The sequence below is a fragment of the Nuphar pumila genome, chromosome 3 (genome assembly GCF_984573655.1).
Source record: "Nuphar pumila chromosome 3, dmNupPumi1.hap1.1, whole genome shotgun sequence".
Classification (NCBI taxonomy): Eukaryota; Viridiplantae; Streptophyta; class Magnoliopsida; order Nymphaeales; family Nymphaeaceae; genus Nuphar; species Nuphar pumila.
In genome coordinates this window covers 11978603-12050691 of record NC_143251.1, presented here as the reverse complement: position 1 = coordinate 12050691, position 72089 = coordinate 11978603, and the positions used below count along the sequence as shown (strand labels likewise).

Sequence of the window (72089 nt, the reverse complement as noted above, 5' to 3'; positions counted from 1 at the left end):
GAGCATGCCGGTCCACCTCCTATCAATGATTTCCGATATTTTCTGGCCTAACATAACTAAATGTTATGTTAGCTTCGGCCACACAAATCTCGGATGCGTTCCTTAGGATTGGTTTGGCCATTGCCTCAAAATCAAAGTCTCCCATGGCGGTCGGTTACTGAGCATCAGTGAGACTAACAAGCTCCCTACACTCCATCCATCCATCACCCATCCCCCCTACTCGTGTGTGTGGGGCCCGCATGCTGGCCTCATCTGCTTTTCTCTCAAAAGCTGAACTCATCCACTCCACTGATGAAAAAAACATGCGCAATGCTGCCCCATGTTCACATAGACACAGCCAAAAACTAAGAAGCAAATCTAGTGGGGGCAGGGCGTCAAATCTCCTTTCCCTCGCTGTACTTAAAGGAACAGACCATGCACAAGACCATGAAATTCAATGTCTTTTGTGTTGCCCTCCTCTAACAGTCAATCTATACAAAATGAGTGGCACACGGTGACCGGTGCTACTATTTCTTTCCTGCAGCAACATAAAAAAATAATTAGCAACGTTATCAGTGAGAACCTGCACTACGCCTGTCCTACCTCCATCACAAAAGAAGACAATCATCTGCGCCAGTCAGAAGAATTGAATTGCATCCTTCACTTCTAATGTAGCATCTACCGCCTTCACAAACATCGTACCTCGAGGACAAGTAACCCAAAAAATGAATGAAGTCAAAAACTTTTGTTTGTCCATCTATCACAAATGATTGTGCACCCCGTGTCCTTCTTCTTAAGTGAGGTTTCTGATAGTTGAACCTTATCGGGGTCTTCTTTTTCCTCTACTCTAATGGTAGTGCTCAAACTATGAGGGGCCTTTGAAGCCCGCACCCAAAAACTGCTACAGCATAAACATGGGCTGGTAGTATGAATTGTTCCGAACTGCATAAAAACTTATATCTTCATATAATATAGGAAGAACCTCCCAATAGCTCTCCTAGCCGCTTAGAGAAAACACTGTGGGAAGTCTGCTTTGCTGCTCTTCAAGTTAGAGAAGGATCTTAGACCATCCGATGACCGGCTTCGCGAGACCATTTCGGTCCACACTGGAGAACTCGTCTCTCGGGTTATGGTTGGCCTTCCCTGATCGGGGTGTGCTAACCTGCTACGAAGTGGGGATGGGTTGAGGGTGGCTCCTTAATGCGCTTGTCCTCCTCCTTATTGATACTATTTTCAAATAGAGGAGTATGATTAGTATTGGGGAGGGTGCGACTGGCTGGCAGAGGAATGGGTGGTTAAGTCTTCGTACCTTAGGATTCTCCGGAAAAAAAGGCGTTGGACTATGGGACTCCATGGGAAGTCCTTCTCTGGCTTCCTATCGTACGAGTTCCATTTGCTCAATATGAACTTTCTTCGAAGATACGGCGTTCTATTTCAGTGTGACGATCGGTTGCGCCGCGGCCCCTTTGGCTCTGGGTGAGCTAGGGGATACTGGTCAAAAACACTTCCTTTATGCTTGATCTTCTTTTCTTTGGGAGGATAGTAGACGCACTGTCCTTTGGCTATAAAAAGAAGGCAACCTTATTTTGACTTGTGTACTATAAAGTACTCTTTCTCCTTCCCGTCCCGCAAGGGAGCCGTGAAATCTTATCTCTTTCCCACTTTGTTCTTTTTTTATGTTTTTTTTCTTGTGTGTGTGTGCGCCTACTACTATTAAGGTGGTGGTGGTGGTCTATGCGTCTATAGGAAAAAGTATTGTTGTACTGATTGATTGACGCCTGTCTGTTCTCTCAGCTAAGCTTGAAGGCAAGGGTATAGATCGGCTAGGCCAGAGAGACAGGCCGGTTCTCGTCACTCACATGATAGCGAAGCGCCACTTCCTAAATCAAGTCATTGAAGGCTCGAAGGATCTTAAAAGCAGAAAGTCTTTCCGGAAACGGAGAAATTCTGCTTTTAAGAAAGCATTACCATTCTGAAAGGCAAAGTGTTTTGACGCGGCAAGCATATCAAGCAAGCAAGCAAGCATCAAGCTCAAGCGCTCAAGCTCGTCAAGCGAGGAGTCAATGAGGAGCATATCTCTAGATCTTGATCTAAGGGAAAGCAGCCAGTTGGTTCGGGCTGTTAGTCAAGTCAGGTCCTACCCGGCAAGCCATCCAAGCGAGTTGGTCTGACGTCTGTGATGAAAAAAAAGGCCAGTAGCGCGGGACCTACTAGGTGGGCCCGCCGATTATTGATATGCTGACTTGACCAACTACTAAACTCTACGAGAAAGTCAGATAAAGATCTATCCGATCAGCCATTGCTCCCGAACTGCGGCACAACCAATAAGCCTTAACTGATGGCTAGGCTAAAGCTCTATATACGATCGAGCTCTAGATGAATAGTTATCGGGTCATTCGTGTGTTGCAAGCCGATCGGCACAACCAAGATCTCTGTTTCTCGTCAAGCACGAGAGGTGGTATCTCGAACTTTCCTGCATGAGCTAATCTGTCTGCTCTAGTTCAGTAAGGAGGGAGGTTTCTCGAATCTCGTCAAGCTAGAGAGTTTCTCGTCCCGCAAAGCCCGTTGGATTGGATAGTCTCATTGGTCTGTTGGGTCGGAAGGTCTAACGCAAACGTCTAGCGAATGTCAAGCGAAGGTCTAGCGAACAAGCAAGGAAGGAGCAAGGTAAGACCCAATAGAGCGAAGGGTTCTTTTTTTCATCTATCTCTTTTCCCTGGCTCTTAGGCCTTTGACGGCTAGGCAACAAGTCCAGTCTGTCTTTCTTGTAGCTCGTGCTTGTGCCTCGACGTCTGCCTTCCTGGGGCTCTCGCTCCTGCAATCAATATCTCTTTCCGTTCGGTCTGTTCTTTCTCTCCGACGGTCAGCAAGAGTTTTTTAGTCTGTACCTTTCTCTTAGGTCTAGGGGGCGGCGACGCCTTTAGGCTCCTTATCCCGTACTTAGCCGTTGACTATCCGGGGCTTTCCATCTACCTTTCTTCATTGCAGGAGTTTGTTTTAAAATAGCTCTTTCTCTCCGTAGGTTCAGGAGCAGGTTAAGTTCCGAAAGCAGAAGAAGTAGCAAGAAGGCAAGAGTAGACAACAGTATCCGCTTCTGCTCCCGCTCCGGAAATCTAGGTTCCCGCGTTCAGGCAACAGGAAACAAAAGCAAGACAGAGGAAGAAGATAGAGCGCCGGTACAGGGGTCGTAGTCAGGCTAGAGAAGACAGAAGGCAAGAAGGCGAAAGAAGAAGCAAGAGTATAAGGCAGGACAGGGGAACCTTTGATTGGGAACCTTCTTTTCCTGCTTGCCGGGTGGAAAGGATAGCGAGACTCGGTTCGGATCGGGTGCAATTGCTCCTTCCCCAGTGTTGTCATGGGCCCTTGTGTCCGATTGGTAACCAGAAACGACGAAGAAGCCATTTCTTTCTCGTTTTTCCGTCCGTCTTTTGTTTGGGTGCCTTGAAATGAGGATTCCCTTCCGCATCGATGGAACCATCGATCCCGAGTGCCTGAAACGTTCCACCCCGAGTTACGGCTTTTTCATGTGTAGGCAGGAGAGCAATCAAAAAGTCATTTGCCTATCTATTCTAACGAACGAAGGTGGATTATAGAACACTCTACGCTCGCAGTAGGAAAGAGTGGTCTAGTCCGTTCTGTACATTCACCTACTTCTAAATCGAATTGGTGTAAATTGTTATTCATCAGGACAGGCGACATGGGGCTTCCTTGCGGAAAACCAATGTGTGTCTTATGGAGCCTTTTTTTCAATAAATTCCGACTAAGCAACGTGGGAAAAAGTCCCTCATAGGAGATTCTGTAAAAGCAACTGACGCGTCGGGACTCCCTCATCAACCTTCCCCCTATGTTACTTGTGCGAAGAAAGATGGAGTCCCGCGCCCTTTCTTGAACCCGTGAGAGACCATTTCCCATTTCATGAAAGATTTGTTGTCTTTTTTTCCCGACGAACTAATCTGTGTCTTCCATGGTGGAAACGTGGATTGGGCCGACCTGTTAGGCGACGTGATCCTTGCTGTCAGGCTTCGCCCACATTCCTCCCTCGCCCTTTAAAAGCTTCTAGCCGGATAGAGGCCTTTCTTAGGCATATGGGCAATACGCCGGCATAGGCCAGGCCGGCTTTGCCGGATTGAACGAATGCGACCGAAAAAACACGGTCCTACCGTGAAGCGAAGACCGAAACAGAAGATATGTACCTGGGCAGTGGTGCTCTGAGGGAAGAGGAGCTGGAGAAGACTTCCGAAGCAGGTGGACTCCCTTGATAAGATGATTCAATTTCGAGGAAAGGTAGGAAGGTCTCGCGAAGGTAGGAAGGTCTCGAGAAAGGAGAAATAAAAATCCTTGAAGGCGAAGAAAGAGCCAAGGCTCTTGAAGACTACACCAAAAAGCATGAAGAATGAGAGATGAGAAATTTTAAAATCCTCTCATGGATTTTCTCATCCGTAGAAACAAGAATTAACGTCAATATTATCAAGTTTAAGAAGGCTTCTCAAGCGTGGGAGTACCTTGAGAAGATATACACCTCTAGGAACTTGTCTCATAAATATTACCTCCAAAAGAGAGCTCTAACTGTTCGTCAAGGAGAGATGACTATAAGGGAGTATTTTGACGAACTCTCTTCTATTTGGGATGAGCTTGCTATGTTCGAACCCAAGTGGAGTGGAGAAGCCATAGAGCTTCGTTATAAACAATTGGAAGAAGATACATTTTTTAATTTTTTGAATGGGCTTAGGCCTGAATTCGAACAAATTCGATCTTTTCTTTTATCCGCCTTCACTTCCCCCTCTCTTGAAGATGTAATTACTAAACTAAGTGGGGAAGAGACTCGTATGGGTATAAGCAAGAACAACCCAAGTGTTCTAGCGACACCTTCCTATAATGAAGAAAATGAAGGAGTTATTGTCGTCTCAAGACCGGGGAGCAACTTAAGGACCTACAAGCCTCCTCACTTCAAGAATCAAAACTCAAGTGGTCAAGGAGGGAAGAAGGATTATAGCAAGCTTTTATGTCATTTTTGTAAGGAACCGGGGCATATCAAGCCTATTTGCCCAAAGTGGAAAAAGTTACTTGCCATGGCTACTACATCCCAACCTCAAAAGGAAGAGTGCTCGTCATCTTCAAATGAAGCTCTTTCATTGCAACAAATCGTGGATGCACTTCAACCTCTTTTAAAGGGGGCTATTTCCGAAGCCGCCATGTCAACCTCTTCTCCTCCCGGTAAGACCTCTTGGCTTTTAGATTCGGGTGTTTCTTTTCACATGACTCCAAGTTTTAGTTCTTTTTCCGAATACTAAAAAAATCCCTTTCCATCTTTTGTTTCAACTGCGGATGGAACATCTCTTGAAGTAAAAGGAATAGGAAATTTTGAAAAACAAGGGTTCTTTATTCCAAAAATTAGATTTATACCCAAATTAAACTTAAATTTGCTTTCTATTTCTCAACTCTCAGATCATGGGTGTGATATAAAGTTCTCATCTAACAAATGTTGGATACAGGATCACCGGTCCGGGAGATTGATTGGGGAAGGCTCTAGGAAGGACGATCTATACTATGTTGATTCCCTTCAAATTTCAAAGAACTCATTTTGTAATGTTTTCCAACAAAAGGATATTAATGTGTGGCACAAGAGACTTGGACATCCAAATATTGCAAAAATTTCTCATTTACCTTTTGTTAAAAGTCTATGTAAAAGTGATTTAACTTGTAATGACTGTATTCTTGGGAAAATGAAAAAATTGCCTTTTTGTGAAAGATCTATGTTTACAACAAGACCTTTTGAAATTATCCATTCGGATGTATGGGGACCGGCACCCGTCCTATCAAAAAGAGGCTTTGCATATTATGTCATTTTTGTTGACGACTACACGAGATATTGTTGGATTTATTTTCTTAAACACAAATATGAAGTTTTCTCAATTTTTAAAACCTATCATATGATGATTAAAAATCAATTTAATGAGAATCTAAAAATTTTTAGAACTGACTCTGGTGGAGAATACCTTTCAAGTGAATTAAAAAATTATCTTGAAAGTCATTGTATTTTTCACCAAAGATCTTGTCCCAAAACCCCTCAACAAAATGGATTAGCCGAAAGGAAGCATAGACATATAATAGAGACAACTCGAACATTACCTGTTTCTCAAAACATCCCAAAAGGTTTTTGGGCTGAAGCGGCTTTAGCATCTGTCTATCTGATAAATCGGCTACCTTCTAAAAACTTGAACAATATCTCGCCTTTTGAAAAATTGTATACCAAAGAACCCGACTATAGTCGGTTGAGAATTTTTGGTTGCAAATGTTTCGTTCTTACTGACAAGAATGACAAGCTTTCGCCAAAAGCCATTGCCTGTGCTTTTCTTGGATATTCTGAAACCCAAAAAGGGTTTCATTGTTATGATATTGAGAATGACAAACTATATGTTTCCAGAAATGTGAGTTTTCTGAAAAATGTTAATGGTTTTGAAAGGAGTGAACCCTTTGAAGAAAACATGGATTACTCCTTTTTATTTGAAATGTTAGCACATGATGATGATGATGATAGTGATGATAGTGATGATGATTTCATTCATAATGACGTCAATGATAAAGAAGATGGGTCTTCCCATCCACCTATCTCCCAACATAGAAGTGAAGGAGCATTGAGAGATCCTGTAACATATACCCATAGAGATAAAAACAGTTTTAGGAGTGCAATTGAAAAATTCAGTGAACCTAGTGGGTCCAATTCAACAAATGATGAAAGCCTACAAAGAACTGAGAGAAGTAGAAAGATGCCTTCTAGGTTTATTTCATATGATTAGTTTACTCCTAAACATAGAGCCTGCCCTAGTGCCATTCATTCCTATATAGAACCCAAAAACTTCGAAGAAGCCAAAAAGAATGATAAATGGCTGAAAGCAATGGAATGTGAGCTTTCAGCTCTCAACAGGGCAAAGGCTTGGGAGTTCCAAGATCTTCCTAAGGGTAAGAAAGCAATAGGGTGTAGATGGGTATTTAAGGTAAAAACTAAGAGCGATGGATCTCTTGAGAGATATAAGACTCGATTAGTTGCAAAGGGATATAGTCAAGAATACGAGATTGACTATGAAGAAACTTTTGTCCCTGTGGCCCGAATGGTCATTGTCCGATGTCTCATTATCGTTGCATCAATCAACAAATGAAACATCTATCAAATGGATGTTAAAAATGCCTTCTTAAATGGTGATATGAATGAAGAGGTATATATGGATGCTCCACCAGGAATGAAGACTCCCAAAGAGAAAGAGCTTCATCTTCGAAAAGCACTTTATGGTTTAAAACAAGCCCCTAAGGCTTGGTATGATAGATTTAACTCCGTAATGTTAGAAAATGGTTTTTCTTCCTGTTTCACTGACACTGCCTTATTTGTTAGAAAAAACAATGCAGGGATTGTCATTCTACTCTTATATGTGGATGATATGCTTATAATCGGAAGTGATTCTAAAGAGGTTAAAAACATAAAATCAATTTTGAAGGATAGGTTTGAAATGTCTGATTTGGGATTTCTAACTTATTTTTTGGGTATTGAAGTAGCTTACTCTCATAGAGGGTAATTTTTATCTCAAACTAAGCTTGCCTCTGAGATTATTGATCGGTCAGGTATTACAGATGATAAGGTTTGTGAAACTCCTGCTATAGTAGGAGCCAAAATGAAGATTGATGATGGTATTTCTCTCTCTGATCCCCCCTACAGACAACTTGTGGGATCTTTGATGTATGTGAGTATTACTAGACCAGATATCTCTCATGCAGTTCATACTGCAAGTCAGTTCCAACATGCACCAACATCAGTTCACATGAGTGCCATCTTGCGGATTGTGAGATACATAAAAGGCACACTAAACAAGGGAGTATTCTTATCCTCTTCTTCTGAATTAAAATTAATTGCTTATACTGGCTCTGACTGGGGAGGTGACCCAAATAACCGTCACTCCACCACTGGTTTTTGTGTGTTTTTAGGAGACTCGTTGATTTCATGGAGATGTAAGAAGCAACAAAAAGTGTCTCTATCCTCAACAGAAGTTGAATATCGTGTCATGACGACTACTACCATGGAAATTGTATGGATTCATCAGATATTAGAAGACATGGGGATCTCAATAGAAGGGCCCACCAAGCTATGCTGTGATAACAAGAGTGCAATATACATTGCCAAAAATCATACTTTTCATGAGCGGACTAAACACATTGAGATGGACTGTCATTATGTTCGGGAAGCGTATCTGAAAGGAGTTATAGATCTTCCATATGTAACTTCAGAATATCAGTTGGCAGATTTCTTCACCAAAGCTTTGTGTGCTCCGCGGTTCAATTTCCTCCTTGACAAACTTTCGGTCATCTTGCCCTATGTTTGAGGGGGGGTGTTAAATTGTAATTTATAAGACAATGTATTATATATATATATTTTATATATATAAAAGAAGATACATATACATATATATATTTCATATATGTATATGCATTCATCTATTTGTATATATAAAATATATATTTCTTTATTGTATTGGCTGTAGGGGTATTTTAGTCATTTCTATATTTTACGCATATTCATGTTTTTGAATATGATTGTAATTCCTCCTTTTTATTTTTTTATTTTTTTATTTTTGTAATTTTTTTCATTTCTTATTTTTTTTATATAATGTTTTTGTACACAGTGAGTGGTTGACTGTGTACAGTGTACAACAGTCAGCCATTGACTGTGTACACAGTTTTAAAAATATAGACGTTGGGCTGATTCCCAACGTCTCTAATAAGAGTTGTTGGGAATAGCCCAACGTCTGTTAAGTTTGCTTATAAATAAGGGCTATGTGAACCCATTGTATGTATGTATTAGAGTAAGGAGTTGTCTCCTTAAGCTTATAAACACTGTGCATTTATTGCACTTTCTTTGGTGTAAAACTTATAAACACTGTGCATTTATTGCACTTTTTTTTGTGGTGTAAAACTTATAAACACTGTGCATTTATTTTGTGTATTGAGTATTTGAAGTATCAAGTTATTTGAAAACTTGATTGTTTGCAAAGATTCTTCACAGCATCTAGGTAATTTATTTTGTCTATTTCAATTTTAATTTTATATTGTTATTTAGTGATGATGTTTTATATAATTGTATTTGGTATTGTTTTATTGATTTCTCATTTTCTTGTTTTTTTTAAACATATGGTGGGTTAGGTTTGGAAGTAATGTTCTAAATTTGAGAGCTTTTGTCATTCACATTCTTAGCCAAACATGTAGTGCAAGTGGATGCGAGAAAAACTGGAGTGTCTTTTAGCAAATCCATACAAAAAGAAGAAATAGATTGAAACACAAAAGGCTCAATGACCATGTCTATGTTCAGTACAACTTACAACTGAGGCAAAGGTATATAAAATTTATGTCATTTTCACGTGTTTAATTTTAATTTTTTCATATCATATTTTTAGGCAAATCGAAAAATTATCATCAAGAATGCACAAAGAGCAATTTGGTATCATCAGTTTGGAACATTTTGATGAATTAGATGCATGGATTGAAGAAAAAGCAAGAACTCTTTTAAATAAAGAAGACATTCAATGGATCAATATAGAAGGAGCACAGGAGGTAGATGATGAAGACCCCACGTATCTTGGAGACGACATAGATGTCAAAGGAGAAGAAGAAGAATATAATGATGAAGAAGAAGGTGATTATGATTATTAAGGTTTTATATAATATGTTTTTAAAAAACTTGATTATTTAACACTTAATTGTTCATAAACCTGGTTATTTTGTTTTTGTTTATGTAATATGAGTCTTGTGGCATGTTCTTAATTGCAAGACATTTAATATTTTGCATTGTTTTTGTGAGATATATATGCAATATTATCTATGATTCTATATTAGTTGATGTTTGATGATGTCTTATGCATCTCGTAGAGACATAAATGCTTCATATGTAATTTTATGGTTGTATTTTGTGCAAGTCATCATTTTTTCATGTGATATGATTTTTTAAAATTTTTTGCTATTTTTCTGATTTTTTTTTATTTTTTTGGGATTTTTTGAAATTTTTATAATATATGAAAGAAATATATGAAAGAAATATCACATGAAAAATTGATCAAAATGTCCCAAAATAAACATTCTCAACCTGATTACATGCTTCTCATGCAAAATCAATTCAAAGGGCTCTATATTGGAAATAGTACTAATCAAAAGGGAGCCAAGTGTTGTCAGTCCTTGATCCCACTTCAGCACTTTGCCTTGGCATAAAATTTCATGAATCCATGCAATCATGCCTATCATGTCAATATCATGATAAATGCAAGGCGTTCTGAGAAAAAATCACATCTCATACATCCAATGGATTGGAGCTAAATAAAAAATGCAAAAAGACCTAAGTTCAACCCAAACCCAAACCCAAACTCGAATCAGAGAGGATGTTAGTTGGTCGGATGTGTGTTAACCTTGACCAGGCCCAAAGGTAGCATGTAGACAGCCCAACTCATGGCAGGATTAACAAGAGTTTTTCAAGCATGCAAAAAAGGAAAAACAATGTGATTGCCTGATAGTGGAGATTTTGTTCATGACAAAGTGATTACAGATTCCAAAAGCTGCATTTGTATGTACCCACTAAAGTATCTCAATATGCTTAGTCATCTCATGAAAAGGACCAATGACTGAAATGCAAGTTATACACTTACTCTCACAGAACAACTGATCATTTCGAAGTTAAAGCACCCACATACTCAAGAAGTCGAGGAAACCAAATAAATGTTCGGTAGTCAGAAGGGCCATGGATCTATACTTAGTGGAAGAACGAGAAACTCGAAGGTGCTTCTTGCAGTGTGATGATGATATAAAAAAGTCACCACGAAAACAGAAATAAGTAATGGATTTTACCAAGACATTATAACTCCAATGCATTTTCTAATAAGCAGACAGCTCAAGAGATAAGGAGCAAAAAAATATTAAGTCCCATTCAAGTAACATAACAAAGATCACCAACAATCCCAAGTAATCTATGGTAGGTTCTCTCCAAAACCAACTAACAATATGAACACCACATACAATAGTAATCATAAGGCACATGAGAGTACTGATAAGCTATTTACAAGTAGTATGATGTGAGAAGGGTATAGCATTGAAAACATGCATCTTCATGTTCATTTGATAAGGAGACTGCCTTATTGTTAAAATTTGAGAATTACAACAAGATCAAAAAAGACTTCACAGAAGGCCAAAATATCAAACAAATACACTAAGAATTAAATGAAAAGAGATGGAAAAAATACCTCCACTTCGATTCTTTCGGCGAGGGACGTCAAGATCGCCTTCTTCGTCCAAGGCAATCGATCGGCAAGAATTTCCCACAAAATATCCTGCTTCAAACAGATGAGACAAAAATAAAACACTTGGGACGAAGAATTCACGACATATCATCAAACAAGATCGCAAAAGAAGCAAAATCACACGAGGAAAGAAAAAGAAAATCGATAAACCGATCTAGTCGAAGATTTCTGTCACTAAATCCCGCTATCTTATGATCGATTCTCAAAGGGACAAAGAGGAACGAGAAATTAGGGTTTTCGCCGCACCTCGGGAATCGGGAGGGGGGGAGTAGAGCGTGAAGCGAGAGACGTAAGGAGCGGAGCGGCCAGGAGGGCAGCCTAAGTGGACCTCGCTCATGACCTCATCTCCGGGATCCTTGCCGGAAATCGCGCGGCCGCCAGACTCGTCCTCATCCATCGAACGACGGCCGGAGATTTTTCGGCGGGAAAGAACGCTTTCCGTTCAACCTCCTCCCGCGATGCTAGAAGAGCGATTGCAAACGGGTCGAATATGGGTCGGGTCAACCTTAACTCGTTTTTAGATCCGGATTTTGAAATATGGTTCGGATCTGGGCGCGTTCGGTTCGGATCTCATGGTATAGTTTTGGATCTGTTAATTATATGTGACTTCTAGAACTGGATCCACTAGAAACGTGTGAATCTGTTGACTTTTCAAGTGAGAAAAACAATAAGGGTCACGTTAGACCCAATTCCGACCTCGACTCCACCACATATTTGTCGACCCAAATCTGGGCACAACCAACCACATTTACTCTGAATCCAACAACAATATCGGTTCAATCAAACAAATGATTGGGTTGGAGCTCCATCCTGCTTGCATCTATAAGAGCATAATAAAATGCCACACGGCAGGCTCATTAAGTGACGTGGTTCTCGATTATAACTAGGGGTGTCAACGGATCAGGTTTGGTTTGGACTCAGGTGAAACCAGACTTGGACTCAATTTTTGTGTATGATATCGGGTCTGGACTCAGGTTTAATCAGGTCCACTATAAGAAAAAACATACCTCGACCCCAATAAAAACTACATGAACCAGACCCGGACAAACCACATTTTTTATAAATTTTATATTAAAAAATTGTGAGTCTTAATCGAAACTCGGGTAGGGTCCGGGTCTGGTATAAAATTTTATAAACTATACCCGGGTTCATGTATTAATCAGATCTTTGGGTCTGGACTTGAGTTCGCTTATTTATCACCATACCTGGACCCTATAGTGTTTGGTTCGGGTTGGGTCTAGATATACACGACCCCTTGACACCTCTAATTATAACCCTTGTGCAAGCCGAAGCCTGCCAAGTCCCTGGAGGCAAGGGGTAAGCACATAGAGTTTTATGCTGCCAAGAGAGTCAGTGTGGTTAGGTCTCGCATGTAAATAAAAAAAAAATTATTTTGTAGCTCTGAATATAAGTGATTTTCTTTTAAAAATAGCTGAATTGTAAAGCGATTCTGAAAAAGATTTGTTTTTTAAAATATACCATAAACCAGAAAGCCATGACTAGGGCTTGTGTCACATGGACACACCAATTTGGCGGTATGTGCCTGGTAACATGGGTGAACTCACCGACACGGACATCGACACTTATGGTATATTAATATTTTAAATAATATTTTATGACATTTTAATTTTATTTTAAAAGGTTTTCTCTCTCTTTAAAAGATTTTGGAGAGAGAGGTTTCTTTGCATTATATACTATGCATCCATAAGAGTCCTTAGAAGACAAATTTTATCTTGAGAGCATGCATTATTGTTTAGGACTCCGTGAGGATTTCTTAAAGCTCTAAATATTGTTGGAGATGGGCTTTACCAAGATATTGTAATCGGATTCAGATGTCCACTAATCCGGATGTCTATGAGATTCATTTGTAAAAAAACAAAACCATATCCATATCCTGTCATATTTGGATATGGTTTCAGCTTACCGAGTCTGACTAAACAAAGTTGGATTCAGTCCCATATTAGATAAAACCCATTCCATTGACATCCCTAATTGCATCTACGTAACCTTTTTATGACAATATATGTACTTAATTATGCATTAATTAGATCTAGATCTTTATCAAAATCTGATTTTTGAGATTGGAAAGATTCATAGAAACATTGCTATTGATCATTGTTTTTCAGAAGGTGCTTAATGAATCCTAGCAAAAGAGCTTGATTTTTTATTGGGGTTTCTATGACCAAATCCATGAAATATTTTGCCAACTGGGGCTCCGGTTGTCTGGTAGGAGCAGCTAGTGCATGTCACCTTGTGTTAGGACGTTGCAGGTTCAAAACCCAATGATATAGTGTAACTGATAGGGGTTTGCCTAACACCAGCTTGCCTTAAAAAAAATCCATGAAATATTTTCAATCTAAACATAACTCAAAATCCAATGTAAAAAAATTTTGCCCACAAACCTGACTAGGTGGGTTGGTTTAAGGCATTCAAGTTAAAGGATGTCACAAACTCAATACTCGATTAGGCCATACGGTAGAGTGTCTCTCTCTCTCAGACCTCGCCACCTGAACTGGGGTTCCACGTTTTTGATATTTACATAGAGTACAGGATCAGAGACCTAGTTATGCTGGCTTTGCCTGTCATACTTACGATTGTTAAATATAAAAAATAAGGTGAAGATTTTAACTGAAATCTGGCAATGAAGCTATCAATCATGCCTGAATCAGAGTATGAACTTTGAATGAACCATATATGTAGGGATGCCAATGGAATGGATTTTATTCGATATCTGACTAAATGTTCATTTAATCAGTTTTGGTAAGCCAAAATCATAACCGACTATAATCGGATGCAGATATGGTTTTGTTTTTTTCTACTGAAATGCGGATTTGATGGATGCCCAACTCTTTTTATATACATGCAAAAAAGCATATTTGTTTTCGGATTTTCACCATCTAAATCAAAATCCAAATCCAAATCTATTTAAGCAACATCTGATTAGTCAGATATGATATTGGCCACATCCAATCTAAATCCAAACTGTTTACATCCCTACATATATGGTAATATAAGAATTGGTGTTCGCCACAGTAGAAACAAATCCACCAGTTTATATCCCTATATGTGACCTTAACACACCGTCAATCCCACACCCACTATCAACTACTAAAGGCAAAATACAACTTACCATAGAACAGAATAATCTCATTAAACCCTAAGGGGGTTGGCATAGTGGGGTGGGGACTTTGGCCATTAGACTGGCGATTCAGGTTCGATTCTCATGGGTGTTACCCCTCTACAAATGCCTACGCCTAGTATAGGCCGCAGAGGTGAGTGTCATAGCCTCAGAGTTTTATGCCACCGGCATGATGACCCTAGGTATAACAGGCTGAGCCACTGAGACCAGGTCTTTATGCCGGGTGCACTTTTTTGGGTTATAAATAAGAAAAAAACTTTGGTACAGTATATATTCTAAATGTCACACTGTTAGAGTGAGAAATACCATTCTAAGTATAACCATATATGACTGTGGATGTATATATAGTCCATCTTCGTTTCCTTGCTCTGCTGCCGACAAACCAGCCAATAAAGACTTTATCATAACTAGGACCAGGAACACCATGTCCAAGATTGTCATTTTGATCTAGTTACAAGCATGGTACATGTTTGCCTAGATGGGCTTGAAGTCACAGTCATGCCACCATTGAATCCGAGGCATTGGCATAAAGCTACTGCCCTTCTTAAATATTTGCATCACATGACATTCAGTCACAAGAGAATACAACATTTTGTGCTTCCGTGAGTCTGAATCTCATGAGAGGTTACCAAACATGGTGGTTGGTGCAGTAATCCAATCGAGAAAACATTCATTTGCAAATGAGAGTTCGTTTCTCACCTCTCATTTTCGGATGTTTGGTTAGCTATGTCAGTTCATTCTTTCATTTGCATAAGAGTTTAAATCCCATGAGACGTTAGCAAACATGGAAATTGGTGCAGTATCTCAAGGAAATTGCGCCAATCATTTCACCTAAATCTCATGCCCATTTACATAGGTGAGTATAGACACACAAATTTTAACCGATTTAATCAAGAAAGTGCATCATGAAGACCAATCTGGTTATCAAATCAATTGTTAAAGCAGTCAAACCAGTTAGAGTAAGAACCCAACTTCAAAAAAAGAAAAAGATTAGGTGCAATCACATTGTGCATTTCAGATTGTGCTGCTGCACTTGAGTCATCTACTGTTGGGCCTTAGCGGCCAAGTGCACATAAAAAATGTACAATGTCATTACACCTGATCCAGTCTCCTTCCAAAAGCATCATTCTTTTTTTTTTTTTTTAAAGGCAAGCTGGGCACCAGTTACACAACATACCTTTGGGTTTTGAACTCGCAACGTCCCAACATATAGTGTTGGTAAAAATAAATAATCAAAAGCATCATTCTACTGTGACAGGACTTTCAAAAGCGAGGACTTTTTTGCGAATAAAGGTTAATAATGCTTTTCGCAAACTGCTAGCTTTGTTTACTATTCTTTTTATCATTTTCTTCCAAGTTTTTATTGCTCCTTGTTTCTATTTTCCCAAAAAAGACTCGCTTTCTATGGTAACAAGACCAAGGGAATCTAATTGAGCTGGTAACGAGGCCTTTTTCTGTAGGACCCACATAAGAAATGAAGTGGTGCATGCAAACAGAGAAGTTTTGTCTGCTCAGAAAACTCCTTACCCACCACTGTTTAAAAAAAGATCAGGTGTGCAATATGATTGTACAAATATTTGTGCATTAACCACATGTCTTGGAGAAAGGGCCTGTCAGGTGTGGGACCCAAGATCTGATGGAAGGTGTTGGAGGTGCTTAATGGACAAAATTTTGTGCAATCATATTGCACCCGATCCGGACTGTTTCTGCACTCCACTTCATTTACAACGGAAACAAAGTCAGACAAGGGTTGGTTGAGCCCAGATCGGGTGCAATCACATGAAACAAAATTTGTGCATTAAGTATCTGATCTCCCTCCATCAGGACTTGGGCTCCACAACTGACAGGCCCTGTCCCCAGTATGAAGGGTGATCAGGTGCTTGATGCACAAATATTTGTGCAATCATATTGCACCTGTTCTTTTCCCCAGTTGGTTAGACTTTGTTTCCACTGTAACACTGCGCTAAGAAAATTGTTACCGTGAAACACAAAAGCCCCCAAAATGTCAATGTTGACTCGACCCATTTAGACTAAACCTTGAGGCACCTGATAAGTGTTGACACTATAGCAGCAATTGAGTGCATTATCATTTTCTTTCTCTTTCTTTTGCTATGCCAAGGGTTGTATGGCCTTCTGAACATTTCGATGCAGCTGCCTTTGATTCTGTATTATAGGAATTTCCCATTGTTTTTATTTTTAATTTAAGAAGTTTGGAGGCATTGTTTAGGGAACTTAGGCAAGGGGTTCCTGATGCATTAAATAATTTTTTATGTTTGATTTCTAATATCTGATATGTGAGTCATTCTTATTCCGTCTGATCTTATTGTTATTTGTTCAGGTCCTCATCTTTTCTATATATATCACTGTTATTTTTGCATTTATTCAGAGTGTTGCATGGGTTTGATCACCAATATGATATTGCCATTTTTATTGTTAGCAAGCAGTAGGATTTAATGCTTTTGTTGTCAAATATCTTGGTTAAAATGATCTTATGGTGCGTGCCAATGAAATACCAAGCAAGAAAAATCTCTTTAAAAGGTAAAAGAGTTTGTGAAAGCAAGTGTACGGTAAATGGTTACATGGTTTAGAAGATTCAAGACGAGAAATTAAAGAAACTGAACTGTTCCCTACATGAGCCAGGCAAGGCCGTGGATCAGCCAGCTCAAGCCATGCAATGCATATTGGCCCTGTTGAAAATATGTGTGAATGGAGAAGAAGAAGAAAGAAGGATGGGAATATGAAAAAGAGCGAGAATAATAAGAAGAAAGAGAAGGAAATTGAAAGAATAAATTATTTTAGTTTTTATTTGTGTTTCATTTTGATTCTCATTCAATTCTTATATATATATATATATATATTTTATTCCTCGCTTTTTGCTTCTTATACATTTTAAAATGCATTGTTTCTATCTTTCACTTTTAGTATCCTTTCCTGCTTTCACTTCTTAGTCTGACAACCTTGCTATGTTTCGAAGCTTTCACTGACACATGCATGACTGCATGCACATTTTTTTGTTCACATTTCAAACTATTGATTTCCTATTCCTAGTCCAATAAGTTGCTACATCGTATTTATTTTTCTAAGAGTTCTTTTTCGTGAGATTTTGTTCTTGAGAGAATACATGTGATGTTTGGTTCTTTGCAGCTAGAAGATGTCCAAGAAATGCCCGTCCTTCTAACCCTGGCAGAAATCATGGAAAATTTTAAAGCAGATGCTCCAATTAAGAAAACAGGTGAGCCTTCCACAATTGTAACAGAGACAATTGCCAATTCCAGTGGTGCTGATATGCCCACAGCATCTGCTGCTGGTGCAAGTAGTCAGGTTGTGAATCTTGGCGTTGTTGGGAGGTGTGAAGCGTGCTGCTCCCATACCGATCAGTAAGCCTGAATTGCCATCAAAGAAACCTGCAGTTTCATCTTAGGAGAGAGCTGATGGTGTCAGTGAAGCACCGGATTCTAGTGTACAAACTTCAGAATCAAGGTAAACAATGAGCAAGTTTTTTAGTCCAGTGATCCAAGATTCTGAGAATCAGATGTTGCAGCAACAAAAACTGTTAGGGAACGATGCTTTGGCCTACCGATGGATCAAAGAAGCAAGCATGAAACACAAAAGGAGAAAAAAACAGCCATACATGAACACAAGGATTTTATGTGGTTTGGTAATAATTGCTTAAGTCCACAACCGCACTAAGTCTTCACGTTTCTTTTCATGATTTTCATATGCTTTCTCTCACACTTTCACTCACTTCTCATGCGCTTTATCTAAATTGCTAACCATCATTGTTAATTTTTAGCAAAAACTTAATTTTTTTTACTGAAAATATGAAATGAAATATAAAAATAATCGATACATGCATACATGTAATAAATTCTTCATGTAAATGACCATTTTGTTCCTGTGTAAATTGATGCATGTTTCTAAAAACATGCATATATTTCATAAAATCTTCGTGCAAAGCATATTTCTTACTAGATAAATTATAAAGAATAAACACATGATGTTCGATAAATGAGATGCTTAAGCATTGGAGAAGGAGAACCGTTTGATTGTCATTGGTTGTAGATTTTAAACCTTCCTTTAGTTGGATGATTTGTTCACCAGCCCTAGGCTAGATAATCACATTTTTTAAAGAAAACAAGGAAAATCCTCTAACTTCATGTATTAATGTATAACAATACATAGGGAGAGGGTGCTGACCCCTTTGTCCCATATTCACATATGGTGTGTGGATGCTTTCACAGGTGGGCTTCATAAGGGCTTGGGTATTGGTGACCCCACTTGGAGATTACTTAAGGAAGCACAATGAGCCGAGCTAGCTCTGGATCAGCTCAAACTCGTTCAAAAAAATAAATGAGCCGAGCTTGATCAAGGGTTTTGGCTCAATACACATAAACGAGCTGAGCTTGAATAGGCAGTCCAGATCGAATAAGTTCGGGTAAGCTCAGTATGCCCTATTAAGCTCGGTTCACATAGTTATAAGAAAATATAGATTTATATATGTATGTATTTTGTTCAAATTCTTGACATAAATAACGGTCTTACCTTAATGGATAAGGCATTGACCATCTTTGGAAGTAGCATGAGTTTAAATCCTGTTTTCCTCTCTTTTAAAAAAGCATTTTACATAATTTTCAAAAAGATTAAAAACAATTTTAAAATAAAAGTTTTCAGCCGATCCCAAGCCATGGTTGTTCAAGCTCGGATTCAAGCTGAAATTCTTTCCTTTTGTAGAGATTGTTAAGTAGTTTGTAGGGCAGAAATTATGTAAAAACCAAATGCATGGCGTAGCTAAGATCTCAAAGAAACCTTTGTGATTGATTGTTTCTTAAACTCTAATCAGACCTTCAAAATTCAGGTCTTTTATCGTCATTTGTCATAGAGATGTCAACAGATCGGATTTGTCCGATACCCGACCAAATCAGACTAAAGAGAGTCCTAGTAAGCCAAAACCATATCCAATTATAGTTGGATTCAAATCATATGACAGATTTTTAATATCCGCATCCAATGATATGTAAAAATTTGGATATAGTATGAGCTTGTCTCCATCTGACTCCGTCTTCAATTAGCCAATATGCGATTAGTCGGGTATAGTATTGATCATATCTGACCCGAATATGAATCACTTACCACATTTGTTTCATGGCATGCTTGTTTGGTTTGTAGAGCTAGGGTGTCACTACAAGAAACCTGTGGATTAGCGATGACCTAAATCCGTCACTAAACAACTTAGCGACAGATTAGCGTCGGATTAGAGATAGATATCGTCCATCGCATTTTTTTTTACGCTAATTAGAGACGGAATATATCTGTCACCCATTTCGTCGCTAAGTAGCGATGAAATGTATTTGTCGCCAGTTTCGTCGCTAAGTTGCGACAGAATAACGAATGCCAACATCCGTCGCAAGACCGTCGTTACTATATGGTGATTTTGGTATTGCGACAGATTTATAGTCATCGCTAATCTGTCACTACATTCAATGTTAATAGTAACTAGCGACGGATATATCCGTCGCAAACAAGGAAAAAAATTTAAAAAAAAAATATTTGAAAATTAAATATCGAGAAAAAATTTCTCATGATACAATTTATATTTCCTGTACAATTTATATTTTCTGTGAATAAAAAATAAAGTACACATCAAAATGCATATAAAAGGAAACTAAAACAATTAATTGATCCACTGTAAAATTCGCAAGTTCTAATTATTTACAATTCAACATTTACATTTTTGAAACAAAAAGAAGGTAGAACAAATTCAACACATGAATCTAATCATCGCCAAGATTTTGTGCGTCCTCTTGTTCATTGTCTTGATCTATCCCTTCAGCTCCACTACGCTGATTATCGCCAGCAACCTACACGAGAAAAGGAAGGTCAGTATTGATAAACAAAATATACTGAAATAAATTATACTCAATATGTGATTCTATCATGCTCATATGTGTTCCAAGGCAGTAAAAAAACTGTATATGTGATTCTATCATGCTCATATGTGTTCTAAGGCAGTAAAAAAAACGTATATGTGATTCTATTATGCTCATATGTGTTCTTAAGGCAATAAAAAAACTTATATGTGATTCAATCATGCTAATATGTGTTCTAAGATAGTCAAAAAATGTATATGTGATTCTACCATGCTCATATGTGTTCTAAGGCAGCAAAAAACTTTATATGTGATTCAATCATTCTCAAATATGTTCTAAAGACAGTAAAAAAACTATTTTTGTGATTTAATCATACTCATACATATGTGCTCTAAGGCAGTAAAAAAATTGTATATATGATTCTATCATGCTCATATGTGTTCTAAGGGAGGCAAAAAACTGTATATGTGATTATATCATGCTCATATATGTTTTAAGGTAGTTAAAAAACTTTATATGTGATTCAATCATGCTCATATGTGTTCTAAAGACAATAAAAAAACTTTATATGTGATTCTACAATGCTCATATGTGCTCTAAGGCAGTAAAAAAACTATATATGTGATTCTATCATGCTCATATGCGTTCTAAGACAGTCAAAAAACTGTATATGTGATTCTATCATGCTCATATGTGTTCTAAGGCAGTAAAAAAACTTTATGTGTGATTCTATCATGCTCATATGTTCTCTAAGGCAGTTAAAAAATTGTATATATGATTCTATCATGCTCATATGTATTCTAAGGCAGTCAAAAAAATTGTATATGTGATTCTATCATGCTCATATGTGCTCTAAAGCAGTCAAAAAACTGTAGATGTGATTTTATCATGCTCATATATGTTCTAAGGCAGTCAAAAAACTATATATGTGATTATATCATGCTCATATGTATTCTAAGGCAATTAAAAAAACTGTATATGTTATTATATCATGCTCATATATGCTCTAAGGCAGGCAAAAAACTGTATATGTGATTATATCATGCTCATATGTGTTCTAAGGCAATTAAAAAACTTTATATGTGATTCAATCATACTCATATGTGATCTAACGCAGTCAAAAAACTATATATGTGATTCTATCATGCTCATATGTGCTCTAAGGCAAGCAAAAAGTTGTATATGTGATTATATCATGCTCATATGTGTTCTAAGGTAGGCAAAAAACTGTATATGTGATTATATAATGCTCATATGTGTTCTAAGACAATCAAAAAAACTGTATATGTGATTCTATCATGCTCATATGTGTTCTAAGGCAGGCAAAAAACTGTATATGTGATTATATCATGCTCATATGTGTTCTAAGGCAGTTAAAAAACTTTATATGTGATTCAATCATGCTTATATGTGTTCTAAAGACAGTAAAAAACTTTATATGTGATTCTACTATGCTCATATGTACTCTAAGGCAGTCAAAAAACTTTATATGTGATTCTATCATGCTCATATGTGTTCTAAAGCAGGCAAAAAACTGTATATGTGATTGTATCATGCTCATATGTGCTCTAAGGCAGTCAAAAAAATTGTATATGTGATTCTACCATGCTCATATGTGCTTTAAGGCAATCAAAAAATTGTATATGTGATTCTACCATGCTCATATGTGTTCTAAGGCAATAAAAAAATTATATATGTGATTCTATCGTACTCATATATATTCAAAGGCAGTAAAAAAACTGTATATGTGATTCTATCATGCTCATATATGTTCTAAGGCAGTAAAAATATTATACTGAAATATTATATAAAAGGTCTGTATTGATAAACAAAATATACTGAAATAAATTATATACAATGCACCTAAGTTAAGGCAATCAAAGTTATATGAAATCTAATAACATGCAATACATTACATGAAACTTTCATACCTGAGAGGCACCTGCAAACGAAGCTCTTCTGTTCTGCAAAAAACTATTGAACTCATCCCGAAGAACGTCGACAATTGTTTCATGAAAGTAGTCACACATTGTGTTCTTAACGATCTGGCGTATATTATCCCAAGAATCAGTCGGATGCTTGGAGTTGATGTTGACGAGAGAAGTCTTTGAGCCGTGACTGGAGAAATCAATGACTGGTGAGGTGTTCATATTACTCCCAAACCCAAACACACGATCCTTTTTTGGTTCACCTGCTGCAGTCACCCATGCGACATGATCAAAAGGCGGATGCTGAGTGGAGTCATCGCCATATCGCTCTACCATCTGTTGCTCGTATGACTCCTACAAAATAATGTTTATAATATAAATTAATAATTAAGAATTACAATGTTAATGATAACTTGTATATTACAATGATTATTACTGTATAGGTGATGTCTGATAATCACTCACAAAACCCTTTCTGTATAGGTGATGTCTAGCGCCATGAGGTTCTAGAAATCGATTGTTCTTACAAATCTTGTAGAGACACCTAATCCAACCTGTGGGATCCATTGTATTGACACTTGTCGTTGTAAATTCAATAAAACTTTCAATATCATCCATATATTCATGCGATAACTCATTATCAACTATCCTACGATACATTCATTTACGGTTTGCAGTCATTTTGTCGTATGATGTTACGAATAGTATCCTAACCAGTTAAAAGAGAATCATCAGAATATTATGATGAAGAAAATATCAAATTTATTATGCAATATATGATGTCATACAATCACAAGAATTATGATGCATGCATTGATAACTTAATATTTTCATGTGCAAACTATTTATAACATGATACATTCATTTGAATCATGCTTTTATTATACAATTTCACATGTAAGTTATAATCAAATTGAAAGTAACTACATGCAAGCATGGATACAATCACATCAAATATTGCAATACATCAAAAATATTCATATAAAAAAATATCAAACATGTACCTGCAGCAACACTACAAGAAAATTGTTAATTAGCGACGGAAATTTGCGACAGATTTTTTCTGTCGCAAATTTACGACAGATTAGCTAGAGAAAACTTTCTTCATGAATCCGTCGCTAAGTAGCGACGAATTAACGACAACAATTTTTTCATCGCTAATTCTCAATACAAGAAAACATTTTAGCGAGGGAATTTTTCCATCGCTAATCTGTCGCTAATTAGCGACGGATTAACGACAGAAAAATTCCCTCGCTAAATTTCGATTTAAACCGAGCGCGAAATTTTCCCTCTCTCCCCGTTCGAAATTTAAATCGACCGCGCTCGATTTAAACCGACTTCGATGATGCAGAGTGATCGTTGTGCAAGTCAGTTCATGGTGGATGGTGATGATGCAGAGTGATCGTTGGAGGACGGCGACATCGGAGAGCACGGAGGACGGCGACGCCGATTCACGGAGGACGACGACGCCGATTCACGAAGGACGGCGATGCCGATTCACGGAGGATGACGACGCCGGTTCATGAAGGACGTCGGAGAGCATGTCGGTTCATGGAGGACGACGACGCTGATTGACGGAGGACAACGACGTCGGTTCACGGAGGACGGCGACGCCGGTTCACGGAGGACGGTGACGCCGGAGAGCACCAGTTCACGGAGGATTATACAAGTCTGGCGATGAGGCAGAGCAATCATTCTGTGCAATGCATGTCGGGCGCGGTATAAGTCCAGCTTATTGCTGCCGGAATACCGCCCGACAGGGATCAACGCTAACTACTACCATGCCTAGCATGGAATCCGTACTCCAAAAATAAGAACACTTTTATTCTCATACATTAAAATCATGTTCAGCATGATCTCTAAACTCCAATAAAGCAGTTCTAGATATCAACAACTAAGTGAGTGTGTGAACAGTAAAGTATTGCATCCAATAAATTAAATAACATGTAATGCGCTTGCATCACTTACTCACTATAGATATTTACTCGATTTGCATTATTTTTGTCACTTACTTACCATGGGTGGCGGGGCACAAGCGGGATCCGTTGAGAAATCTGCAAGAGACACTGTATTAAAATGAAGTCACCTTCTGCTGAAAGCAAAAAATTAGAATAAATATCGAAGTCAGACGAGATTTCGACGAGGCAGAACGCCTCCCAGGCGTCGACCACCTCTCCCTTCCCCAACAGGTTTTCGAGTTCGGCCAGTCAGTCAATAGGCCAGCGATGTATGACAGCGGCATGAGGTCTCTGGAGGCAGTTATCGTCCCCCAGAGCGACAGGCATGAGGTGATGCCGTGGTTCAGGAACTCGACGATCGTCGGGTGCCCCCCGGTCCATCGCCCCCCCTGCCGAAAAAAAATTAAGGCAGGGGGTCGCCCCCTGCCCGAAAAAAAGAGGCAGGGGGGCGACCCCCTGCCGGAAAAGCAGGGAGGCAACCCCTTGCCCGAATAAAAAAATGAGGCAAGGGGGGAAACCCCCTGCCGGAAAAAAAAATGAGGCAGGGGGTCGCCCCCCTGCCTGAAAAAAAAGTGGCAAGGGGGCGACCCCCTGCCTGAAAAAAAAAGTGGCAAGGGGGCGACCCCCTGCCGGAAAAAAAAAGAGGCAGGGGGGCGAACCCTTGCCGGAAAAGCAGGGGGGTGACCCCCCTTGCCAAAAATAAAAAATGAGGCAGGGGGCGACCCCCTGCCGAAAAAAAAGTTGAGGCAGACGCCCCCCTGCCAGAAAAAGAACGAGGCAGGGGGGCGACCCCCTGCCGAAAAAAAAAACGAGGCAGGGGGTCCCCCCCCCTGCCCGAAAAAAAAAGAGGCAGGGGGGTGACCCCTTGCCCGAATAAAAAAATGAGGCAAGGGGTCGACCCTCTGCCGAAAAAAAAAAGAGACAGGGGGTCGCCATCCCCCCCCCCCCTGCCGAAAAAAAAAGAGGCAGGGGGGCGACCCCCTGCCGAAAAAAAAAAAATGACCCACTTACCTGAGAAACGCCGGACGGTGGGCAACAGAACGGGGCGCGATGGGCCGGGGGAGGGACGGGGGGCGATGGGCGTATGGAGGGACAGGCGGCGACCGGGGGAATGCGTCGGGTGGGAGAGGGCGGCGATCGGGGGAATGCGTAAGGCGGAAGAGACGAAATAGGAAAGAGAAAGAAGGGTTCTGATTAGGGATTTATGGAAAACTTAGCGATGGATTTGGCGACGGTTGACTTTCGTCGCGACTCCATCGCAAATATACATGACCAGTTAGCGACAAAATATTTTTGTCGCTAATGTCGTCGCTACATAGCGATGAAAAAAAATTCGTCGTTAAATCCATCGCTAAATGCCGCGGGTATTGCGACAAAAATCTGACGTCGCTAAGCCATCGCTAAGTAGCGACAGATTTGGCGATGAAAGTTTTTCTGTTGCTATTTTCGTAAATATTACAAATTTTAGCAACAAATTTGTTTCTCTTGTTATTCCGCCACAAAGTTGCGACGAAAAAAATCCGTCGCAAACTTTCGTCACTAATGACCATTTTTCTTGTAGTGTGTAAACAGGTCAGACCTCCTGAAAAATGGGTGGGTCTGAGCCCAGATCTAATTAACTGTTGATACCAGGTTTGGATCTGTCTGGAACTTTCATAAGAAAAACCATACCTTGATATGATAAAGATTAAATAAACCAAACCAGTCCATACCCGATAAGATAATATTATTTGAGTTTCTTAAATTGAAAATTTATAGATCTTAGTCCGAATAAGGGTTAGACCAGAGTTACCGGAAGCGCCTAGGCAAAAGGGGAAGCGCGCTTCTCCGAAGCGCACTTCGGAAGCGCAAAACGTTGCACTTCCGAAGCGTTAGGGAAAGCATCCCCCTTTTTTGGGAAGTAGGCTTCCCTTTTGGGAAGCGCGCTTCCCCCACATTTTCTCATTTTTTTTGCTTTCCCCTCGCTTCCGGTTCACTTCCTAGGTCGTTTCTGAGACGGTTCAGAATTTTCTTCTAAGTGGTCCCACGCTTTCCCGATTCCTAAATTTTTGAAAGTGCCTCGCTTTCCGCTCCCGCTTCCTCGACTGGTAACTCTGGGTTAGACTCGAGTTTGGTATATAAAATTTCATAAATGTTGTCTTGCTTATCTAATAACCGGACACCAAATAGTCAATGGGATCCCTTCCTTGGTTACCAAACCCGGACCCTACCAGAATCTGTACAGGTCAGGATTGGGTCATACCCAAAATATTGACATCCCTGTGCACGACAGCAAGCAGTGTGCGATCCAGGGAGTGGTTAAGTGCCTGGTTATGTGACACAGCTGTGGGCCCCAAGCAATGCTGTCATGTGATTGGCTAATGTCACATAACCGGGCACTTAGCCGCTCGTTTGATCTCAAATCGTGTGTGTGCGCACGTGCAAGGGTAGGCCACCAGCCTCGGGTACTGCGATGGAGCATGCAGAACACCTAAAGGCGTGTTCAACTTAAGCCAAAACTGTAAGTGGGAAGTTGGTGCAAACACGTCGAATTAGATTTAGGTTCATCCATTTTTTTAATAACCCAAAGAAACCGCACCTGGCACGATGATCTGACCACTGGTTCAGCCTGTGGGGCCAGGCCTATCATAGTTATAGGGATTGTAGAACCCGGCCACTTATTTTTTAGTTTAGGGGCAGGGACCTCCCGATTCGACCCACCAATGGGGCAGGATGATCCGCTTTGATCCAGGAGAAAAAGTTTTAAGAAGCTTGTGGTTTTGCCAACAGCCAGCTGCATGGACATGGGCAAGAAGGTCCAGCTCATTCTCTATGTCATCCTCTATCTTCATACCCCTATTAAATCCTATGGATTCAAGTTGTTTTGATCAAATCTGACCTCAGAGATGAATCCAACAAGACCATTTTAATAAGAATCAACCATTGATTCATGTTTGTTTTTTTTGACAATTTTTTTTTTTACATTACAACATTTTATGTTTTGCCTATGGTTGATTTTTGAATTGCCAAAAAATTGGGAACATGAAATCTCAATAAAGGATAAGAAGATAGAATGACATAAGAGATGACTGAAACCCATCTAGTATTACAGGGAGAGTTGAGATCAAAGGAGCGCCTAAGTGCCATGGCTATGTGATGCTAGCCAATCATATGACCGCATTGCATGGGGCCCACAGCTACATAGTGAAGGATAGGGGTGGGCAATCGGCTCGGCTCGGCAGCCCGATGTGCCAAGCTGACCAGGCCCGTCATATATAGGTTGGGTTTGGGCCATGACTTGTACTGGGCCAAAACCCGACCCATTATATACGTGGGACAGACTTAGGCTAGCCCGTGGGCCACTGGCCTGATCCGATGGGCCCAAGTTATTTATTAATTTTTTAATAATATAAATTTTTAAAAATTAACTATTACATAGTAACTTGAATAATTATTATTATTTACCTAATTAGTTGCATGAAAAATTACTATTTGTTAATTATTACTATTTATCTGATTAGTTGCACTAATTAAGATTTTAAAAAAAAAAAAGTAATTTGGGGTTAGCAGACACGTTTTGAACCTGCAACGTCCCAACATAAGGTGAAGAATTAGTTGCATGAGAACTTGTTAATCTCTCATTAATCCATAATTTGGGTCAAGCATTTATGCATTTTAAGATTGGGTCAGGCCGAACTCAGCACATTTCACATTGGCCCGTTGGGTCAATGAGCCAAGCCATGAGCTTCTCTTCAAATCCGAGTCAGTTAAGAACCGAACCAAAACCATGCTCGTTCGGCTTGATCCATTAGCAGGCCTCACATGAAATGTGGTCATGTTAGTGTTAGTGTCAAATAGTCCTGGCACTTAGCCGCTCTGTGCATCTCTGACCCAGTGCTGGAAACAAGTACTCTGAGAAGCTGATCCAACCACATGTGCTTGGGGCCCACCTTTTTAAAGACGGTGGTCAAATCGAAACACAAAACCATCTCTTGGGGCCCACGTTCCGGCGTGGCAGAAGTGAAAGGATTGTTCCTTTTGGCCCCCACATTGATCACGTGGACCCCACCGACCTGGTAACCTACCCTCTCCCGTTCAATGAGAATGGAATGGCGGTTTGCGGTTTTCCGAACACCACGCTCAGAAATCCGCCTGACCCGCGCCTACATAAAGAGCATGAGGCTCAGAGGAAGCGGGTTGGCGTCTATGGCGAAGACCGCTCGGCACCTCGCGAAGGGCCCCGTCCTCCCGATTCCGGCCGTCTCCGACCGAGGATTCCGGCGATCAGCATCCCCCGATCTCCTGAGCCTCGACGTATCTCCCTCAGTCGCCTTCGCGATCAACCGAGCCGTCTTCCCTGGCCGTTCCCGCACCGGAGCGGTGGTCGTCCGCCGGGAAACCGCCGCACGGAGTCACATGCCGGGGCGGAAGCAGACATGCCTGTGCTCGCCGACGAAGCATCCTGGATCCTTCCGGTGCAGCCTCCACAAGCACTCCGGCGCGTCTCCTTCGCCAGCAGCCGGCCTCGCGGTGAGAAGATCGGCGATCGCGAACTCCATCGTGCGGGTCGGCAAGGCGGAGCGCGGCGAGGAGTGGGCGAGGCGAGCCCGCGCGGCGTTGATCCGGCCGACCTCGCGCCAGCTGCAGCGGAGGGCCTCCTTCCAGCCCCGGCCGAGCCGCTTCTTCGTCATGGCGGTGGCCGGTCAATAGCAGCCATCCGCCGGAAAGAGAATATTCCGGCGGGATCGCACCGGTATTCGTTTTCTTGTTCCCATGGCGCAGTGTAAGTGAATGCAGAAATTGGATGAGAGATTCGGTTCGAATCATTTTGTGCATGTGAGTTTTCTCTTAATAGGGCTTTGTAAGGAACAGGGAATCTCCGGGAGAAAATGATATCATTTTTGTTATGTCCACTTTTCCGTTATGTTCGCCGGAAATTGTTTGTGTAGGGAACTAAGGATGCAACCGGATCTGATACGGGCCGGATGGTGCTCGATCCGAACCCAACTCCAAATTGCATGCAAAAGATTCGAGTCTGGATCTGAATCCAACTCCAAATTGCATGGAATAGATTCTAGTATAGATCTCAATCCAACTCCAAATTACATTTAATTTTTATCGTATGCCCATTAGAAGAAGGCTGAAAACAAGATTTTACAAGTAACAAATAACAAATCGCTTTTTATGCCAATTCATACATGGATCCAACATAAAATGCTGCTCCAGTTGTATATCCAAAACCAAAAAATAATCTAATCAAGAAAATTCAAATCCGATCCAAGTACCAATTCAGATCTTATGTAAGTATCCGTATCCAGAATAAAGTAATAGGAGTAAGACAGCCACAATCTAGGAGAGAGAGAGAGAGAGAGAGAGAGAGAGAGAGAGAGAGAGAGAGAGAGAGAGAGGATTTGCATATGATATCCAACCGAATCCAACTCCAATTAATTAGTCATATTAGGTAAAGCAAGCCCAACCCAATTAATAAAATTGAATTTGGATTCCGTTTGTATCTACATTTGAACTGGAAAGATATCTGAATCCAGACATATCTAAAGATCCAAATTGGACTATACCTTTTTCCATTCGACTCTGATTAGCCAATATCTGATTAGGTCGGATTCAATTAAGAATACATCTAAACCGAATTTGATTGGTCTTTGCACTTAATTTTCTGATTTCTCTAATTTCTTCTTTCTATGTGGAATGAGGAAACGACCCCCAAGATCGCTTTCCCAACAGTGTAAATTCGTGGAGCACCCCTTGTCTCCAGGAAGTCGCCTTGTTTGGACCCGAGCAAGAGACATAATGCCCTTTCTCCTTATATGCAAAGGGATGATGTCCATGAGAATGAAACCCTGACCACCCGTCTGCTGGCCAAGGCCTCCTACTGCACCAAACCCTTTGGGGCTTCTGATTTCTCTAATTTTCAGTGAACTATGCATAGATACAATGTGAAAAGAACAAATGGTTTTCCTATTAACTACCATCCACACATACTTTGCCATCTTAACTAATTAATAAACCATGGACTTGAGGTTAGGGGAGGGCATCAGGCCAGCTTGGGCCCGTTTAGAGCTTTGCCCGCCGGGCTTTAAGTGAGGCCCGACCTGGAGATGGCCCGGCCCATTTACTAACAGGTCGGGTTTCGGCCCAGTTCTTAACGGGCTCGGGTTTGAAAAACATCCCATGACCCAGCCTGTTGGCCCAACGGGCCAATGTGAAGCCGAACGAGTCTGGCCAGGTCCAACCCAAATCCATTGTAAATGGTAATAATTAACAAGTTCTCAACTTCTCATGCACCCAATTAATTATCTTTCTAGTTTTAACAAAATTAACGTAACTAATTATGTAAATAGTAATAGTTATCAAGTTACTATGTAATAGTTAATTTTTTTAAATTTTATATTATTAAAAAATTAACAAAATTGACGGTAGGGTTGGGCATCGAGGGCCCAGCCCGGCTAGGCCCAAAACTACTGAAGCTCGGCTCATCAGACTTTGAGTGTGGCCCGGCTCAGCCCATTTATTAATGGGCTGGTTTTTTATCCCGTTCTTAATGTGCTCGGGTTTGAAAGACAACCTATGACCCAGGTTATTGGCTTGATGAGTCAATGTTTGGGAGGCCAGTTCGACTCATACAAACCGATTTGTAAGTTATTTTGAAAATTAAGTTAACAAATTAATTTCAAAAGCAATAAATTAATAAAAAATCATAAAATTCACAATTCCATATTAGTTTCAATACAGTTAATGCCACTATTAGCTTTAGTTGCATTATTACTAAATCAATTAATTGGCTGGATCAGGCCCATCAGGTGGAACTTGTACCCCACGGGCTGATCCTGGCCCAACCCATTTATATAATGGCCCAGGTTTCATCCGAATAGCCTATGGAACAGGGCCTAAAACCCTGACTCAAACCCAGCCTATGATGAGCTGCTTTGGTTTGGCCCATTGGGCTGCCCATCCCCTGTTTGATATATATATATATATATATATATATATATATATATATATATATATATATATATATAGAGAGAGAGAGAGAGAGAGAGAGAGAGAGAGAGAGAGAGAAGGCGAATTTATAAAGTTGCATAGAGTAAATATTTGGTGTTAATGAAGGCCCGGAACAATTGAGTAGAAATCACATGTTTTTCATATATTTTAGAATTCTTTTATAAGTTTAGACCATATGGATGTGACATACAATGTTTGTTCAGTAGAAAATACATTTAGAATCATGTGATTGTAAGCAGATTTTTTCTAAGGATTTTAAAATCAATGAGATCCAATGTACCAAAATTTTGTCTTAAAAAAACTTATTATTACATTACAAAAGCATGACCCAAGGTTTCATCCGTATCAAACAAAGCATTCTGAACACATCTATTCTGTCAGATTGAGTTGATAATATAACTTGAACCTCTGATTTTCAGTTCAATAGTTTCATACCTTCATTTCATTAGTACCAAATATAAAAACCAAATTTTAATATAATAAAGCGATACCCAATGAGAATCGAAATGGAGTATCCATGTGACACAGTATAAAATAGGCTTTGCTCATGACGTCGAAAATCAGATAAAACAAGCTCAAGATCTCATTAAAATAGTGATACTACAAAAAAATTAATCCAGGACTAACTTCACTTCTCCAACTCTTCAGATAGTCAGGATATAGGGCAAAATGATTGCACAGAAATTTGTGCATTAAGCACCCCCATCACCCTCCATCAGGTCTTGGGTCCCACACTTGACAGGCCCTGTCCCCAAGATGGAGCTTAATGCACAAATATTTGTGCAAATCATATTTCCCCTGATTTTTTCACCTCTTCAGATCTGTCTTGGATCTGGGTATAAATTCATATCCAATGTTCCCAAAGGTTAAATCCAGATCCAGATCGATTTGGATACGCTTTCCATGCCCTACCGTCATATTTTTGGGAAATTTCCTTCTTAGATGCCATGAGCTGCGGGAAAACCGTCAATTACCAGACCTTATGCAACCTTTAAAGAAGATGCCCAAAGGGTTACTTGTGCCCGCTCACCTGGACTTTGTACAAAAATAACCAAGTTGTGGTTCGGATATATACCAACCCATAACTCATAACTTTCTTATTCATGGATCTGCTAGAACACCCTCCAATGGACCAAAGATATGTGCGGCTCTTGAGTACCAAACAATTTTTTGGGACTGCAACCAATATTGGTTTAAATGAGATATGGACTGTACTAATTAAATGAATCTGGTTTCACCATGTGGTCGATGGTTTTTTTTTTTGCGTATCAATCACTACTGCTGTCAAATGGGCAGGTTTGTATCGGTTACACGAGCCCCAAACAACCCAAACCCAACATGTAGGGTTGGCAGTGGACCGGGGGAAACGGGGGCCCGCCCTGCCTTGTCCCGTTTGGACCGAGGATAAAGGACATGAAATGGGGATGGAAGCCGGGATGAAGGTTAAAATCAGAACCTGTGCATGGATGGACTTACGCTTTCCCCGGCCCTGTTTGGACCAGGGATGAATGGCATGAAACGGGGATGGAGGGGGAATGGAGGTTAAAATCAAAACCCGTGTGGGGATGGACTTACGCTTTCCCCCACCCCACCCCATCCCCGTCCCAATCCCCACTTTACCCCGCCCTACCCCGTCCCGTCCCCAATCCTTCTAAGAGATGGTAATAAATTGAGGGAAAACGGGGCCCCACCCTGCCTCTCCCCCGTTTGGACCATGGATGGAGGACATGAGACGGGGATGAAGACAAGGGTGGAGGTTAAAATCCAAATCTGTGCAGGAATGAAGGTCCAGATTTTGAGACGGGGCGGGGGTGGAGACCTTGTCCCCCGTCCCCGCCCCATTCCATTGCCATCCATACCAACATGAGCTACATGTGGGCCGGGTTTGGGTCATGATTTTTGCCTGGTACTCGACCTGACCTGAGTATTTTATATGTATATTTAGCAAAAAAACTGAAATAATGTGGATCCAGGTTTGAGATTCCATTTTCATGACCAGGCAAAACCCGAACCCGATTATTAATGATATGAGCGGGTCTGGGTCTACCCTGACCTGATGGGTTGACAGCCTCATCAACCACCCACAACTATCTACTATGTTGATATTCTATTATAGGTTCGTTCTAGATCTAATCATATGCCCACAGAGTATGTAGGGATGTAAATGGATCGGATTTAGATTAGATGTGGTCGATACCATATTTGATTAATCTGATGTTGGTTAAACGGATTTGAAATTGGATTCGGATGTTGACAAACTGATACAAGATTATTTTTTTACATGTAAACGAATTCAGATTTTCGTCAAACTCGAATATTTCTCGGATTCAGTAGCAAAAAGTCAAAACCATATCCGCGTCCAATTATAACCGGATATTGTTTTGGCTTACCCAAATGCAACTAAACGGGATCAAATTAGGATATCAGATAAAATCTGGTTCATTGACATCTCTACCGCAGAGATATGTTGGGGTCCAGGGATCTCTTAAGTGCAGTCTTTGAGTTGAGCCTGCATTCTGCTCCTGTGAAGCTCATGAAATGCTTTCATGTGATTGGCTGGTGTCGCATAAGGAATCACTTAAGTGATCCCTGTATCCCGGGGTGCCCACTAAGATCCAAAGACATGCTGCCCAAAGTAGGATCTGACGTGGGGCCTACATCAAATCTGACCTTCATGCAAACAGGGATCTAAAATCCTCAGAATTGATATTCTTAAGAAAATATAAACCCATGGTTTTCATGTCCAAAGATTGGGTCGCTTATTATGAACAGATCATAAGTTCAGGCAGTTTTTGTAATTCATTCTAAACTGAAAGAAGTTGACATCAAGGTTGTTAAATGCGATGAGGTGAAGCGAGGTGTTGAGCCTGCGCTTCGCCTCTGAGGAGTACGCCTCAGGTACTGAGGCTTACGCCTCTCACAACTGGTATGGAAGCGAAGCGGTGGGAGGGTAGGCAGTAGGAGAAGGACCACGCGCCCAACTGGTACGGAAGCGAGGGGGGGGGGGGTCCGAAACCAGCTATGCTGGTGGTCGGAGAAGACTGAGCAGCCAACAGCGAAGTTCACCACCGGGGGCTTCCCCGGCAGCGACAGCATATCGGAGAGGAGGAGGCCGCCGCCAGTGATGCCGGAGCTGGACAGGAGGATGTACGGGGGACAAGGAGCGGCGGAGGAGCAGTTGGCCGGCACGTGGCAGTGGATCCACCGGCACTTGGGGTTAGCACAGCCGACGAATCGGGCGGAGGAGGAAGACTTGGGGATGAAGGAGGGGATTCCGGAGGTTGATGAGGGGCAATTTGCGCATCACAGCAACGCCTCAGTACCTTGAGCGTGCGCCTCGCCTCTGAGGCGTACACTTCAGGTACTGAGGCGTACGCCTCTCACAACACTGGTTGACATGATTGTTTGGCTCTCACATGCAGAATTATGTAAAATTATGGCTGATCTTTTGTATTTTCAAAAGTTTCCCACATCTTTTGGGCTTTCCTTTGCTAATATATATCCTTTATTTTCCACTCTAAATTATTTGATAGAAAAAATTTTCCACATCATTTTTACAAAGGAAGTAATCAAAGCAACCGAAATATGTGGTTTCTGTTACTTTCCCCTTTAGGGGACGTTTGTGTGCTACGGAAATAGCCTCGTCTGGGCATCATTTCTAAAGACCCCAAATGCAACTTTCAAACATGGGAAACTTTTCCACGTGAAAAGCAGCCCCCTTTTCCATGCAACCAAATAAAGGAAATGGTTACTTCACTAAGAAGTTAGCCTACGTTGCCACCTTTTTTTGCCATCACTTGTAAAGTTGTGGCAAATCTTTTGGCTTCAAAGGTTTACAGTGCGCCTTTGGGCTTTCCTTTGCTAATGTATCCTCTTTTCTTTTTCATTGAAAATTATTTGAGTGTGAAAACTTTCCACATCATTTGCCACCTTTTTTTTCTCTCACTTGTAAAGTTGTGGCAAATCTTTTGGCTTCAAAGGTTTACAGTGCGCCTTTGGGCTTTCCTTTGCTAATGTATGCTCTTTTCTTTTTCATTGAAAATTATTTGAGTGTGAAAACTTTCCACATCATTTAAGAAATGAAGTCACACAGCAAAGCAACTGAAGATGTTTGTCTTTTTCTCACTTGTTTTGGCATCCTCACCTTCCATCACCACTGGCCCATGTGCAAACGGTGGGGCCCACCGTCCCACAATGGAAGGCAATGAGGTGGGAAAGTAACTCATTTCAAAGTGGGGAAAAAATTTGAAGGATTGCACGAATATAGTGAGAACGGAAAAAAGAAAGTAGCTAAAAATGGGAAAAAAGAATTAAAGGATTGCATGAATGACAATGGTGAGAATGGTTAAAAAAATGCAGTTATTTTCTGCCATATGTAAAACTCTAGCTTACTTTGTTCTAAGAATCTTTTTATTTTCCTTGCATATATCGCTTGTGGTGTACATAGAATAGACAAATTGTCTGTCGTCTTTTGGAGATGGAGTAGCTTTTGGAAAAGGCGCTCTAATAAGGGCATGTTTGCAGCACCCTGTGATTCTGAAAATTTCAAAACTTCCTATGATTTTGAAAAATAATGACAAAAGAAGCATATCACATTGAAAACATGAGAAAGTTTTACCCTGTGAAAGTGATTCGTCCTATAAATCTTAAAGCCTTGTGACTTGTGAAAGTTGGTCATGGATTTGACTTGTGACTAACTTTCATACGCATTAAACGATCAACTCAGAATCTGCGAAAGCAGTGACATGACATCACATGACACATTCTCACACGACCCAATAGCAAACATGAGAAACCGGTGTCTGCAAATGTTGATCATTTGATACATGTTCTCAGTAGGGATGGCAGTGGACCGGGGAAAAGCGGGGCCCCGCCTCGCCCCGTTTGGACCGGGGATGAAGGGTATGAAATGGGGATGGAGGCGGGGACGAAGGTTAAAATCCATCCTCGTCCGGGGGTGGAGGCGGGGATGGACGTGCACTTTTCCCCCCTCATCCCCGTTTGAACCGGGGATGGAGGATAAAATCCATTCCCCGCGGGGGATGGAGGCGGGGGTGGAGGATAAAATCTTGAGGCGGGGCGGGGGTGGAGACCATGTCCCCCGCCCCACCCCACCCCGCCCCACCCCACCCCGCCCTACTGCCATCCCTAGTTCTCAGAGACAAAAACTTCATAGCTTTAGAAGCTGTGACCAAAGCGAACATGCCCTGACTCAACATTAAGGACATGTTCTCAAGCAACAAAGTAAGCTGCCCATCCTGAGGAAAAAGTGGTGGATATTTGCTTTCTCAAGATCAAAAGTAAGAGAACTTTAACAGGTATTTTCTTCACTTTTTGGGTCATTTGCTTTGATAAAATGAATCACATATTTGCAAAGCTCTAAAGAAAATTTCTCACTTGAAGGAAAAAAAAAGTCTAATTTTTCACTTGACAAAGTGGCTCGCAGGCTTTTCCAGCCTGCCTTAAATAAAGTATTTTCACTCTGACTTGGTAGCAGGCATTCACTTTCCCTATCAACATTCATGGTAGTACGGTTATGAATATCTCCCCAAGAGAAAATCATTACCTTCCCTTCCGGCTGAGGGCTAAATAAGCCCTATTTGGATCAGCATTCGGGCCGATTCACATCAATACTGACAACACTGATAAAGGCTTGCTGATTGGGAGCCGAGGAATCTAGTCTCTAACTCAGCTTGACTGGTTCGAGCTTGGGGGTAAACCACCGAAACAACTATACTCTGGGAATAAAAGATAAGCAAGTCTTTCTTAAGGACATTTTTTTCTATAAAAACAATACATAGGAACCATTTTCTATTATATGATTTTTTTTCTCAGTTTTGAAAGTGACCTGAGGCCCAATGCAGAAATAAGAAAGTGACCAAAATTCTTCATTCAAAACTGAAATAATTTTTATGACCTATGAAAACTTTCTCCACTTAAATCAAAATTTCCCTTTTCTTAGCCAAATTTTTCCCACATCTGAATGTTGCCTACAAGCAATGCGGGTATCTGGTGTTGGATTTAATAATCCATCGAAAGGAAAGAAGGATTGAATCCATGTTCTCGTTAAACCGTTGAAATCAAATCTTAAATAAACTTAATGCAGAAGTGTTACCTGAATCTATAGCGCTTCGGTAGATCACTGATGGTATGATCTTCCAGAACTTGTATATGTGATCCTTTTTCTTTTTCTAGACCTAATGAGAGAGAGACTAAATTCTCTTTCTGACTTATGAAAAACTTGGAGAGAGGGCCGTTACATAAGGTTTTAGGACTATAAGCTAATGTGTTTAAGAGTTTATCTTCAATTCAAACCATTATAGAATTGCAGACATGGCAAGTTTTTTCACATAGTGTATCATACCATATGAGATATCGCAGAGTCCAACCTGATTAGATCACATAAATCGGGTCTGAACCTAAGACAATTTTACAATGTGTGGCTCAACGTATGTAGGCCCACACGATTTTCTAACAATCTCTCACTTGGGCCACATATGTAACCTTATAATCACACATTGTAACCTTATGAGTTCAAAAATATTGTCTTATCAATTGATATCTCTACCAATCCGATCTATTGATCATGTCGATATAGAATCAAAGCGGTCTTCATTACAAATAATGTAATTAGACCCATCAATGATCATGCATGACATAACCAAATGACATGGATCAAGTATAAATGTGAAGCATGAAAATTATAAGCAATGCGATCGAATATGCCTATTTTCAACTAGTTCTTGAAAACTTTAGTGAGATCACAACATAATGAGTATAGAATGAAACTGAAATTTTAACTTTATACCAAAGTGGCAAAAATGAAGTTTATTATACCATAGAACGTCCAAATACAAACTCTCACTAAACTAGCATATCATAAAATGATAAAACACCCATGCGAGCATTATGCTCATGAAAGACCTTGGGTGGCAAACCTTTAGTAAGCAGATCCACAACCATGAAGTTTGTGCCAATATGTTCTATCGACATCTGACCATTCTGCACTCTTTCTTTAACAACAAAGAATTTAATGTCAATATGTTTTGATTTCGATGAACTTCTGTTGTTATTGAAATATAACATTGTTGAATTGTTATCACAAAATAACTTTAGCGGTCTCTCAACGTTATCTAAAATTTGCAGCCTTGTGACAAAATTACGTAGTCATATCCCATGGTTGGATGCCTCATAACAAGTTACGAATTTTGCTGTCATGATGAAAGAAGCAATGAGTGACTGCTTGGCACTCCTTAAGGAAATAGTTCCCCCGACCAACAGGAAAACATAGCCTGACGTGTATCTGCGACTGTCTTGGCATCCCATAAAATCAGAATCAAAATACCCAATGATCTTCAACTGATCTGATTTCCTGTATGTGAGCATGTAACCTTTTGTTCTTTACAAATACCGTATAACCCATTTGACTGCTTTCCAATGATTCATACTTGGGTTACTGAGATATTTGTTTAACATCTCAATAATGTACGCTAAATTCGGATGCATACATACCTGAGCATACATAAGACTCCCTACAACATATGCATAGAGAATATGTTCCATAGCCTTAATTTCAGACTGGTGTTTGGGGCACTGAGTGAGACTAAACTTGTCTGCTTTAGAAACAGGAGTATCCTCTGGTTTGCAATCCGTCATGCCATACCTTTTTAGAATCCTTTCAATATAGCTCTTTTGTGATAATCCAAGAATACCTCAAGAACGATCTCGATGTATTTGGATCCCTAATACAAAAGAGGCATCTCCAAAATCTTTCATTTCAACTTTTTTTTGTCAGAAATCACTTTGTTTTGTGCAGTATGCATATATCATTACTAGAAAGCAATATGTCATCCACATAGGAAATTAGGAAAATAAATTTACTCTCACTGAATTTATGATATATGCATTCATCAATCACATTCATCTCAAAACCAAACGAAAGAATAACTTGATGAAGTTTATGATACCACTGACGAAAAGCTTGCTCAAGTCCATACATGAATTTCTTTAGTTTGCAAACCATTTTCTTGGCATCGCCTGAGATAAAATATTCTTGTTGGACCATGTATATTGTCTCATCGATGTCCCCATTAAGGAATACAGTCTTAACATCCATTTGATGTAGCTCTAACTCATAATAGGCCACAAGTGCTATCATAATCCTGAAAGTGTCTTTCGTAAAAACCAGTGAAAAAGTCTTTGTGTAGTCAATGCCTTCCCTTTGAGTAAACCTTTTTTCAACAAGACGGGTCTTATATCTTTGCACATTACCCTTTAAATCTCTTTTGGTTTTAAATATCCATTTGCAACCAATGAATTTCATACATTCGGGTAATGAGACAAGATCCCATACATCATTGTCCCTCATGGATTTAATCTTCTCATGCAATACTTCAATCCACTTTTGAGAGTTAAAACTTTATGTGACTTGATGAAGGTTGGTTGGATCATCTTCTATTAGGTCAGTATCACCCTCATGTTCTTGTAGAACAATAATATAGTCATATGAAATTGTCCTTCTTCTCTCTTTAGTGAATTTTTTTAATGGCACTGGTTCTTGAGGTATTTCTTGAGGTTGTTAAGTTTGAATTGTAGGAGTAAAAATTTGATTTTGGATAGGGAGATGTAAAGCATTACCTTGATCTGAATTTATGGGAACAATATCAAGAATGAAAATCAAAAGAGAAAAAGTCTCTTCTTCAAAAGCAATGTCTTTTACTTTATCACTCCCCCCAAACTCAGCACCCTCAAAGAAACAAGTGTTTCCCGTTTCGAAAAATGACTAATTCGCAGAGTCATAAAACTTATAGTCCCTAGTCCTTTCAGAATACCCAACAAAATAACAGCTAACCGTTCTGGAATCCATTTTATTTTTATATGGTCTGTAGGGCCTAGCCTCAACTGAAAATCCCCAAATATGAAAATGTTTTATACTAGGCTTTCAGCATGTCTACAATTCATATGGGGTCTTAGTTACTGTTTTAGAGGGTATGTTGTTCAAAACATAAACTGCAGTCTTTAATGCTTTTCCCTAAAGAGACTCTAGTAAGGTATCATACTCCTTACCATATTCTTAAGAATCATGTTTCATCTTTCAGCAATACCATTCATGCTAGGGGTGCTTGACATGGTATACTGAGAGACGATCCCACATTCCTCTAGAAATTTAGCAAAAGGCCTTGAACATTGTTCACCTGATCCATCATATCTGCCATAGTACTCACCACCACAGTCAGAATTCTTTTGCCAAGTTAGTTTTCAACTTCAGCTTTAAACGATTTGAACACATCTAAGGACTGAGATTTTTCATGAATGAAATATCGGTACCCATAACGAGAATAGTCGTCTATGAATACAATGAAATATTGTTGACCATTCTAAGAAGCCGTAGGGAAGGGTCCACAAATATCTATATGGATTAGTTCTACGATGTCTGTTCTCTTTTCGGTACCTAATTTTCTTATGTTTGTTCATTTTCCTTTTATACACTCAATACAAACCTGAAAGTCAGTGAAATCAAGAGAATCGAGAATCTCACTTGACACAAGCCTTTCAATTCTTTGTTTAGAAATATGACCTAAGCGCTTATACCATAACAAAGAAGATTTCTTATTTGTCAATTTTTGTTTTATACCACGAGAACTTAATTGCAATGTTTCATTAAATGAGGCAATAGTATCAAGCAAATAAAGGTTATCAATAGTAAATAAAGAACCAGTCCCAATAAAATTTGAATCAAGAAACAATTTAAATTCATTATTTTCAAATAAACAAGAATAACCGTATTTGTCCAAAATGAAAATAGAAATTAAATTCTGCCTAAAAGATGATATAATAAATGTTTCTTTCAAATCCAAATAATTTACAGTCTTTAATAACAATCTAAATGTCTCTATTACCTCGACCTTAATTATTTTGTCATCGTTCACATAGATGAATCTTTCAGCATCAATTGGCAGCCATCAACTTAGGCAACCCTGCATAGACACACTTATATGAGTGGTAGCATCAAAATTCATCCACCAAGCGTGTTCGGGCACATAGGTCAAATTAACTTCAGAACAAATCAAAGTAAGAGCACACCTTTTTCTCATGCTAGGCATGATACTTGGTATAGTCCTTCTTCATATGACCCTCCCTTTTGTAAAAAAAATAATTTGACTTTGGGTTCTGATGTCTTTTTTATTTTTTATGTGATTGAGGGTCAATTGTAGCTTCCTTAGTTCTTTTCTTTTTTTTGAACCTGTCCTTAGAGGTTACAACCAAATAAGCACTCTCAGTCTTTTCTTACTTCATCCTATCGTCTTCTTGCATATAGTGCGAAATAAGCTCATTAAGAGTTCATTTTTTCTTCTGACAGTTCTAACTGACCTTAAACTGACTGTATTGTGCAAGAAGAGATATTAAAGCCAAGTGCACGAGTAAGTCCTCAGACAACTCTAACTTTAGTGCCTTGAGTTTTGAAGCAAGATGAGACATCTCCATGATATACTCCTGAATGTTTCCTTTGCCCTTATACCTCAATGAAACAAGACTCAAAAGAAGAGTATTTTGTCTCAGCCTTTTCGTTTTTTGCAAAATATTTTTCAATTTCTTCAAGAAAATGTTTGACATTTACTTATTCTGACATGGTTCCCGTGAATGATTCAAGAATTGCATATTTCATGATCATGAGACCCATGCAATTAAATCGATCCCATCGCTTGGAGTTCTTTTTGTCCTCAGTAGAACTCCTATCCGTAAGAGCGGGGGGTTGATCTTCTCATAGTGCAAGATCCAAATCCATGCATCTAAGAACAATCATAACGTTCTCTTTCCAGTTCTTGAAATTGAAACCACTCAAAATAAGGATAAAATTAATGTTTGCAGATATTGTAGAAGCGGAGGTATTAACTGAATAAAGAACAAACAAGTTCACGATTAACATACATTTTTACATGCAATAACATAAAATAACATATTTAAACAGTGGTGAACCCTATTACAAGATACCCAACACAACGTTGATACTTAATCTTTGGACAAAAGTGTCAACTTATAAGTGATACTCTTAATACAATAATCAAAACATAGACAATTAGTCTTGTCAAACAATGAGTCTTTCTTTGAATTGACTCGTTATTTATATAGAAAGCTAAATAATTATCCCATATTTATTAATAAAAGCATAAATTTGGGTTCGGCCAAATAGTAATCTTCTTTTGGGTTGATCACTATTTATATAAACCACAAACAATAAACATCACAATATTCCAAAATAAACAAACCTATACAACAAATGTTACTTTGGCAACATGTTGATTTAATTAATTCAATTTAAAAAATATTGGATTCAGAACCAAAAATAATACCAACGTTCAAATATGTCTACATATACATATAAATATAATTAAGTATAATAAAAAAAGTGCATGGGTAAAAAATTAGCAAAAAATAAGCCCTGCCAAAATGACCCATAATGTGCTCCAAATAACCTCATAATAAAATCCTTAATTTAATTACTCAATTTTTTTTTATTATGAGGTGCTTACAAGGGTCAAATTGGGCCTAACCCATCATGGGTCAGTCCCTAACACCACAATCGACACCAAGCCTGAGCTAACGGGTGAGGTCTGGCCAAACCCAACCCGCGGGTTTGGCCAAGCTCGGCCCGACACGGGTCTGTCCTGGTTTGAGATAGGCATTATGGGCTGACCTGGTTCGGTCCCCTTAACCTGATGGGGACCGAACCAGGTCAACCCATAATGCCTAACCCGGCCTGGTTCGGGATGGATCACCTGGATTGCCCCAAAGTGGTTGGCTAAACTGGCCTCAGCTTAATGGCCGAATTGGCTCTGCGCATGAGGCGGTCGAATCGTCAGATCGACCGACAAATGAACCTGCCTCGACAGACAATAGTTTAAAACGAAGAGGCCTCCGACTGACGCCGGCCCTGGATGCCGCTGAACCCGGATCACACGGCGATGGTCAGCCTTGGATGCCACAGAACCTGGATCGCATAGCGATGGCCGTGGTCGGCCCTCGATGCCGCCGAACCCGAATCACACGATGATGGTTGTGGCCGACCCTAGATGCCACCGAACCCAGATCACATGGCGATGGTCGTGGTCGGCCCCGGATGTCGCAAAATCTGAATCAGATAGCGATGGTCGTGGTCGGCCCTACAAATCATTGCAACAACCAGACTTCTATAATATTTTCGGTTCTCGCCGGTCGATGGCCAATCTGGATGTCGTCTGCTGCCAACGAAGGACCGAACAAAAAAAAAAGTCACTGTCGACCCCAAAAATGATGGGTCTGGATGGGTGTCTGCCCTCCCGCCATTCGGTAATAGGGAGATAATCGGGGGGGAGGGCTGATAATCCCTCCCGTTCGATTGTCTAAAAGGAAAACGGTGAACCCATTTTTGTCAGCGTTCGAAAGATCTAAATGATGATGACTCACTGTCAGACATCGTCGTTCATCGTCCAACCAAAACCAAAGGGGAGGGCCGATTAGCCTTCTCGCCTGTGCAACCTGGGGATCCAAAGGGAAAGGGCCGAAGCCATCCGAGTACCACTGAAGCGTTCAACCATCGATCGCATCAGATCGGCATCGACAATAATAATAATAATAATAATAATAATACGCAATAAAACCGTATTTTCAACGATTCAAACGGAAACATGTGCTTTGATACAAATTATTGGATTTAATAATCCACCGAAAAGAAAGAATGATCAAATCCATGTTCTGATTAAACCGTTGAAATCAAATTTAAAATAAAACTTAATGCAGAAGTGTTACCTGAATCCATAGCGCTTCGGTAGATCGCTGATGGTATGATCTTCAAGAACTTGTATATGTGATCCTTTATCTTTTTCTAGACCTAATGAGAGGGACTAAATTCTCTTTCTAACTTACGGAAAACCTGAACAGAGGGCCGTTATATAAGGTTTTGGGACAATAAGCTAATGTGTTTGGGAGTCTGTACAGGGCAGGTTTTTTTACATAGTGTACCATACCATATAAGATATCGCAGAGTCCACCAAGATTAGATCACATAAATCAGACCTGAACCTAAGTCAGTTTTACAATGTGTGGTTCAATGTATGTGCACACGATTTTCTAACATCTAGCCCGTGAACACCCACAAGAAGGATCTCTTATATGCTATTATCGATGAAAAGTCATGTCTTGTGTGACAGAAAACAACCGCATTCACAATACCTTTTCTAGAGAAGATTTCACAATTTTCGCCAACAAACCTTCAGAGCTTCTCGCTTAAGATCGATTCCCCCTGGGATCATAAAAGTGGCTTGTGCAAAATGTCCTTTGCGAGCTAGGGCACTCACCAGGGGTTTATTATCCAGGCGGGAGGGTCAATCAAGTGATTCTCACTTCCTAGGCAGCACCTCATGAAATATATATAGAGAGAGTAATGCGTAGCAGCCTAATCAAAACACAATTGTGTAGATCCAACGGCCAGCATCACTATTATTTAAAAAAAAAAAACTAAAACGCACTCACGCATTTCCCCTCTCCCTCTGTTTCCCCAACCCCACAGCGATGCAGTCTTCACCTCTCTCTCTCTCTCTCTCTATATATATATATATATATATATATATCTCTCTCTCTCTCTCTCTCTCTCTCTCTATATATATATATATATATATATATAGAGAGAGAGAGAGAGAGAGAGAGAGAGAGAGAGAGAGAGAGAGACTCATCATGGCTAAAAGACTGATCATGCAAATTCACGAGCAGATTAAAGACATCAGGGAAAAAAAAGGTAGGATGGAAAATTTTGCTTATAAAATACAAAGCCAAGCAAAATGTCCCGAAACAAGCACTCAGCCATCAAGGCAAACAAGATGTATAAACATATAAACACAGTCATCACCAACCATACATTCAATCTGCAATTCACAGAAGACTGCAAGAGAATACTGTGACATGTACAACAAATTGCACAAGATCTTCAGGCAGACTTCTCTGTGTTCTGGGGCGATGGGATAGAGTGCGACAGCTTCTTGTACGACTCAGAACATGAGTAGGAAAATTCAACCATGGCGTTGAAGAGGGAAGGCAAGCCCGTCTTCAGACTACCCAATGACTTTTCCCTTGTTTGTTTGCAGAGCTTCTGGTATAATTCCAGCTCTTCTTCCCACCTTTTCTTGCTAACTTGGACTTGATAATCCTTCTCTTCCACAACAGGATCCTTGTCACTGCTGCCCTCAGCCCTGTCAGGATCGATGTCCTCCTCGGGTCGTTTTTTCTGCTTGTACCTCTCTAGCCACTCCTTGTAACTACGAAGTTTCTTGTCGTAGTCTCTCTTAGCATCCTCACACTTATGCCTCTGGTTCAGCTCCTCCTGTTGCTGTACAAATATAGCTTTTACAACTGCAGAAAAGCTTGTTATGGCATTCTTGGTCACGTCATCAGGCAGATGCTCAAGTTCATCATTCCATTCTTTAAGGAGGTTCTTAATGGGAGGATCGACGACCCTTGGTGGTGAGGAAACTTTATCCTTCAAGCTGCTTTCTATGGGAATTAAGCTAAGCCGCACCCAATTGTTCAGTGTTTCGATATATTCTTTCTGATGTTGCACCAGCTTCTGGAATTCCAAGCCCCAGTCACTCGTAACATTGCAGAGCTGTTCTGTACGTTTATGGTGTGATTCAAACGTTTCTTTGCAAGCATTGGATATGTCAAGGAGCCTGAAGTTGTTAACAGTCATCTTCTGATTAACGTGACTGGCATGCATGGTCTCCCACATAGAAGCCATCCTGATACAGAAGATGCAGCGTGTCAGGTGGCCAGAAACTACTTGTTCAGCCTTAAAAAAATGCATGTAGTGGCCATAATCACCTAAACATAGTTACAACACTTCGAGTAACGTGTTCTCTAAAGTCAACAAATCCTGTCAAAGGCCTCATGTTCGGCATGTTGTCTTACTATTGATCAATCTAGTAACCTAGGCTAAAAATAAAGTTCATGTAGATCTTCATCTAAGCCTTAGTTCCTACATGTCAGTCACGGGTTTCCCATCCATGAAACAGGAAAAGCAGCAACAAAAGATGGATCAGCGAAGATGGTCAACGAAGAGAGAGATGAGCCCAGGATCAGTTAATATGGTTTCACCACTAGTGGCAACTCAGAAAACACTTAGTTTTAGTTGATATCATGTACAAAATCACTTATTGCAAACAGAATTAATGCAACTGACTACTAAGAATTTCACAATCAGTTAGAAAGCAAATAAGAAACTCGTTCATATAGATATGAATCACAAGTGCTGATAAATTTGGTTGCTTGAAACTTCAACACGGTGGAAACAATAAATTAAGACCCTAATTTGGGACACAGGATTCAGATATAAGAAACAATATCTATCAGCAGAAACAGATGTATATACTGTTCAAAAAGTTTCTTTTGTTTCATAAACCAAGCTCTAGTTACATGAAAGCAATAGAAGAAAGACCAGACCAAAATACCAACTAAAAAACTTCACTTCTCAACAATATGCTGACCCTCAAGTATGAAGGCTGTCACTGAGAAGCAAAGCCAAGGGTTCAAGACATCCTTATAATGATAGACTCTAAAATGCAACTCACCCATGGTGCCACTAGGGTATTGATATAAGGAACACAACTCAGAAACATGATGTGAGGGAGAACTTACCAACTTTGGTAAACAGGTGACAAACATTGACAACTACAAAGATATCATATACTGTCTTTAAACACAAGGATTTTGGTACTTTGGTACAAGAGCATATACAGCATAAGAAATAACAGAAATACTGGTAAAACAAAAATTTTGAATATTAAAGAAGGTATCCCGAGACACATGGAAGACATTGCGAGGCATGACTCAAGGGGGTAAGACCCATGAATGCTACAAAGAAACTAATGTATCATGGACATTATCTATTTGTGCAGAAAAAGTAATTTCCATCATAGTAAGCTATAATCCACCCAAATGTCCAGTAAGAAGTAATCAACAAGGATTGAATCAGAACAACAGTTGACCATCCCAACCTCTTTTCCAAGTTCTAACTTGTAAGTTTGTAATTACAAATGCATAACTACATCATGCTGACTGCAGATGTACTGAGGAAGCCTCGTGCTATTTCACATTGACAGTGTTATGCAGTTGTGTTGGTGCATGCTGTCTTCTACAAACTGTGACTTAGTTCTTGCAACTCATATGTGTTCCTTTAACTTTGAGCTCTCTACAACATCAAAAGTCTCCAGTTATAGAGTCCTATTCGTCTGCAGCTGTAAACTCTAATCACACTCACCAGCCTTATCATATCATTCAATTTGCTATGGACAAGGCAGACGAGTCATATAAAAGTATACACGATCAACATTTAAAAGTTTTACCATTTAAGTTCACAAACCTGGAAGAGGTAAAAAATGGTTGAAAATATGGACATGGTGATTAAAGCTGCTAGGTAAAATGCTTAGTGGGAACTACAGAATACACAATGTCAACGACTGCTACCGACAAAATTTGCCACGTGAGAGCCCAACAAATTGCACCACCCTTATACAGTTATCCCTATAAGTGATGACTGGTCACCTTATCCTGGACTGCTCCTATGTTAAATTAAGTTCAATTCATTGGCTTACATAAAGAATAAGAATCATGCAGAATTCATGATCTAAACCATATCTTCCAAGAAAGAATATGAGTTGGCACTAATGGATCTATAGAAGGCAACACAATTTTCATGTGGGCGTACAGTTGCAAATGGCAGCATCCTTGCCACAGGAAGTTAACATGTTCAAATGAAAGCAAACAGCAAAAGAGAGAAAAATAAAATCAGAAACATCCATAAATAGAAAAAGGTAGCAAGATAAAAACGAATATATTTGATGGTTCATAGAGATGGATATAAGTGTGTCCATCTGTATTTTCTTGATTGATTGCATCTTACCCATTAACAAGCTCCACAAGTTTTGGATAGAGTAGTTCATCACGCAAGCGATAAATCTCTGAGACAGTGGAATCCATGGATTGCATATCGACAATGTATTTTGTGTGTAGATGACTTACAGCAGCTTTAGTTCTTTCAAGTGCCTCAGAACTAACACCATGTTTTGTTTGCTTATTTAGCGAAGCCATCTTCCTTTGATACTCAATTTTTATAGTCTCACCTGCCTGAAGGCCACAATTTGAATAAGTGAAAGATTCAGAAGAAATCAACAACTCCACATGATCTAAAGAACTTGCCAGTAAACCAATAAAAGACACATCAATTTCCATATAATGCAAGATGCAGCTACCTATGTTATCATGAAAAATATCCACTGGAAGCCTATCAGCCAAGACAATGTGCAAAAGAACCAATATTGTGACTGATTTTTTAATCTGAACCATGTCATAAGTACCATAAAAAATATGAACCTGTATGACACATGTGTTAAAATGTACACTCAAAATCAATATTGTAAGTATAAATATATATACTTATATACATAGAGATACGTATACATATTCTATATGTATACGTATCTCTATATATAAGTATATATATTTATATATTTTTATCTTTTTTACCCGAAAGGGGTATTTTTGTCATTTTACATTTTGCGCATATTCCATTTGGAATATGCTGTAATTTTTCCATTATTTTTTGCAATTCTTTTAATTTTATTTTTTTCTTTTTTGCACTTTCAAAAAGTGCATTGGGGGTCTCCCCAATAGAGTCGTTGGGGAGCCCCCAACGGTCACAATTGTGACCGTTGGGAGCTCCCCAACGACTCCTTTGGGGAGCCCCCTCTTGCCTTCTTTCTTCTTGTATAAATAGGGGTGTTCCCCCTTTGTATTTTCTCAAGCTTGAGAGTCTCAAGCATTTGCTTTTATATATTGAAATACATGCATTATTGCATGTTTATTATTTATACACTTTTTGTGTATTTTGTTCAAGTGTTGTGAGAGTGCTTTCGTGCACTTCTTTTATAAGGTTTTTATGCTTGTTTATGTATTGTCTCTTCGTAGACAATTTCACATGGTATCAGAGCTCGGTTGTTGATTGGAGATCGTGAGATCCGCCTTTGTTCGAGTGCCTCGAAAACCGTGCCTTCGGATTTTTTGAGATTGAAGTGGTGGATCTTGTTTCTCAAATATTTTAGAAGGATCTTGTGCTAAGAAGAAGTGGAAACATCGTATTGGTACGCTTTTTTTCTTCTTCTCTCTACGTCTTAATGGGTGAGAAAGAGTCTCACTTTGCCCTTGGCTTCAAGTTGAATGGGTCCAACTATCATATTTGGGCCGGGAATATGGAGGCCCACATAAAAGGAAAAGGATTGTGGGGTTATGTGCAAGGAACAATTCCGGAACCGGAACCCAAGATAACCATAATGGACGGAAGTGAAATCAAGATTCTTGAGGGAGAGGAAAGGATCAAAACTCTTGAAGAATACTCAAAGAAACACGACGAATGGGAAATGAAGAATTTCAAGATTCTTTCTTGGTTCTTCGCATCCGTCGAAACAAAGATTAATGCCAACATTATCAAATTCAAAAAGGCATCGGAAGCTTGGCATTATCTCGAGAAGATGTATACATCAAGAGACCTATCTCATAAGTATTACCTTCAAAAGAAGGCCCTCTCCCTTACTCAAGGTGAAATGTCTATTAGGGAATATTTTGCCGATCTTTCCTCTATTTGGGATGAGCTCTTTATGCTTGAACCAAAATGGAGTGGAGAGGCAATTGAACTCCGCCACAAGCAACTTGAAGAAGATCGTTTCTTCAATTTTTTGAATGGGTTAAGACCGGAATTTGAGCAAATAAGGTCATCACTTCTATCCTCATTTACTCCTCCCTCTCTTGAAGATGTTCTCACCAAATTAAGTGGTGAGGAGACTCGTATGAATTTATGTAAACAAGGACCAAGTGTTCTTATGGTTCCTTGTAATTATGAAGAAAATAATGAGGTTAATGCCGTATCAAGACCCGGAAATAATGTAAAGACCTATCGTCCTCCTCACTTTAAATTCCAAAATCAAGGAGGAGATGGTGGACAAAGAGGGAAGCGGGACTATAGCAAGACTATATGTCACTTTTGTAAAGAACCGGGGCATATCAAGCCGGTATGTCCCAAATGGAAGAAGCTCCTTGCTATGGCCACCACCGGCGCACCACAAAAGGAAGAGGCATCATCAAGTGGGTCACTCTCATTGAACCAAATAATGGAAGCCCTTCAACCTCTTCTCAAGGGAGCTACATCCGGTGCCGCCGTGTCTACTTCTTCCATTCCAGGTAAAGTCCCTTGGCTTTTGGACTCAGGTGCATCCTTTCATATGTCCCCAAACATGTTTTCACTTTCCGATTATTCAAAAAATACTTCTCCATCCTTTGTTTCCACTGCGGATGGAACTTCTCTTGAAATTAAATGAATAGGTAATTTTGAAACTCAAGACTTTTTTATTCCAAAAATTAGATTTATACCTAAACTTAATTTAAATCTTCTTTCTGTTTCTCAACTCTCGGATCATGGTTGTGATATTAAATTTTCATGTGATAAATGTTTAATACAGGATCGCCTGTCCGGGAAATTGATTGGGGAAGGCTTTAGAAAAGGCGATTTATACTACATGGAATCTCTTCGAGTTCCAAAATCTTTTTGTAATGTTGCCCGAAACAAAGATATAAACATGTGGCACAAAAGACTTGGTCATCCTAATATCACCAAGTTGTCTTACTTACATTTTGCAAAAGACCTATGTAAAAGTTCCTTTTCTTGTAATGACTGTATTCTCGGAAAAATGAAAAGTTTACCTTTTGAGCAAAGAACTATGTTCTCATCAAAACCCTTTGAAATTGTTCATTCCGATGTTTGGGGACCGGCACCTGTTGTCTCAAAAGGAGGTTTTTCTTATTATGTTATTTTTGTGGATGATTTCTCTAGATATTCATGGATCTTTTTTCTTAAATTCAAACATGAAGTCTTTTCATGCTTTAGAACTTTCCATTCGATGATCAAGAATCAATTTAATAGTAACATAAAGATTTTTAGAAGTGATTCTGGAGGAGAATATCTCTCCAACCAATTTAAAATATATCTTGAAGATCAAGGAATCATTCACCAAAGATCTTGTCCTAAAACCCCCCAACAGAATGGGTTGGCCGAAAGAAAACATAGACATATTATTGAGACCACTAGAACCCTTCTTATTTCCCAAAACATACCAAAAAATTTTTGGGCTGAAGCTGCACTTGCTTCTGTTTATCTGATAAATCGTTTGCCTTCTAGATTATTAGGAAAAATATCCCCTTTTGAGATTTTATATAAACTTGAACCAGATTATAATAGATTACGAGTCTTCGGGTGTAAGTGTTTCATACTTACGGATAAGAATGACAAACTCTCTCCCAAGGCTATCCCCTGCGCTTTTCTTGGCTATTCTGAAACTCAAAAGGGATTTCGGTGTTATGATCTTCGAGAAGATAAGTTATATGTCTCTAGAAATGTAACTTTTTTGGAAAATGAAAGTGGATTTGAAAAAAATGTTTTGCAACAAGAAAATTTTGATTATTCCTTCCTTTTTGACTTATTGTCTAGTAATGATGATGTATCTAGTGATGATGATGTATCATCAAACCATGATGAGGACATTGAGGGTAATGTCGAAGAGCATAACCAACAAGAAGGCAGGAGTTCAAGTGATCCAATAACATACTCACGTAGAAACCAAGACACCTTTAGAAGTGCTATTGATCAATATAGTGAACTTGTTCCTGTTCTCGATCACCGTAGATCCGAGAGAAATAGGAGACCTCCAACTCGTTTTGTCTCCTTTGATTCCTTTTCACCCCGATATAGGACTTGTCTTAGTGCCATTCATTCTTATTTTGAACCTAGAAACTTTGAAGAAGCTAAAAAATGTATAGAATGGCAAGAAGCTATGCAAAATGAACTTAATGCTCTTAAAAGGGCTGAAACTTGGGATTTCGAAACTCTACCCATAGGAAAGAAAACTATAGGTTGTCGATGGGTTTTTAAGGTTAAAACTAAGAGTGACGGATCCCTTGAAAGGTATAAGGCTCGCTTAGTTGCAAAAGGGTATGGGCAAGAGTATGGAATTGATTATGAAGAAACTTTTGCTCCTGTAGCCCGAATGGTTACAGTTAGATGTCTCATTACTATTGCATCTATTAAAAATTGGAACATTTTTCAAATGGATGTGAAAAATGCTTTTTTAAATGGTGATCTTAACGAAGAAGTATATATGGATGCCCCACCAGGCATGAAGATTCCTGAAAATAAAGTTCTTCGTCTTCGAAAGGCTCTTTATGGATTGAAACAGGCTCCCAAAGCCTGGTATGATAGATTTACCAGTGTAATGTTGGAAAATGGTTTCTTCTCATGCTATACTGACACTGCTCTATTTACTAAGAAATCTAAAGCAGGGATTGTAATATTATTGCTCTATGTTGATGATATGTTAATTACAGGTGATGATGTTCAAGGAGTCAAGGGTATTAAGTCCGTCTTGACTTCAAAATTTGAGATGTCAGACTTGGGTTTTCTGACATATTTTCTTGGAATTGAGGTTGCTTATTCGCAACGTGGTTATTTTTTATCTCAGTCTAAACTTGCTTGTGAGATTATTGACAGATCCGGGATTTCTGATGACAAAGTATGCGAAACTCCTGAAGTTGTGGGAGCAAAAATGAAAATTGACGATGGTGTTCCTTTAACCGATCCTACCCCTTACAGGCAGCTGGTAGGTTCGTTAATGTATCTTAGTATTACTAGACCTGACTTATCACATGCTATACACATCGCCAGTCAGTTTCAGCACGCTCCCACAACCGTTCATATGAGTGCTGTTCTTCGCATCGTCAGATACTTGAAGGGCACAATAAATAAGGGAGTATTTCTATCTTCTTCTTCTGATTTAAAATTACTTGCTTATACTGACTCAGATTGGGGAGGTGACCCTAGTAACCGTCACTCCACCACTGGTTTTTGTGTTTTTCTAGGTGAATCTTTGATTTCATGGCGATGTAAAAAGCAACAGAAAGTCTCTTTGTCATCCACTGAAGCCGAATACAGAGCCATGGCATCCACTACCATGAAAATTGTATGGATTCGACAACTTTTGGAAGATATGGGAGTACCTATCCGAGAACCAACAAAGCTGTGTTGTGACAATAAAAGTGCAATCTATATTGCCAAAAATCACACCTTTCACGAGCGAACAAAGCATATAGAGATGGACTGCCATTATGTCAGAGAAGAATACTTGAAGAAGGTCATTGATCTACCATACGTGACGTCTGAGTATCAACTTGCGGACTTCTTCACAAAGGCTCTTTGTTCGCCTAGATTTCATTTCCTTCTGGACAAACTTGCGGTTATCACACCGTAAGTTTGAGGGGGGGTGTTAAAATGTACACTCAAAATCAATATTGTAAGTATAAATATATATACTTATATACATAGAGATACGTATACATATTCTATATGTATACGTATCTCTATATATAAGTATATATATTTATATATTTTTATCTTTTTTACCCGAAAGGGGTATTTTTGTCATTTTACATTTTGCGCATATTCCATTTGGAATATGCTGTAATTTTTCCATTATTTTTTGCAATTCTTTTAATTTTATTTTTTTCTTTTTTGCACTTTCAAAAAGTGCATTGGGGGTCTCCCCAATAGAGTCGTTGGGGAGCCCCCAACGGTCACAATTGTGACCGTTGGGAGCTCCCCAACGACTCCTTTGGGGAGCCCCCTCTTGCCTTCTTTCTTCTTGTATAAATAGGGGTGTTCCCCCTTTGTATTTTCTCAAGCTTGAGAGTCTCAAGCATTTGCTTTTATATATTGAAATACATGCATTATTGCATGTTTATTATTTATACACTTTTTGTGTATTTTGTTCAAGTGTTGTGAGAGTGCTTTCGTGCACTTCTTTTATAAGGTTTTTATGCTTGTTTATGTATTGTCTCTTCGTAGACAATTTCACAACATGCACACAAAGTGGACTTAGCTCCAGTCATAATAACAAGCCTTAATAATCAAACTTGTTCTCAAAATATCATTGTCAATGCCATTTCTAGGGATTTTGGAAAAAAAAAAAGGAGCGGAAAGTTCTAGTAAGAATATGATAAATGTTGGGAGTGAATTGAATTGAATTTAAATGACTTTTCCAAATCTCTATAAATTTGAGAACCTAGGAAAACCCTTGAAATTTTGTATCCTTCTTTTTTTTACTTTTCCAAAGGCAAAACATCACCAAAGAAAATTTTGAAATCTTGAAGATCTCTGTTAATGCAGCTCTTATAGATGCAGTTATACTCTTTGAGAAATTAGAGCCAAAGACACATGTTTGTTTCACTTAAATTAACTAAAACAAATTTGAAGTTCCGAGAATTCAAATTTTGTCACGGATGATGAATTCCATAGAAACAGGAAGCCAAGCAAAGAGAACATGACAATATAAGCAATGAAGAGATTTTGAGGTCCACCTTTACTTCATCATAAAGTTTCTTTTCCCATGCAAGCAATTGATCAAGCACAGTTGCATGAGTTTCAGAATCTTCTGCATCAAATGCGTCCTTCTTGTCATCAGGGTTATGGATTCCACTGAATGACCGGTTCCACGTGATAACATGCATGACTTGTGCAGAATGATCAATGTGTCCTGTATAAAGCATGATATGTTAGATTAGATCCAAAAATGCATTTTAATTAGAGAATATCTATAATTCCACTTATGTAAACAGATTCAAAATCGAGATCCTTTGGCAAAAATAAATGATGCTACTTCTACCATCCAGCAACCAGCACCAGTTGGAGAAATATATCAGATACATTATTAGGTTGATTTCTTGATATTTTTTTATACCAGTTCAAACTTCAGATAATACAAAATAAAAACACATGCTTGAGAAAATGAGATGATTAGTGACTACATTAACTGCAACACCTGGAGAAATAACAACCACAGTTCCATAGGGTTAACAACCAAAACTAGGCCTTGCCAACTCATGGCAGCATACCATGTATCCAATATCAAGTGCTTGCTCTGTTGCTCAGAATCTTCTTCAGCAAACCAGTCACAAGGATCTTCCACGCTTAGAACCAAGTAGAACCAGAGTAGTAATAGCAGTATCAACATCACTTCGTTGTTCATCCTCGACAATGCAGTAGAGTGACTCTAACCTTGTGACTATGGTCCATACGAATGGGAAATGAATATATCGCCACAAGGGTCATACTAAGTATAACTCTTTTGCAATGGGAGCCTATTAACTCCATCATCTACAATCAGAAAACTGCTCAAGTTTTCATGCCACCAGAATCATATGAAGGTAACCATAGTGATCCACACTCGACACTATACAAGATTCTCCCAAATGAATCAAAGAAGCTGAAAACTAATCAATTACCATAGTGAAACCAGCATTTAAGCAGTGCAAAAGTGTTGGGTTGGGTACCGGGTCCGCCCATGATGGGCGAGATCCGAACCCGGCCCACCATTTTAGGAGGGGACGGTTTTGGAAACCGACCCCCCCCTTTCTTTTCTGGTGTCTCTCTCATTTTGAAAACAGAAGTGGAAAAGAGGGAAACGGTTGTGCACATTTGCTGTGGAAAAGAAGGAAACTGCTGTGCACATTTGCTGTGTATGTACACAGTGATTAAATGTGCACAATAGAAGAAAGAAGAAGAAAACGGTGATAGTGAATCAGTGGACATTTGGTCTGTGGATAATCGTTCTCTCCAAGTGAGAGCACGAACTCGTTGAGCAAAGCAAGCATCATCGATCCGTTTTTTTTGCTTCCGCAACAACCTGAAAGGTATGTATTCGAATCTCAACATTGGTATCAGAGCAACGGGTTTTAGATGCTCGTTTTTGCTTGCGAATTTATTTTTTTTGTTGATTCATGGCCGGAATAAGAAGGGGTTCATGTTGGACGCATGCTATGGGGGCTTGTTTATATCCCTAGTGCCGAGGGCAACCCGATGGGCCAAGCCTACTCGGCTTGCCATGGGACAGGTTAGGGATGGCATGGGCGGGGCATGAGCCAGCCCAACATGATGGGTCTGACCTGCAGCCAGAAGGGCTGCTAAAACTCATGCCTTGGCCCTGAAGCACAAGCCACAGGCCTGCTCAGGACCTGTGGCAGCAATGGCCGGAATTTTTTTTGCTCCTAGCCTGCGGCATATGCCGCAGGCTCAGTCCGGCCTGACCCGGCCCTGTGGCACAGGCCGCAAGCTTGTTTACTCCTGGCCCTGCGGCATAGGCCGCCGGCTTAGCCCGGCCTGACCGGTCCTGCGGTACAGGCCGCAGGCCGAGACCCAGCCCTACGGCATAGGCCGCGGGCAAAGCCCGGCCAGAACCCGTTCCTGCAGCATAGGCTGCAGACTTAGCTCAGCCTGATCCAGCCCTGCAGCATAGGCTGCAGGCTTAGCTCTTGGCCCTGCAGCACAGGCCGTGGGCCGAGTTCATAGAACTGCGGCAAAGGCTGAGAAATTTTTTGGCTGTACCCTGGTAGGGCCAGGGTCCTTGTGGGTCGAGGCATTTTAGCTAATGGTTGGAGCCACGAATGAGTCGGGCATTCATGAATCCATTTTTATTATTTATTATATATTTTATTCATGTATATGAATGAATATGATATAATCATATTGATTATACGATGAATTTTTAAGTACTTTGGAAGTACTTATTCTATGAATTAATATCTTATTCAAACAGTCATAATACAGTTTAGATGAATATAATTATCTTAGGGAAAGTGAGAGATGATTGTGAACGTAGTGATCTTTCGATTCCACACCCTATGAAAAATTATATGTTATCTAATCGTGTGATTATAACTGCATATAGATGTGCTAATGATTAGATCATAACATGCTTGAATAACATTTTTTTTGCGCATTGTTTTATTCTTATCTAAAAGGACATGGCTGCACCAAGTAAATCAATAATGGACTTGGCACGTATTGAAAAACTGAATGGTGATAATTATGATATATGGCATAGAAAGATTCAGTTTACACTGGAGGAGGCTGAGGCCTTGGAGGCTCTCAACCATACTGTGGAACGACCTGAAATTGGTACTGGGGCACAATCTCGTAAGGATATAGAAACCTATGAGAAATGGAAGCGCATGAATACTGTTGCGCGTGTCACCATGCTATGTTCTATGCAGGATGACATCATGTGCCAATTTGAGCATTATAAGACTGCTCAACAGATGTGGATGGCCCTTAAAGATAAGTTTGGGGGAACATCAGCCACAAAACTAAGGAGGCTAACCATCAGGTTCGATTCATACAGAAAGTCCCCTCAGCACACCATGAGCCAGCATCTCAGGGAGATGGCAAACATGATTAGAGAGCTCAATAGTGCAGGGCATACCCTTACAGATGAACAACAGGTCCAGGCTGTGATTCGTTCTCTGCCACACAGTTGGGAACATATGAAAATTAATATGACTCATAACGAAAGTATTAAGACTTTCGATGATATCGCCCGTCATGTAGAACTGGAAAATGATCGCCTTGAAGCGACTCAACAATCTGGCATGAGGGCATATGTGGCAGAAAGTTCGAAAAAGCAAAAATCTTTTAAGAAGAAATTCTATGGACCAAGAAGGTTCAAGAAGGGTAATAAGAAGGGACAAGACAAAGAGCAAGAAAAGAAGCCTTATCAGCGCTCTGGGAAGCGTGGAAGTAAGAAAAATAAGGCAAATGCAAAATGCTTTAAGTGTGGCAATTTGGGTCACTATGCTCGTGAATGTCATGAGCAGAAGAAGACTCAGGAGCCACTGACCATGTGACCAAAGACCGCACAAACTTCGTCGAATATAGGAAGATGCCATCTGGTTCGAAGTGGTTGTTCCTGGGGAATAACACTAGAGCAGAAGTCAAAGGAATCGGGACTTGCAAATTGGATTTGCGAGGAAGACGATCTCTATTATTATATGATGTTCTGCATGTTCCAGAGATTCGACGAAATTTAATTTCAGTTTCTGCTTTGTCTATGTTAAACTATAAACTTGTGTTTGGGGATGTCAATGTTGACATCATTTGTGGACAAACTTTAGTTGTTTCTGGTTTCTTGATGAATGGTTTCTATGTGTTGGACACAGAACTTATTAATTTGAATGTTAATGATGAATGTTTTTCACTTGTTTCAACTGCTAATAATATGGATGTGGATGTATCTGTATGGCATGCTCGGCTTGGACATATAGGGCAAAAGAGAATGGATAGGCTCGCACGAGAGGGTCTTTTGGGATCCCATGCGAAGATTGAAATGCCTATATGTGAGCATTGTCTTGCTAGAAAAGCAACTCGATTACCTTTTGGAAAGGCAATTAGAGCAACCTATCCTCTTCAATTAATTCATTCAGATATATGTGGGCTAATGAATGTGGCAACGAGGCATGGAGCTTCATATTTCATCACTTTTATTGATGATTATACACGATTCAGCCATGTGTATTTAATTACGCATAAATCTGAAGCATTGGATTGCTTTAGATCTTTTATGAACATGGTAGAGAATCAACTTGATCGTAGGATCAAGGCTTTGAGAACAGATCGTGGACGTGAATATCTATCCGAACAATTCAAGGGATTGTGTGATGATAAAGGGATAGATAGACAATTAACTACTCCTCGAACTCCGCAACAAAATGGTGTTGCAGAAAGGAGGAATAGGACCCTCTTAAAGATGGTCAGGTCCATGATGGCGCAGGCAAATTTACCTATTTCCTTTTGGGGTGATTGCTTATTAACTGCCGCTCATGTATTAAATCGTGTACCATCTAAATCTATTTATTCAACTCCCTATGAATTGTGGAAAGGCAGAAAGCCAGAATTGGCTTATCTCAGGCCCTGGGGGTTTGCTGCATATGTCCATAATCTTTCCCATCAATATGGAAAATTGGGTCCTAGGGGAAAGAAGTGTATCTTTATAAGATACTGTGAACATTCAAAAGGATATGTATTCTTAGGAGAGAATACTGATGGGAGTATTTCTGAAATAGATTCTAGAGATGCCACATTTATTGAAAGTGAATTTCCTAAAAGGGGAGAGATAGAGCGTCACTTCCAGTTCTATGAATTGGATGATGAAGATCAATATAAAGAGATTGATCATCATGTTTTAGAGACACAAGAGGATGTGTTTATACCACTATTGGATAGTGGGAGTAACACTCAAGTGGATATTGATTTTGATGAAGATCTGACAACTCGAAAGAGTCTGAGGAAGAGAATTCCTCGTCAGAGATTCCAAATCGAAGGGGAAGCCTTTGTGGTTTTGCCCCAAGATGATAATATACCTAAGAGTGTTAGAGATGCTCTATCTTGTCCTAAAAGGAATGAATGACACAAGGCAATGGAAGAGGAAATGAAATCCATGGCATCCAACGAGGTCTGGGATCTTGTTAATCTTTCAAAAGGAAGAAAACCTATTGGGAGCAAATGGGTTCTCAATATTAAAAGAAATGTTGATGGATCTATCGAGCGATATAAAGCTCGTTTGGTTGCTAAAGGATACACACAAATGGCAGGGATAGACTATGATGAAACATTCTCACCTGTGGTCAAATTGACCTCTATTCGCCTTTTGTTAGCCATAGTGTCACATATGGATTTAGAATTACATCAGATGGACGTTAAAACTGCATTCCTTAATGGAAAACTAGATGAAGAAATATATATGGAACAACCCGAGGGGTTTGTTACTGCTGGTTTTGAGCGCAAAGTGTGCAAGCTCAAACGATCCATTTGTGGATTAAAGCAGTCATCCAGACAGTGGTATTTAAGGTTTCATGAAACTATCATGAGCAATAACTTTGCTATGATTGATGAGGACCACTGTGTTTATCTTAAGCGTCAAGGTCCAAAATTTGTGATTCTAACTCTATATGTGGATGATATTTTATTGGCTAGTAATCATTTGGAGTTTCTAAAAATCATTAAAGAGTGGTTGTCCATTCATTTTGAAATGAAAGACATGGGTGAAGCATGCTTTATGCTGGGCATAGAGATAAAAAGAGACCGTTCAAAAAGACTTCTTTCTCTTTCACAAGAGTCATATATAAAGAAGGTCTTAGAACGATTTCATATGCAAGATAGTAAACCCATAGATACTCCTGTTGCAAAAGGGAATGATTTAAGTCTTAAGATGTGTCCAAAGGAATCTAAAGAAATAGAAGCTATGTCCAAAGTCCCTTACTCCAGTGCAGTAGGCAGCCTTATGTACCTTATGATGTGCACCCGACCTGACATATGTTATGCAATAGGGTTGGTGAGTAGATATCAAGTTAATCCAGGACAAGACCATTGGAAGGCTGTCAAGAGGATTATGAGATATCTTAAAAGCACATCGGATTCAGTTCTTTGTTACCATGGTGATAACATGCGTGTGGTAGGCTATACTGACGCAGATTGGGGTGGGGACCCTGATGAGCGTAAGTCTACGTCTGGCTATGTGTTCTTGATGAACAATGGAGCTATATCTTGGTGTAGCAAGAAGCAGACGTGTGTAGCCTTGTCCACAATGGAAGCTGAATTTGTTGCAGGATCGTTCGCAGTGCAGGAATGTGTTTGGTTAAGGAGATTCATCAAACATTTGGGACTCTCTTCTGAAGCAAAACTACCAGTGACTTTATTTTGTGATAATCAAGCGGCAATTGCGTTTGCTAAGGATCCCAAGTTTCACAATAGAACCAAACATATTGATACGAGATGCAAGTATATGCGCGATATTGTATCTAAAGGCAAGGTTGCCTTGGCATATGTTAATACCCAAGATATGGTGGCAGATCCCTTTACTAAGCCTATCTATAGGGATTCTTATGTTAAACATGTAAAATCTATGGGTATTTGTAAGATTTGATATGCTAATGTTATTCATATTTTCTTTCTATGATCATTGTATAGCATGTTGCACATCTATATGAGTATGCTACCAGGTTTGAGATAAATCTTCTCACACGGATTTATCGCCTCAGACGCTACTTGTGGGCGGGCTGAGATGAGATGTAACAAAATCCAGGATTGCTGAATTAAGAAGCATGTCGGATTTTGGGGATATCATGTGATTATAACTCAAAAGAGTGGGAGTACAATGAGTTATGATATCCGCCATATATATACGTATATGGGATGCATCGCCCTAACCGGGTTAGGATGAGGTCTTGTGTATATTTAACTATATGGAGAGACCGACCTTGATATCTAAATATCAAGGGTAACCTGGTTGACCAGATCTGAGGACTTGGATAGACATTGCATGGGAATGTGCATCCTGAAGGACTCAAGTTAGTTTCTCGGGAAGGAACTGAACTAATAAAAATCTGTACGGCAAAGAATTTATGGTGTATGCATACACTCACTGGAGTGAGAAAGTCTTGCCGTAATACGTGAGTCATACCACGTATGTCACACCATGACTATAAGTCGACCACAAAAGGAAATGAAGAATGGTCCATGCTTCTTCATTGTGTGAGTCCTTAATATATATATAGATATAGATATATATATTTTGATGTCCTTATTGACTTTTAACCTTATTTTAAGGAGAAAGATGAGTGTTGCTACTTTAGCATGTTGCTTAAGGCCATGTATGATTCGGTCTAAAAGAACATGTCTGGGAAAGCAACTTATCTTGATTCAAAGAATAAGAGTTGGAAAGGAAGATCATTTGACATTTTCAGATTATGCACATGTTAAAAGCTAGCTTATTTTTTCGCATCCTGGGGATGTTTATGAGTTTATGATGAAACATGTGGCATAATGAAAGGCCTTGTCTAGCATAGCTTAGCACTATAATATGTGTAGAGGGATTCAGTATGCTAGAATATGAAAAATGTATTTGATCTAGGACACAGTGAGCTTTTTACTTGGCTTGTGCAGGTATACCTTGTGTTATCTTATTGTTTGCAGGTTTAGACTATTATGTTACACTAATCGGTACATAATATGTCTCCACTCCCTAAGCTCACGGGTCGCACGGTCCATTTGCCAGTATGAATACCTGATGTTATTCACCATATGGACACCTTTGGTGTTCTTTCTTCTTATATCTCTTCCCATCACGTACGAGTGGGAGAATGTTGGGTTGGGTACCGGGTCCGCCCATGATGGGCGAGATCCGAACCCGGCCCACCATTTTAGGAGGGGACGGTTTTGGAAACCGACCCCCCCCCCCTTTCTTTTCTGGTGTCTCTCTCATTTTGAAAACAGAAGTGGAAAAGAGGGAAACGGAACGGCTGTGCACATTTGTTGTGTATGTACACAGTCATTAAATGTGCACAATAGAAGAAAGAAGAAGAAAACGGTGATAGTGAATCAGTGGGCATTCGGTCTGTGGATAATCGTTCTCTCCAAGTGAGAGCACGAACTCGTTGAGCAAAGCAAGCATCATCGATCCGTTTTTTTTGCTTCCGCAACAACCTGAAAGGTATGTATTCGAATCTCAACCATAGTGAAACCAGCATTTAAGCAGTGCAAAAGAATTGCATTTGTTCACAACTCAACAAATCTAGATATCTGCACAAATTGAAGTGAAAAACTAGCGATGAATCCTACAGTATACCTAGCTTGCAAACAATCCCGAATCGCAGAAGGGCAGAAAGGTGGGTAATGTGTATTCAAAGAAGTCTAATCAGAAATCGGTACGCTACAAACACAAGCAAAACTACCAATCACAAAGCAATAGCAACAAATCTGAGCTAAACTGAAAAAACAGAGAGGAATTGCAGCAAGAAGGCGAGTTGGGGAGGGTGAAGAAATCACCTCGATTATCGGAAAAATTCGAATGGTAATGCAATCGATGGGCCTCGAGCATCTTGGTAACCGCTTGGCCGCTCTCGGACGCCTTGAGGAACTGATCATCCAAATCATGCAGGATCTGGATCATGTTCGCGCTCCCGGCCCTGGTCCTCTTCGACTCCGAGCCCGAGACCGCCAGCTGTGTGATCTGCTTCGGCTTCTTCGAGGCCTTCGGGAGCACCAGCGGCGGAGGAGCATCCGCCTGCGCAGCGGCCTTCTCCACCTGCTCGACTGCATCCTCGGACCTGCTCCTCCGATCCTCCGATTTCCGCGAGGCTTTCGCGTAGCTGCTCTCCTCGTCGTTTACGGTTGGAGGAGGCGGAGGCGGGGGTTTGCTCTCCTCCGGGGCGGGAGGCGGAGGGGGCTCGTCGATGGACACCCCCGTCAAGGGATCGGAGTCCAGGAAGAAGAAATCCTGCCAGTGGCTGGTCTGTCCGGGGGGAGGGAGAGGGGCGTGGCTGCCACCGGAGACCTCGGCGTCGGCGTCGGCGTCATCATCCTCCTCCTCGCGGATGGTGCCGTCTGGGTGTAGAGGGGGCTTGGGGAGGCGGAGGTTAGGCATGCTCATGGCCTTTTGGAGCGGAGGGGGAGGAGGAGGAGGAGGTGGTGTGTGTGTGGTGAACTCCTCGGGGAGAGGGGGTGGGGGAGGTGGGAGGTGATCGACGGGGGGTGCTGGGGCGGAGGAGGTGGGCGGGCGGGGGTCGAGGACCTCCCCTTGGCCGTAATCGTTGAGGGCCGCGCCGACGTTCTTGAGGGACATGGCGTAGGCGGAGTGGGCGGCGGCGAAGGCGTTCCGGTGGGCGACAGCGTCCTTCATGTTCTGCTTCCGCTCCTTGCACCTCGCCACCGCCTCCTCCTGCTCTATCCTCGACTGTGCGCAACCCATCTCTCTCTCTCTCTCTCTGTAGAGAGTGGAGGAGAGAAGACAGAGAGATGGGGGCTTCAAAAAAGGGAGCACAGACAGAGAGGGAAACAGGACAAACCGAAAGGTAACGTTGCCTTTTTGTGAATGCCGAAAATAGCCTTAGAGTTTTTTCTAAATGGCGGGCAAACGCTCCTTGCTTTGGCTGTTAATGGGTCGGATCTTTTTCGGTTATCCTCCAGAACCTAATCCGTATTAAAGGACTTGGATTTTGGACAGCACACTGGAACAAACGTGGCCGGGTTTGGTGGGACTTTGTAAATAATGCACGCACGGGTATGGATTTGGGTTTGATTGAAACGTCAATCCGACCCAATGCATCGGGTTTCTGTTCTGGGTCGGTGCGCGTGTTTATGTGAAGAAAGAACATCAGCAGCAGCTTTTGAAAACCTCATTTTCTTGATAACCCATTTCAAAAGTGTGAAGCCTTTTGCTTTCAAAATTTCATGAGAAGCTTGCTTCTTGTCAATGAAAAGTGCATCCTTTAATTTTGGAAACATTTATTTTTAGATTATAAGAATTGTATTTTCTAATTTATATGTAGGCACCTAATGCTGTAATGCATAGTTAGTTCATGTTTAACTGCTTCAAGGTAGGGGTGGGCATCGGGCCCGGCCGGGCCCGTTTAGAGGACGGTCTACCCGGCTTTAGCCCAGTTCTTAACGGGCTTGGGCTTGAAGAACAACCCATGACCCGACCCAATGAGCCAATGTGAAGCAGCTTGGGCCTGGCCCGGTAAATAAAAAATTATTAACAATTTTCATGTACCCAATTAATTATTTTTCTAGTTTTCATTGATTAATGCAACTAATTAGGTAAATAATAATAATTATCAAGTTACTATGCAATTAATTAATTTTTATATTTTTAAAAATTAAATAACTCAAGCTCGTTTGGCTGGCCCGGTAGCCTGCGGGTCAATCTGCACCCAGCCCACGTATATAACGGGTGGGGTTTCAGCCCGATAATTAACAGACTCGGGCCTAAAGCATTGACCCAAACCCGGCCCATGGCCGGCCCGGGCCTCCCGGCCCGTTGCACACTCCTACTTCAAGGTCCAAAATATTTAAGAAAATCCTTCCGTTTATTGAAAAAAAAAATGCTTGGTTGGCTGTCTACGTTACTTTTGCGGTTTACCTTATAAATTATTTATTTGCCTTTTAACTCTAACGACAATACTGAGGAGCTAAAAAAAAGTGACATTCATTAATTAAAAAAAGAGGTTGGAACTATTATTTTTTAAGTTAACTAAAATTGGTTGAACGAAAAATAACTTTAGTGATTTAAGTAATATTTTGAGGATTTATGCATTCATCTTTAATCTTTGAAACCTGAAGCACCTAAACATACATTTAACATAAGTGCCTACATATAAATTACCCTAAAACATGATGTTCACATTATAAATATGTATATATTATAGATATTTTTTGCTAAAATTTTAAAGACGTAATGTTTCGTAGGGAAAATATTGGCCACACTCTAGAGTTCCCTACCCTCTAGCTGAAACTCATAGATGAAAGTTTTATTTCATCAATTTGGCTTCACATATGTGTTTAGTATGGTCCGTTTACTAGTGAATTTAATTTTAATTAAGTAGTTTTGAGGTAAAAACATGATTTTCTCTACTGTGAAATTTTTACACATTGTAGATTTTTGCATTTTGAAGGCTTTAAAAAAAAACTGTGTATATAATGCAGTTAAATGATCTATAACATGTTTTTGACTAAAAAAACTATATACATCATATGCGTAAGAGGATCCAAAAAAAATGTGATGGAATGAGTTGTTTCTACCAGTGTAGTCAGTACCCGTGTGTATCAGCCTGAATTGGCCGTCGTATGGCCAGAAAACCGATATGATACCGACTTGAATTGGCTATTTTTTAATAAATATAAAAATAGCTTAAAAGTAAATTTTTAATATTATTTTCATGACTTTAACACATGTCACGTTCTGATTGACATGTAATATTTTTTAAGTAGTTTTTTTTTTTTGCCTATTCAGAATGATTCACTTGAGAATTGCTATTGGCCGATTCACCGGAAAGGTCGGCCAAATGATAAATGTCTGATTCCGATACTGACAACATTGGTTTCTATTAGAAAGTAAGGTGCACTCAGTGTAGCCAATATTTTTCTTATTTCTTAAAGGATTTGTGCATTACTGCATTTTTTTATATATTTGTTTTGTGCTTCACAACCTCACACATTGCTTCTTCTTCTTTTTTTTTATGATGAGGAACTCTCGTCGAGAATTGGGTCACTTAATAGCCCTACTATCCAGCCAGGTGAACTCTAAGTAGGGTCACCAACAGTGTTGTGAGAGGCGTACGCGTACCTGAAGCGTACACCTCAGAGGCGAAGTGCACACTCAAGGTACTGAGGCGTTGCAGTGAGGCGTTTACCACTTTGTGCTTTTTGTAACATTCAGATTATCCGTGCATCATCCATATTTTCCTGTTAAAGCAAATATTTTTGGGATATGCACTTGCTGATGTACGAATAAGATGAAATAGCATAACATGGAGGAAATTCACGAGCTAGCTGATTTATGTATTGCATCTGTTCTTATAGCCAACAATCTTGTGAGTTCAGTTTAATTTTCCAGCTATTTTCTTTACACTTTGTAGTGGTACTGTGATTGTGAAATTGGTGTGACCTTTTTTATTGGCAGCAAACCATATTTTAAGAATTCTGCCATAACCTTTGCTGTTTGAATGATTTTAACTGTATTTTGAAATTATACACCTTGTTGCATTGACAATTTGCTTCAGAACCATGCAGTATCATGGATCTGTTGTAGTATTGGATGGGTGTCCGCAAGTATCAGGGAATAGATAATTCAAACTGATTCTCTGTTGGGATTCTGATCAAAGCACTGCATCAGAGCCATAAGTAATCTGGATGATGAGAAACCCCAGAAAGAACAACCAATTACTCATGAATGGAGTGATGCAGAGAAATGAGAGTCTGATTAATATGTTATTGTTGGAAATCGATAAGATTGAAAAAGCTTGACTTAACAAAAAAATATTGCCAACTTAATTTTCTTGCCAAATGACCTTGTAGATCGCCAATCGAGCTCGGGGAGCTATTGACGCCACACACGTCAAGTGTTTGATGGTATGTGTGAGAGGACAATGGTCTTGAAGCTTATTTTATTATTTTGATCATGAAGCTTACGCTCCAACGCCTGGAGGCTTACACCTCGCTTCATAACATGCTCAACGCCTCGCTTTGCCTCATCGCATTTAACAACCTTGGTCACCAACACCCAAGCACTTTCGAAGCTCGTTTGGGAGCCGAAGATGAGAGGAGATGGCATTTAATGAAGGTGTAATTAACACATGTCTTGTGTTTGGGAACACCATTTTGGGAGATGAGAATGGCTTCCAGAGGATGTTGACAACTCCAGCCTCGTCTCCACTCTCATCACCCCTCTCAATTCCTCAACAACACCGACTCCCAAATAGAGGCATTGCTTCTTTGTTGGTAATTCTAAATCTTTATATGTTAACTTGGTAGGTGCTAGACCAAAGACCTGATTAGATATGGGGTCCCCTTAAGTTAACACTCTCAGGGATGCCCTAATGCCACTCATCTCAAGATGAACGACATCTAAACCACAACGACAATGTTCTTTGGGTCAAGCTTGAGTAAAGTGAGTCTAGTTTTGGACCTGAAACTAATTGGGTTCATACAAGATCTAATCCTTTATGACCCTAGATCATTTTGACTTAGGCTCAATGGTATTCGTTTTCGGCTCCGAGTCCATGATTCGGTAGCACCAAGGCTCAACTGACTACACTTTAAGTTTCAGCCTGATAAAGATCACGTAAACAAGAAGCGCGAACATGTTATTTTAGAAGAGCCTACACTCAGAGAGTAACGAAAACACGGTAGACTCAAATGTTGCAGACGTGAAACAAAACTCTGTGCTATCAAAAGAACTCTGAGATTATCAAAAAATGACAATCTGGACAGATCTCTCTAGAACTCTCACCTCTTTAGAATTCTATTTGTATTATCGATTTATGATAATCATTATCATAAAATGATAATCCATGTGTTGTGCAACTCTAGAATTCTCTTTGTATTGTCGATTTATGATAATCATTATCATAAACGATACTCTATGTATTGTTAGCATTATCGAATTTCATGTACTCTTACATTAAGCTATATATACCATTGCTCAGTCTCTCAGAAATCGTGTGAGAGAAATTCGAGCTTTTCAATCTTCTACATCTCTTTCATGGTATCAGAGCCATTAATCTCCAACGAGCTTTCAATGGCTGCTTTATCATCTCTCTCATCCTCCATGACTCAATGAAATGCAATCACCAGCCTAGTCTCAATAAAATTAAACTGAGACAACTACTTGCTGTGGAGATCACAACTTGAATCATTATGATAAGTCAGGATCTCCTCAAGTTTGTTGATGGATCCTATCCCCAACTAGATCCCTTCACTGCCAAAGAAGGATGTAAGATCAAAAATCTGAATTATCCTATTTGGATTCATTCTGACCAGCTGACCCTCAGTTGGATCAAAACAACTGTCTTTGAAGTTATTCTCGGGCAAATCATAAGAACAAAAATGGTTCGTTAAGCCTGGCTTCTCTTGAAAAAGTCATACGAGTCTCAATCTCCTTTGAGACTCATGCTTTTGAAGAAAGACTTCACTTTTATAAAAAGGAAAGTATGAACATGTTATCTTATCTGGACCATATTAAGTTTTTAGCAAATTCTCTGGCCGTTGTCTGTCATCCTGTGGAGGACAAAGAACTAGTGCAAATAACCCTAAATGGCCTTCTTTTTTAATATGAAACTTTTATAACTTCAATCACCACTAGTTCAACCATGTACACATTTTCACAAATCTGTATGATATGCTCCTTAATCAAGAACGACATGTGCTCCTCACTCATACCAAGCCTTCTGAACCTCAATAACAACAACAAACTGCTTTTACTTTATTCAGAGGCAGAGGACGAGGCTGAGGCTTCTATCGAGGCTGTAGTAGAAGACAAGGGAGAAGTTCATCTCCATATTTATCCAACATCAATATCAATACTGTGCCCAATCGCAGGGTGTTCGTGGAGTAGTTACTTGTCAGTATTTTAGCAAACATGGACATGTGGCCAAAACGTGCTGGGATATCCCCAAAGTCTTTACGGCTATATATCTTCAGCAAAATACTGATGATTTCTGGTATCTTGACACTGATGCTACAAATCATCTAACTATGGATGATCACCAGTTCTCTCAGAAATCTCAGTATCAAAGGGATGAGCAAATCATGATTGGTAATGGTAAGATGTTTCATATCTCACATACCAGTAATCTTACTCTTAAAGCCCATGGCTCTTCATTTGATTTAAATAATGTTCTTCATGTTCCTGCTATCACAAAGAACCTGTTATCTGTGGGTCAATTTACTGAGGATAATAATTGTATTTTTGAATTCACTCTTGAATTTTGTGTTAATGATTAATAGATAGGCAAGATTCATCTCAGAGGACTGAAATCTAGTATGAGACTTTATCCAATCAAGGTTGATGGTCAGTTGCAGGTGATGACATATGCAAGCAAAGCAACATCCTTTGATATATGGCACCAACACCTTGGTCATGCCAATAAAAAGATCATTTTTTTTAACTCCAATAATTCTATTTTTGTTAATAAGCACAATAAAATAAAAGAGTGTGAGAGTTGTCTCATTGGCAAAGCTCACAAGCTTCCTTTTGGTAAATCAAGCTCTTCTATAACATCTCCTCTAAAACTTTTACATGTTGATGTTTGGGGGCCAGTTCCAGTATCTTCATGAGATGATTTTTGTTTTTATCTTCTTATAGTAGACGACTTTTCTCGATTTACATGGATCTTTTCGTTACAAACCAAGTCTCAAGTTTTTAAGCATATTATTGAAAAGCAACTTCAACTCTCCATTAGTACCTTCCAAACCAATAATGGAGGAGAGTTCACTGGTCATGACTTTGAACATTTTTGTGAGACAATAGTATTCTTCATCGATTCTCGTATCCTCACACTCTGGAGCAAAATGGTCTCGTTGAGCGCAAACATCAGCATATTGTTGAAATCAGTCTTAGCGCATTACACACTTCCTCTCTATCTAACTCTTTTTGGGTCGATGCTTTTCGCACTACAGTCTACATTATTAACTGCCTACCAACTCTTGTTCTTAATCGAAAAAGCCTGTATGAGTTTCTTTTTTGCAAACCGCCCAACTTCATCCATCTTTGTGTTTTTGGGGCTCAATGTTATCCCTTGTTAACACCCTACTACACATCTAAACTTCAACCCAAGACTCTCCCCTATATTTTTCTTGGATATCCCTTTCGTCATAAAGGTTATCTTTTTTTTGACCCTGTCCAGAGTCCTGTTTACACCTCCTGACATGTTTACTTTGATGAGTCTGTCTTTGGACCTCCCTGTTCTTCTTCATCTACCTCTCCAGCATCGGTTCTTTTCTCTCCTGTTGCTCTACCACCTCCCGACCCTCTTCCACCGCCCTCCTCACCCTTAGTTGTTCCCCCTGTCTCTTCTCTTCCTCCTTCCTCACCTGCCCCTCCTTCTCCTCAGAGCCCCATCCCAGTCTTGCCTGACCCTTCTTCTCCCATATCGTGCCCTTCTCCTCCTTTTGAACCTGTTGACACTCACCCACCTGATCACATTCACCCAATGGTTATCCGTTCTATGATTAACTCTCTTAAACCCTATGCCTTGACTGCTACCCGCTATCTCTTATCCCTTACTTGCTTTAACTATGTTCTTCTTAATCCCAAACTGACTACCTTCATATAAGCCAACCTTGATCCCAAGTGGTGCACAACTATGCAGGAGGAACTTCACGCCCTTCGCCTTAACCGCACTTGGCACCTTGCTCCTCCTTGTCCCCATTATAATGTTGTGGGTTCCAAGTGAGTTTTTCGCATCAAACGATATGTTGATGGTTCTGTGGCTCGTTATAAGGCCTATCTTGTTGCCAAGGGCTTTCATCAAGAGAAAGGTATTGACTCTTTTGAGACATTCAGTTTCGTTGTAAAGCCCACTACCGTTCATGTTATTCTTGCTCTTGTCATTTTGTCAAGATGGCCCATGCATCAGTTGGAATTTAACAACGCCTTTTGAAATGATCTTCTATCTGAAGAAGTCTATATGGCACAACCAACTGGCGTTGAAGGCCCTGCTTTTCTACGATATGTATACAAGCTGGACAGAGCCCTATATGGCCTTAAGCAATCTCCTCGTGCCTGGTACCAATGACTCAACTCTTATCTTCAGTCCCGTAAATTTCACATCTCTCTATTCGATGCCTCGTTGTTTATCCTACAAGATTGTAGATTGGTTCTATATATATTGGTCTATGTTAATGATATTATCATCACTGGCAGCTCCACTGTCGCTATTTAGGAACTCATTCAACAACTCACTTTAGCTTTTTTCATTAAAGATATGGGTCGTCTCAGTTACTTTCTTGGTGTTGAAGTACTTTATGGATCCTCAGGGCTTCTTCTCTTTCAATGTGCCTATGCACTCAGTTTACTTCACCATGCTTCTATGGTTGATGCAAAACTCATCTCCACTCCTTTGACTGCTACTACTCGGTTGTCTAAAGATGATGCACCACTCTTTCACGATTTCACCTTATATTGTAGCATTGTGGGCGGGCTTCAGTACCTCACCATCACACGACCTGATATTGCTTTTGCAGTCCATAAAGTTTGTCAGTTCATGAACCAACCCACAATTGTTCATTGGTCTGCCGTCAAGCGTATTTTGTGCTACATCAAAGCGACTATTCATCATGGCCTGCACCTCTCACGATCCTCCTCACGATAGCTTAGTGCCTTTTTAGACGTTGATTGGGATGGTAGTCTCGATGATCGCAAGTCCACGAGTGGTTTCGCCATGTTCTTAGGGTCCAACTTAATATCGTGGTCTTTTCGCAAACAACAGACGGTGGCTCGTTCCAGTACTGAAGCTGAGTATAAGTCTCTTGCCTATATTGTATCTCTTCTGTGGCTCAAATCTCTTCTCCATGAGCTAGGTTGTGAGCCCACTTCACCTCTCATTATGTGGTGTGACAACCTTAGTGCCCTATATCTCGTTGCAAATCCAGTTTTTCATGCCCGCAT

General features: G+C 39.9%; 2 protein-coding genes across 2 annotated transcripts; one reads left to right on the top strand and one right to left on the bottom strand.

Moving 5' to 3' along the window:
* Positions 1-28278: 28278 nt before the first annotated feature.
* LOC149841975 (uncharacterized) lies at positions 28279-28884 on the top strand. Its single transcript, XM_090000562.1, has one exon. The coding sequence runs from the start codon at positions 28279-28281 to the stop codon at positions 28882-28884; it is 606 nt and encodes a 201-aa protein (XP_089856688.1).
* A 16082-nt stretch (positions 28885-44966) lies between these two features.
* Positions 44967-63567, bottom strand: LOC149841974 (protein ROLLING AND ERECT LEAF 2-like). The gene is made up of 4 exons (XM_090001233.1): positions 62969-63567; positions 54673-54848; positions 48122-48345; positions 44967-45962 (listed from the first exon to the last, which is right to left on the bottom strand). The coding sequence occupies exons 1-4, from the start codon at positions 63564-63566 to the stop codon at positions 45155-45157; spliced, it is 1806 nt and encodes a 601-aa protein (XP_089857359.1). The 5' UTR covers position 63567; the 3' UTR covers positions 44967-45154.
* Positions 63568-72089: the final 8522 nt, after the last annotated feature.

Bases quoted from the DNA above. Each gene is read 5' to 3' on its own strand.
- LOC149841975 (XM_090000562.1), top strand. From the start codon at position 28,279: ATGGAATGGCGGTTTGCGGTTTTCCGAACACCACGCTCAGAAATCCGC.
- LOC149841974 (XM_090001233.1), bottom strand. From the start codon at position 63,566: ATGCCTAACCTCCGCCTCCCCAAGCCCCCTCTACACCCAGACGGCACC. The intron at 54,849-62,968 runs GTGATTTCTTCA...TGCTTTATACAG, and splicing joins GAATTTTTCCGATAATCGAG to GACACATTGATCATTCTGCA. The intron at 45,963-48,121 runs GTAAGATGCAAT...CTTCTGTATCAG, and splicing joins CTTGTGGAGCTTGTTAATGG to GATGGCTTCTATGTGGGAGA.